The sequence below is a fragment of the Cetorhinus maximus genome, chromosome 9 (genome assembly GCF_964194155.1).
Source record: "Cetorhinus maximus chromosome 9, sCetMax3.hap1.1, whole genome shotgun sequence".
Classification (NCBI taxonomy): Eukaryota; Metazoa; Chordata; class Chondrichthyes; order Lamniformes; family Cetorhinidae; genus Cetorhinus; species Cetorhinus maximus.
In genome coordinates, this window is record NC_135887.1 from 86,213,569 (window position 1) to 86,285,657 (window position 72,089).

A 72,089-nucleotide genomic window follows, 5' to 3' on the forward strand; every position below is an offset into this window, starting at 1 on the left:
ATCACATTTCCACTTCTCTTCAGCTCTGAAGGAGGATCATACGGACTCGAAACTTTAACTCCTGTTTCTCTCTCCACAGCTGCTGCTAGACATGCTGAGTTTTTCCAGCATTTTCTGTTTTTGTTTCAGATTTCCCGCATCTGCATTATTTTGCTTTTATCGGTCCATTGTGTTTCTGGCCTCAAGTCTTGGTGCTTGCCCCATGCTGCAAAAGTTCACTTGTCCTCTGCTAAAGGTCCTTTAATTTGCAACATTATCTGTTATGTATTATCCCCTCAGTGTGTGCACAGAAGATATCTTTATTGGATTATAGTGACAGATGCAGAACTAAAGTAGTTATATTTCTGGGATGAAAGCAAAATACTGCGGATATTGAAAATCTGAAATTAAAAAATGCTGGAAAAACTCCAGCTAAAGCTCTGAAGAATCATTATATGGACTCGAAACATTTACTCTGTTTCGCTCTCCCAGATGCTGCCAGACCTGCTGAGTTTTTCCAGCATTTTTTTGTTTTATTATGGTTATATCACTGAACTAGTTATCCAAAGATGTAGGTTCATAGTTCCACCAAGGCAGCTGGAGAAATTTAAATTCAGTTAATCAAATAAAACTGGAATAAAAAAAACTTGTATCAGTAATAGTGACCTTGAAATCACTGGATTATCATAAAAATCCATTTGGTTCACTAATGTTAGAGAAAGAAACATTTTTTTTTGTAAAAATATACTTTATTCATAAAATATCTTCAATCACATTCCAAACCATTTCAAAAACAACATTACAAGGGTACAATCCAGGTTAAACTTTTACAAAATGTATCACCAGGTGCATCAGTACAAACAATATTACAATCATTTACAGCCTTTCATTTTGATCTGTACAGCCCGAGGGGCTCTAAACAGTTCCCAGTCTCTCGGTGCGCTGTGGTAGAAAGGTCTTAGACAGCGACCCTTCCCCATTGCGCCTTTGTGGCAGCTGCCCCAAGCTTTAGTGCGTCCCTCAGCACGTAGTCCTGGACTTTGGATTGTGCCAGTCCGCAACAATCGGTCGGGGACAACTCTTTGTGCTGGAAGACCAACAAGTTTCGGGCAGACCAAAGCGCCTCTTTCACCGAGTTGATGATCCTCCAGCTGCAGTTGATGTTTGTCTCGGTGTGTGTCCCTGGGAACAGCCCGTAGAGCACAGAGTCCTGTGTCACAGAACTGCTCGGGATGAACCTCGACAGCAACCACTGCATCTCTCTCCAGACTTTCTTTGCAAAGGCACAATCCACAAGGAGGTGAACAACGGTCTCTTCCCCACCGCAGCCACCTCGAGGGCAACGTGCAGAGGGGGTGAGCCTCCTGGCGTGTAGGAAGGATCTGACGGGGAGGGCCTTTCTCACCACCAGCCAAGCTACGTCTTGGTGCTTGTTGGAAAGTTCTGGCGATGAGGCATTCTGCCAAATGACTTTGACAGTCTGCTCGGGGAACCATCCCACAGGGTCCACCCTCTCCTTTTCCCTCAGGGCCTCTAGGACGTTACGTGCTGACCACTGCCTGATGGACTTGTGGTCAAAGGTGTTTTTCTGCATAAATCTTTCCACCAGGGACAGGTGGTACGGCACGGTCCAACTACTTGGAGCGTTCCGCGGCAGCGTGGCCAGACCCATCCTTCGCAACACCGGGGACAGGTAGAACCTCAGCACGTAGTGACACTTGGTGTTTGCGTACTGAGGGTCTACGCACCGCTTGATGCAGCCACACACAAAGGTGGCCATCAGTATGAGGGCGACGTTGGGCACGTTTTTTCCCCCTTTATCTAGAGGCTTGTACATCGCGTCCCTGCGGACACGATCCATTTTCGACCTCCAGATAAAGCGGAAGATGGCTCGAGTGATCGCCATCGCGCAGGAGTCTGGAATGGGCCAGACCTGCGCCACGTACAGCAACAGCGAGAGTACCTCACACCTGATGACCAGGTTCTTACCCGCAATGGAGAGGGAGCGTCGCTCCCACATGCCCAGTTTCCTTTTCACCATAGCCACTCGCTCCTTCCAGTTTCTAACGCATGCCCCGGTCCCTCCGAACCATATCCCCAGCACCTTCAGGCCGTCAGCCCTGACAGTGAAGGGGACAAAGGATCGGTCAGCCCAGTTCCCAAAGAACATGGCCTCGCTCTTCCCACGATTTACCTTGGCTCCCGAGGCCAGTTCGAACTGGTCGCAGATGTGCATCAGTCTGCGCACCGACAGTGGATCCGAGCAAAAGACGGCGACGTCGTCCATGTACAGGGAGGCTTTTACCTGAGTGCCTCCACTGCCTGGGATCGTCACTCCTCTTATGCCCGGATCCTTCCTGATGGACTCGGCAAAGGGTTCTATGCAACACACGAAAAGGACAGGCGAGAGAGGACAGCCCTGCCTGACTCCAGATTTAATCGGAAAGCTATCTGTTTCCCACCCATTGATTGAGACTGCGCTACTGATGTTAGTGTAGAGCAGTTGGATCCAATTTCGAATTCCCTCCCCAAACCCCATTTTGGAGAGCACATCCTCCATGTAGGTGTGCGATATTCTGTCAAAGGCCTTCTCCTGATCCAAGCTGATGAGGCAGGTATCCACACCCCTGTCCTGTACATAGGCAATCGTATCCCTGAGCAGCGCGAGGCTGTCAGAGATCTTCCTGCCTGGCACAGAGCAGGTCTGGTCAGGGTGAATCACCAATTCCAGAGCGGATTTGACCCGATTGGCGATGACCTTGGACAGAATCTTATAGTCCACATTCAACAGTGAAATGGGTCGCCAATTTCTAATTTCCTCCCTTTCCCCCTTGTGCTTGTAGATGAGGGTGATGATGCCTTTCCTCATGGATTCTGACATACTACCGGCCAGGAGCATACTCTCGTACACTCCTAGCAGGTCTGGGCCGATCAAGTCCCACAGAGCCGAATACAACTCCGCCGGCAAGCCGTCGCTTCCGGGAGTTTTACTCTTCTCGAAGGACTCAAGGGCCTTAGTCAGTTCATCAGGAGTTAGCGGTTTGTCCAGGCTCTCCCGTGTACTGTCGTCTAAGACCTCCGTGATAGAGGACAGGAAGGACTGGGAGGCCGTGCTGTCCGTGGGCTTCACGTCATACAATCCGGCATAAAAGGATTTGCTGATCCTCAGAATGTCGGACCGTGATGACTTTACTGAGCCGTCTTCTTCCTTCAGGCTGCTGATCACAGAGCTCTCTCTGTGTACCTTTTGGAAGAAGAAACGTGAGCACGTCTCATCCTGCTCCACGGAGCGGACTCTGGAACGGAAGATGATCTTGGAGGCCTCCGAGGCAAAGTGCGAGGCTTGCTGGCCCTTCACCTCTTGGAGCTCCTCCTTGACATCGACCCCCATCGACTGCAGCCGGAGCAGATTCTGCATCTTTTTCTGGAGTCGGGACATTTCCCTCTGTTCCTTTCTAGCTTTCTGGGTGCCTTTGAGGATGAAAAACCTCTTGATGCTTCCCTTGATCGCTTCCCACCAGTGTGTCAGGGACTCAAAGAGGGGTTTCACGGTTCTCCAACCTTTGTAATCCCTCTTGAGCTCCTCAATGTTCTCTGGGGTCAGCAGTTGCACATTTAGCTTCCTTAGAGAAAGAAACATACTGTTTTTACCCGTGACTCTAGTCGCCTTTCTCTGTGACTCCAGACTCACAATGAGATTGACTCCAACTCCAACTACCAAACCACTTAGTTGCACCAAAAAAAAACTTTTGAGAAACTATAATCCACAAAGTCTGCAGTAGTTCCAGGCAGCAATACAGTGCCATCTCAAGGGAAAATAAAGATGGGCAATAAATGGCAGCAACACCCACATCCTGTGGATGAATACAGAAAATAAAATTATGGGAGCATTTTTCATTGGTCACCTGCATGAATGGGGTTTGAAAATGTTTATATGTATGTTTCATACCTTGGTTTGTATTATACAGTTATTTATTGTTTATCACATTGTGGTGCCCTCAGACACTTTCTGTCTGGTGACATTAGAAAAACCAGTTCAACGGTTCATTTACTTACACCTTCCACCTTGAACTTCAGCCACTGCTAGTTAGGTAATCATTGCTGTTCAACCGGTTTCTGACCTGAAAGGATTTTATGGCATTTATACTGTCTGTCCATCCTCTGCCAAGGCCAGGCTCAGACTGTAGGTAGGATAAACAATTGGGATTTCTAGTTATGCTGGATTCAACTTCTTCCCCATTCACTTTCAGAACCCTTCATGATTTTGAAAACCGCAAAGAATCTCTTGGTCTTCTTTGCTCCAGGGGAAACATTCCCAATATCTCAACCTTTTCCTTGTAACTAATATTTTATTTCTATAGCAAATCTACACTGTATGCTCTTAATGATACCATGTACTTTCGATAAGAGGGCAATCAAAACCACACATAATACTTTGTGACCTAACAAAAATTTGTACGAGTTCATTCTGACTTTACTCTAGTTATAAAACCCAAAATGCTGCTGACCTTAATACTTTTACTAATTGCACTTTCACTTTTTTGAAATACTTTACATGTATATTCCCATCCCTTGATTTTTTCTCCTAAAATATAACTTCACATTTCTCCAACTGAAATTGCACCTATCCCATTCACTCATACATCTAATTGCTTGGCATCCTCCTGAAGTCTTTTCTATTTGATTATTTAAGACTGCGATGAGGAGAAATTTTTTCATTCAAAAGGATTGTGAATCTTTGGAATTTTCTACCCCAGAGGGTTGTGGATGCTCCATCATTGAATAGATTTAAGGCTGAGATAGTCAGACTTTTGGTTTCTCAAGCAATCAAGGGATATGAGGAGCAGGTGGAAAAGTGCAGTTAAGACCGATGATTAGCCATAATTGTATTGAATGGCGGGGCAGGTTTGAGAGGTCATATGATCTACACCTCTTTCTCAAGTTCTTATATCCCTACTTACTCTTTGCTAAATTTGCTTTTAGATTGCCAGCAAATGCCAAGGTTGTGCTCCACATGCCCAAGTCCAGGTGCATATAAAAAAACCCCACCCTTAATAAAAAAAGGACCCAGCACTGAACTTGGGGTTTCACTAATTCCAACCTTTCTCCAATTCAAACAGTCATTTACCCTAAACTTCTGTTTCCTGTCCATCAACATCACCCCAGTTCCCATTCCCCGGTTTACCCATTGTCTCTATGTTGAGCAGATAAAATAATTTGCTACCTTATAGTTATCCTCCTGTGGAACACGAGAGATAGAATTATACCAGCAGAGGGGAGAGAGGGTACTGAATTGGAGATGAGAGATTTGGAGAGTGAAACCTTTTCAGAGTTTTTAGTTTTATCACCACCTCCCCACTTGGAGTTTTGGAAAAATGGAGTGAAGGAGTAAAGCAGAATGATTTTAAAAAGCTGAAGCCCAATAACAGCGAGTGACTCCAATTGGTGGAGTGGGGCAACAGGAATCAAAGAGTAATCCAGAATTTGATGAGTTGATGGTGCATTTTGGAAGTTATTGTTGGAGAAAACTGCTCAGGGTGAGAGCATTGAGAATACTGAAATCAAGCACTTTGAAGTCAAAGCATCATTATGTTTGTATTTTACTTTCAAATGCAAAAATTACATTATTTTATTTGTATGAAGTACAGACACAATATGAAACCTAATACTTATTTTGTAATTGACACTAAAATAAGCCATCAGCTTCTACTTAAATAAAAACAGAGAATGCTAGAAATACTCAGGTCAGATAGCAACTGCATTGAAATAAAAGGCAGAAGGTAGCTACTGCTGCCTTTTTGGTTATGGGGAGAAGACAATTTGCAGATGGATGGGGTATCTATTTTGGCCTCTTGTATTGGTGGGAGGGGTTGGGGGTAGGCAGGGGGCACAGAGATTAAATAGGTGTGGAAGACCTAGAGTCAAATTATTTAAATCTGTTGCAGTGACTGGAGACTACAGAGACAACATAGTCATCTTCACTGTAACATTTCTGTAGCAACTCTTACTTCCTGATTAGTTTTAGCCAGATTTCCAACCCTCTCCTGTAAGTCCTGGCCAGCAGCAGGGACAGTGGATTGCAGACCTACGCCAATGGTACTGTGTTGCTGGTGTGCAGGCCACCTGTGAATGATGCTGAAGCAATGGCAGCAGCAGAGAAATGGCAGCCAGTTACAGAGGAAGAATATAAAGATTTAAGTGGAAATGTAGTTAACAAAACCTACAATAAATATAAAACAATGATGGCTGCTTTGCTCCAAAAATATTGCCCTTCCTGCCAGACTTCTGTTTCAGATTTGCAATGATAGCTATCATTCAAGATACTTTATCTGCAATGCCATCAGTTCCGTGTATTACCACTAGCTATTGAGCTGGACAAGTATACACAGGTTACACACGGCTAGCAGTGATATAATGGCACATTGCTGTAGATATATTTCACAGTGGTTCTCAAACTTTATCTGCGCGGACCGCTTAGGTGAGGCAAAAGAACCTGCGGACCACCTAACAGTCCTAACCCATCCACTTTCACTTGTCATTATGAAAACAAAATCTCAGCAGAATTAATGGAAAGAATGGCACTACTTTTGAAGAGACACCAATGGGATGGTTTCTGGCTCCAAACTGAGGACCTCAGTCTCACCTTGGGCTCCATGTCCAGCAGGTTCCTCTTCGTCTTCAGCCCCACATGGGTTGAAAATCCAACCTCACAGTCATATGCTATGGCAGCAAGTGCTTTGAGCTGTGTCAGTTAAGTCCAGGATTTTCATATGTGGAGCCAAAAATCCAAATTTTTCTCATGGAACACCAGCTTTTGTAACCCGTCCGATGCAATCTCCACAAGATTGTCCACTTCTTTGACTTCTTAAACATGGTCCATGTTTGCAAATGGATTTCTGATCAACTAAATTTTTTTTGGTTCTAGGAAATGCTTCCCATTTGCTCATGAGGCATGATGTGCGCTTTGAAGATTACTTCCTCGCTAGTGATATCACACAGCCCAACCAACTATAACGTATATTCTTATAGAATCTATAAACTTTTCTTTGCTTTTCACAACTAAACGTAATAAATTTATGTGCATTTTTTATTAAATATAAGTAAATTAATTCATGCCAGAATCAAAAGTATAAACATTTTCATGAGATAAATATTAATACTACAGCATATTTATTTGAAACATTGTGTTATAAAATCACAATACTACATCTATATTAATTAAACACAATCAACAATAACATAAATCTTGCTTATAAAACTAAATTGTTGTTGCTCACATTTATGATGACTCATACCACGCACATGAGAGTTGGTCAGATTGTGTGATGTCATGCAGGTGGTGGGGATGAGGGGTCAGCCTGTTCTCTTGGAATGCCATGGCTGAGGCTGTACATGTCGTGACTTTCATTTTGAACCAGCTTGAGGTTCACCTAGAGAACTTGGTCACACTTTGAGAACCAGTGATCTACAGGGCACATGGCTGTGGGGTGGTAAAACAACCTGCATTTCACTTTACCTTCATTGTGATATTAGCAAATGGCCTTGGTAATTCTTAATTGCATGTGTGACAGCCATTTTAGATTTCTGAAGATTCCACAAAGGTAAATTTACTAATTAATTAGTGTTATTTGATAGTATTGAAGAGATGAATGTTGACCAGGAGGCTAGGAGAAGTTCCACCTCGAGGAAACTAGATCTACAGGATCTTATAACATGAAGCTGAACAGAAAGTGTTACTAACTGAGCCAAGCTAACACCCTTATGTTGAGCTAAGTAATGGACAGCAGGGATTATATGGACTGTACATGGTTACATGTATATCAAGGGCATGCAGCTGCCAGTCACAGGGTTTGGGCTTTCTGGACAAGACCAGGGCACTGTTAAACATTGAAATTGATGCAGGTTCCTCAGCTTTGCAATCTATCACTTACACTTGTTCCAATCAGCAGCTTAAAGCTTTAGCTGCTGAAGAAAGTTTTGGAGGGATGCTGCACTGCTCCGTAGCTTTGTTTCCTCATCCTCAGATAGCTTTGGTGTGGTTACACTCACCACTCCAGTCATAGTCAGCATGCATGGCAGGCTGAGGAATACCTCGCCACTAATTCCGTACCAGCCCTGTGGGGAGAACATAACTTGGGTTAATTCTCATAAAATGAAGGACAAAGCCAGTACCAGAGCATGGCCAGACTAAACAATGATACCGAGTTTCTACCTCTCAGTGCTCACATACACTTTCGTCCAAGACTCCCAGGCTCTGCAAATAAATCAGCCTGAAACCGTTTACCAGTCAAGAGGAATTGCTCGTTTCAAACAACTCCAATTTCAGAACCAGAATACAGTCCAGTTTCCTGTTGCGCCACTGACCTGTTTATTCTGCAGAATAAACCAGTTTAACATTGAACATGAGAATAGGGAAGAATGAGAGAAGGTCATTCAGTCAACTGGTGCTCTCATACTCTGGCCCAGCATCTGACTGCATTTTTAATGTCCTTAAATTTTTTTGACTTTACCTTACGTGCTGCATCATTCCAAATATTTATCACTGAGTAAAGTTCTTCAGTGATGGAATATAGGAAGAGGCCATTCAACCCCTTCAGCCGATTGGTTCCTTGGTTCCATTACCCTTAATACCCTTGTATAACATAGATCTCGATCCCAGTTTTGAATTTTTTATTGATCTAGTCTTAAGGGCCTTTTTTTTGGAGGGTTGGCTGCATGGGGGGAGGGGGGGGGGGGGCGTGGGGAGAAATGGTGAAGGGAGGTGGTAAAGAATTCCAGATTTCCACTCCCCTGTGAAATATTGCTTCCTGACACTAACCCTCAATGGCCAAACTTTAAATTTTACAATTACAATGTCTTGTTCTGGATTCCCCACACCTGAGGAAATAGATCCAGCAGCTCCTTTAATCACCTTACCACAATCGGATCGCCCTGTTATCTTCTATACTCAAGGGGATGCAATCTAAGTCCATGTAACCTGTCCTCATAATCCAACTCTTTTAGCCCTTTTATTCTGATGAACCTGTACTACATCCCCTCTGATGCTAATATATCCTTGCAGGGGAGGGGGTTTATGTCCTCTAGCCCAAAAGATCTGGCTTGAACCACCATTCTCCGTTGACCTTCTTCATTTTAAATAATGTTTCACGTATCTTGTTGCAATCCTCCTCAATCAACGTCTTTTGAGATCATACAGCTTGAGAAGCTCTAATCATTGCTTAGTTCTTTCCTTGAATGCTTGGAATCATTCTTGCTCTTTTCCTTCATAACCTTTCCAACACATCTATGTCCCCTTTTAAATATGGTGATCAAAGTTGCTCACAGTGTTTCACGTGATCTGATGAGCAACATGAAGCCTCAGTATTGTATTACTGTACTGTTCTTGCTATGAATCTCCACATTCTATTTGTTTTAACTATTTCTCCACACTGTCTACTTATTGAAAACAATGAAACATTATTACTTCAAGTCCCTTTTCATATGTTTATACCCGTTCTGGGTATTTTTTTCACCTGGCATGTAATACGTTACATTTCTAAACATTATAAGCAAGCCAGGTAGGTACTGCTATGGCCCCAGGTTAAGATTGGGCTTCACTGTGATGCTCTACCTGCCAACACTCATAAGTTAGACTCATTCATGAAGAATACACTTGAGTGAAATACCATGGAGCTGCTGGATACATTGGAACCATACCCTATACCATATAATCCTTCAGGACCATTTGAATTGGACACTGGGACCCCAAGAATCAGACCCCTCAATCTGAGGAGGGCACCATTACAAAATACTCATACAACTGGTCCAATCAAACTAAAAAGGTAAAATAAAACTCAATCATTTTCATAATCGAACATGCAGTCCATGTCCTGTAGGGTCTATCAATTGCAAAAGGCCTCAAGCATTACTAACATTACATGGTCCCTCTCCAAGGCCACCTGGGTATGCATATAAACCATGGCTGGCAGTCAGTCAGAGCAATTCCTGCCATTCTTCATGTCTGAGGGAATTCTGCATTCTTCCAGACACCTTGGCATTCTGCTGTGGGCCTGGAAACTGACAGAAACTCACCTTCACCTGAGTGGAAACAGAATGTGAACGTCCCAGATTTCTCAGGATAGTCTCAGTTAAATCAGCCACAGACAGACCAACCGACCATGACCTCTGACCTTTCTCCTTTAACCCTTTAAAAACCCTGAAACATAAACAACAATGGGTTGAATCTGCAATCACTGGAAAATTGTTTATGACAGACTTTTTCCAAAATGTTAAAAGGATACTTTCCAGACTAGACTGCTATTAAACCTCAGCAGGAAGTTTCAGTTGGCAAAACCGAACTGGACAAACCAGAAGGTTCAAGGTTTAGTGGCTTGTTTGTGCTGAGCTAGTTGATTTCAACCAGGGCTACAGTGAAACACTAAAATCGGCCTCAGTTTTCTACAGTACAACTGTGATTACACTTCAAATGTACAGCATTGGCTGTAAAACGCTTTGAGATGCTCTGAAGGCATGAGAGACACTATATTAAAGGAAAGTTTACCTTTTTCCCCATAGCCAACAGAGGAAAAAGGCTAAAAGCAAAATACCGCAGATGCTGGAAATCTGAAATAAAAACAGAAAATGCTGGAAAAACTCAGCAGGTCTGTCAGCATCTGTGGAGCGAGAAACAGAGTTAACCTTTCGAGTGTGTATGACCCTTCTTCAGAGGAAAAAGGTTACTTGAGTTCCCACTCTCAGTGACTGGAAGTGCTCTGCAGTGAAAGTCTCAGAAGGTCAGAATCAGGTTCAGCTGTGAAGCCTCCAATGCAATTCACAATAACTAGTCTCACAAATGGAGAATAACCATTTAACCTGTGAAACTATTCTCCCGTGGAGAAGAGGGAATGGAATTGGTGAGTAGGAATCCCAGGAAAAATTGAAATATTTCCTTGTAATGGCTACAATTCCTACAAAGCTTCTGAGTTGCTTAGTCTTCCTACCTGAGTGCCAGCTGCTCGTGTTTGAGATGGTCTGTGATTATGTCTGGGTTGTTATTTCGCCCACTGCTCATCTCAGAGCCCTGCCACACAGCCACTGAAAAACAAATAAATAAAAAATTTGAAGTGTTTAACACAAAGTGCTGAGGATTATTGATCACCACTGGACTTATTTAAAATCAGGTATTCTATTATTTTGCCTATTAACAACAAATCAGATATATCATGTATAAAAAAGCTCACTATTCTTCTAATGAATAAATAGGGCACATACCTAAGTAGGCAGAAAAATCAGCAATTCCTACCCCTTTAAATTTTCACAAGGATGGTTCAACACTTGACCAATAGAACAGGAAGAGTCAGCATCTGGAACTAAATTCTAAAGGGGACTTCTGAGCAAAAGATTAACTGGGAGACACAACTGAATGAAGCTTTCTGGAGAAAAAAATCATGATTGACAAGACTAAAGTTGAGATCATCTACCATTCTATTCAAGGTCATTATAAACTCAGCTGGGTATATACCATCAATCTGGGTCACATTTTAATCACATACCTTCATTGTCCCCATGCTCGCCAATGATCCAGGCTTCCTTTCCAACTGATGTTTTTAAAGATTTCCCCAGAATGGATTGGAAACGTTGGGAGTCCAAGTTACAGCCAGTCCCAACCACACGGTCCGAAGGAAACCCACTCAGCTTCCAGCCCACATACGTCATCACATCAACTAACAGACCAAACAGGAAACATCAAACACTGAGGCATAATGAGTTACTGCAGCTTTCCCCATATAACCTATGCCCTCTAGGATCCTCTGTGACCAGCAAACTGCTCGTCATATGCTGCTCCCTTCTACAAGACATCTGGAATTTGTACCACCAAACCTGAGAGATTTTCCAAGTAACCACCACTCTCTGGAACTAATAAAGAGTCTTTAAACATCCACCCTTTCTCCTGGACCTTTCATTGGACTTGACATTACTGATAATGTTTTTCTGCTTTGCTACTTGTGACCAGGATCCTTACTCTATGCTCCTATGCAACTGGCACCCCTGCAACCAGAACTAACCGTAAAAGCCTTCCTACTGTCTAATAAATCCATGTTGCACCTCCCAGTAAATACTCTGTATTACACTGATGGGCTGTGTACCTGGCTGGGAGGCAATGATGAGTATGCAGTTGGGACTGTATCGCACCGTACTGGGAATGATTGTCCTGAACAGATCCACATTGCTTTGTAATGCTTTCAGGTAGGACTCCTCGCCACCCCAGGTGTTCGCAGTGACAATCACCACCCTGGAACCCGCTGAGTCTGAGAAGTCTGGGGAAAGAGAAGAAAATAAACACTGGCGGTTCAGAGAACAGTCAACCTATTCATGGGTTTGAAAAAGAGTAGGAGCCAGAAAAATTAACAGTGATCCCCTGCTCCAGGTGTAAGCTGTTGGGCTGATGGAGCAGATTCTGACAGTATTGCTATTGTTACGGAGACCTTATTTTGAGAAGGCTGGGCTAGGTTATGGAATGGATCATTGTAGGAGTTCCTGCACAAGCACTGCTCGCCCCACAAACCCTGCCGTGATTTACTCACGTGATATTTTGTTTCAAAGCCCTTTTTAAAGTAGAGATAAACCTCAGCTTGTTGGCCCTTGTTTGAGGAGAATACATGATTGTTTCTTTTTGATATTAAAAAAAACAGCTGAAGTTTTTATGCTGGATTTCCAAATCAGATGACACAAACCTTTGCTAATTTCAACTCTGGGCAGACTGAAGATCTCCATGTCCAGTATCCCACCTTTCATGGCATTCTCTGAAGTTGGAATGAACACCAACTTTTCTATGACATCCTAGAGAAACAAAAAAAAAGGATCTGCATGATTTTGTTCTTCCAATATTTTCCCTTTCAATATTCTTACCTCCTCTCATCAGATACAGACATTGGTGTTGGTAGCTCTCCAGTACCTCATCTATTCTTCATGTTCAAGTATAGACAGAGTTTCAACCTGCCATTCGACTGTGGCCTTTCAGCTGAGCCTGATACAGTCTTCAGAGGGTATCACATACCTGCGTTTTCCATCAGGTGTCACAGGAAAATAATTGGGAAATGATCTTCCAGTCCAGATGATTCCTTTTCCATTCCCTGGACTGGAACAGCTCAGTCCAATCACAATACGTAAATCTGAGCTGGAGAGATCAGGTGACTCAGCAAAGGTCAGGAATTGAACCTGGAATTGTCTTAATTTTTATGGCTTAATAGGGCATCAAATAATGCATCCAATCCATCAGGGTGAAACTGAATTTATTTGATCCATTGTGGACTGACAGCTTTCTGCATCAAAGTTACAATGCCACTGTTTCAGGCCTGTCATATAGCAATTTAGCAAGACTTAAAAATTATGAAGCGGCTTGACAGGAGAAACGTTTCCACTTCTGGGGAAATCCAAAACTACCGGCCATGGGAATAAGAAAATCACCAATAAATGTAATAAGGATGTCAGGAAATATTTCTTTACCCAGGGAGTGAGTTAGAAAGTGGAATTTGCGACCACATGATGGAGTTAAGGAAAATAGCATAGAAGCGAGATAAAAACATGAGGAAGAAAGGAAGACTACACAAATGTTAGATGAAGTAATGTTGGGGGGGGCAGGGGTGCGGAGACTGATGTGGAACATAAACCATGGCATGAATCTATTGAGCCACTTTAAAATTATGTCTGACTATGTTTCAAAGGCCTTTTTACATTTCACTACTTTATAATTACCTTAAGTTTTTAACCATAAAAATCCTTTAGGGATGGCATGTGACCAATTTTACAGCTAGGTTTTTCAAATTGATGGCAGCTTGGACAATTAATAAATTTAATAAAAAAACATGGGCCTGAATTTTATGCACGTCATGCGCATGTGATCGGTGGGCAGGCCCAGAAGCGGATGAGTTATCAGCTCCCGTCTGCAATTGCAACCCGGATGCGATTTCATGCTGGCCAATTAAGGGCCGGTCAGCATGAAACACGCTCAGACATTGGCTCAGCGCTGCTGGTGGGGCAGGGGTGAGAACATAGGAACATGGGTCCAATGGCGACCCGGAGGGGGCTTTTGAAACGGCCATTCTACAACTTAATTCCTGTATTTTGTAGTAGTCTACTTCTGTATTAATTACAAACCCCACCCCATTTGTCATCACCCACAAATTTTGAAACTGTACTTCCAATTTCTGAGTCCAAATTATTTATGTAACTGCTGGTCAGCAGTGGCCCTAGCATCAATCCTTGTGGAACACTGCTTCTCATCTTATGATGGAGGGAAGGTCACTGATGAAACAGCTGAAGAAGTCAGGTAGCCTGAGTAACTATCTTTAACTCCTATGCTTTGTTTTCTGTTTTATAGTCAGCTTGCAATCCATTCTAATACTTGTCTTCTGACACTACGTGAGTCTAGTTATGAGCCTACAATGGAGTACCTTATCAAAGACCTTTTGGAAATCTAAATATATTACTTCTACTGCATTACCCCCATCTTCGTTACTTCTTCAAAGAATTCAATAAAGGTTAGTTAAACATCATCTTCCCTTTTAATATCCATGCTGAGTATTATAATTTCTGTTTCTCGATTTTTCAATGTTATATTTGAGTAAAGATTCTACTATCTTTCCCACCACCAACTTCAAGTAAAATGGTCTATAGTTGCCTGAACTTGTTCCATCTTTTTTAAATACAGGAATCTCATTAGCAATCCACCAGTCCTCTGGTACTATTCCACTTTTCAAATGAGTTATTATAGCTATGTAATATATCCTCAGCTATTTCTTTACTAATATTATTTTAATATGAGCAGCTATAATCCTTCCAGTTCAGGGGATTTATCATCTCTAAGTTTGCTTAGTTCATCAATTTTCTGCTCCCTTATCACCTTTCTATCTCAAATGTCTTTTTATCTTTTTTGATCTCTTCTTCTCATGTCATGTCCATCATATTAATCTTCCTGGTAGAGAACGAGGCAAAGTAATTATCCAATATTTCTTCTATTTCTGTTATTACCTGTGAATTTGTTATGTCTATCGCTTAGCGCCCCAGTGCCTATTCTGCTTTTTCTTTTGTTATATGTCTGTAGAATAATTTACTTTTTATATTCCATGATGATTGACTTTTCTCCTTGCCTATCTAATGCTTTGTTTTATTTCTTTCCTAAACTTTACATATCCCCATTCAGACAGTAAATGTTTCCTGGTTAGTATGGAGAGTGATCGGTGGATGGACTTTTAAAATTTATTCCTTCACAGGATTTGGGTGTCGCTGGCTAGGCCAGCATTTGTTGCCCATCCCTCAATGAGTCGCATTCTTGAACCAATGCAGTCCATGTGGAGAAGGTACACCCACAGTGCAGATAGCGAGTTCCAGGATTTTGACCCAGCAACAGTGAAGTTGGGCAGAATGGTGTGTTTCTGTGCTATAAATATTACATAACAAATAAGAGAGCTATAATTCAGTCTTGGGCAGACCACACTTAGACATGGATATATTATTTTACTGCTTTTTACCTTTGCTAAGATGCTCATGGCACATGCCATTCCCAAATCACCACCACCAAGCACTGTAACTTTCCCAAAGTGTCGGTCACCAGCTTCTGTTTTTGGCTGAAGACTGGCATCAGAGAGACCTGTACGTGAAGATTAGAATCACATCATACTAACTCTCACACATTATTGTTTTTTTTAAAAAAGACAGTCTAACACTTCTTTCTTTTTCTTATTTTCTTGTAGGCTCATAACTCTCCTGTAGGTACTGACTTCTGCTGAGGTACAAGTTTCATACTTATCACTAGCTTTCTGATACCTTACCCAAGTAACCATTCTTCATGTCAAAACAGATCAGCCAAGTTGCCCAGCCTGGAGCCTTGCTGTCAGTGAGGCAAATCAGATTGGCAATGCACAAATCTCATCTCCACACTGGTGGCCAGGTGCCTTGCCATACAAAATCACCACCTGTCCCAATGGATTATTCAACTCAGAGACATTAGAGTTGAAGTTAATCTGGTCCTTCCTTGTGGTAGATCTGGTACTATCTTTACCCTACCTCGGTCAGTCCTGTTGCAACATCTTTCTCTTGTTCCATAACCTTCCCTTTGTTCAATCATCCACACTGTATGATCCTCTTTCAATGTCCTTATCACCTTCAGTTACTAAGCACTCTAGTGATTTCCTTGCTGTCCTCACTTAGTCTCTCCACTGAGTAATTCCTTATTCTTGGTGACTTCAACAATATTTAATGGTTTTCCCCCTTGCCGCTAACTTCACAAAACCCCATCCTTACTCCGCATCATATTAAACATGAATACACCATGCTAATGCCTTGATCTCATCATCCCACTTCCAAGGTCAGGATTACTTAAGAGTATGTTCTGACTAGTTCATCTTCACAGCTCCTTGCCAACTTCTATTCTTTCAAGCTTCAGCCTTCATCCCTGGAATGAACTACCACCCAGCTCCCCAAGTAGTCGTCTCCACAGCTTTCAACTTCCTGGCCTGTGGCCCACCATAGAGACATTCAAGCCATGAAGATTTCTCCAGTTATTCCTCATTCCCCAATTAACTGTTGTTAGGGGTCAGTCTCAGTTCTTCTCCTGAGCCACCCCCAGGGTTTGTATTTCTTTCTGGTTAGAGCACTGTGTGCTTGAAGCTTGAATTTGCCCCAATCTGTAGTTTATCATTCTACTGGATTTGTTAATTGCAGTTTTGTACTTTTTAATATTCCTTAGATCCTATGCAGTTCGCCCTCAGTGATTCAATACCATCCAGAAAGTATTCATGTCAACCATTTTTCTCTCTTTGTTCAGTACTTCACATTTGACCAGGCTAAATTTTATCTGCCCACTTACTTTACACATTTTGAAGCCCTTCTTTGTTTGATACCAACTGCCAATCTGACCAATTTCCATTTTGCTTCTAAATTTGAATCATTAATATAAATTAGGAACAACAGAGATCCAAACCCTAATCCAGAGGTAGCCCCTCCCCAATCCTTCTAACAAGCAGGTGCCACATTCTGCCCTTCAGCCAATTTCTTATCCATTCCCAGTTTTTTTTCCCTTCATCTCCACAGCTTTTAACTTTAATAGTCTTTCATCCTTTACTTTGTGAATTTTTTAATATAAAACAAGGTACAATACACAAATGCTTTTCATAGTCCACTTATCAAGTCACTTCCTTGAAAAAGTCAAGGAAATTGGTCAAGCCGGATATTTCCTTCAGAGTCCATGTTGATTGCTGTTTACGAGGTTATCATACAGGTAATAGACCATAAGACGTAGGAACAGAAGTAGCCATTTGGCCTATCGAGTCTGCTCTGCTATTCAATAAGATCGTGGCTGATCTGATAATCCTCAATTACACTTTCCTGCCTTTTCCCCATAAACCTTGATTCCTTTACTGATTAAAAATCTGTCTATCTCAGCCTTGAATATACTAAAAGACCCAGCCTCTACAGCCCTCTGCGGTAAAGAATTCCACAGATTCACTACTCTCAGAGAAGAAATTTCTCCTCATCTCTATTTTAAATGGGCAACCCCTTACTCTGAGATTATGCCCTCTGGTCCTCGACTCTCCTACAAGGGGAAACAATCGCTCAGCCTTGTCAAGCCCCCTAAGAATCTTATGTGTTTCAATAAGGTCGCCTCTCATTCTTATAAACTCCGATGAGTACAGGCTCAACCTACTCAACCTCTCCTCATAAGAAAATCCCTCCATGCCAGGGATCAACCTAATGAACCTTCTCTGGACTGCTTCCAATGCCAGGATATCTTTCCTTAGATAAGGGGACCAAAACTATTCACAGTATTCTAACTAGTGCCTTGTATAGTTTTAGCAAGACTTCCCTATTTTTATACTCCATTCCCTTTGAAATAAAGGACAACATTCCATTTGCCTTCCCTATTACCTGCTGAACTTGTACATTAGCTTTTTGTGATTCATGCACAAAAGGACTCCCAAATCCCTCTGTGCTGCAGCCTTGTGCAGTCTTTCTCCATTTAAATAATATTCAGCTCCTCTATTTTTCCTGCCAAAGTGCATAACCTCACATTTTCCCATACTATATTCCATCTGCCAAGTTTTAGACCACTCACTTAACCTGTCTACATCCCTCTGTAGACTTCTTGTGTCATCCTCACCACTTGCCTTCCCACTTATTTTTGTGCCATCCGCAAACTTAACGATAGTACATTCACTTCCCTCATCTAAGTCATTAATATATATTGTAAATAATTGAGGCCCCAGCACTGATCACTGTGGCACTCCACTAGTTACAGGTTGCCATCCCAAAAATGCCCCCTTATCCCAACTCTGTCTTCTATTAGTTAGTCAATCCTCCATCCATGCTAATATACTACCCCCAACACCATGGGCTCTTATCTTATTCAGTAGCCTTATGTGCGGTTCCTTATCAAACGCCTTTTGGAAATCCAAATATATTACATCTATTGTTCCCCTTTATCTATCCTGCTTGTTACCTCCTCATGTTAGGCATGATTTCCCCTTCATGAAGCTACGCTGACTCTGCTTGATTAGATTATGTATTTCCAAATGCTCTGCTATTACATCCTTTATAATAGACTCCAACATTTTCCCTTACAATGAGAGAGAAACAGCGTGGTCATTTGCATGCGAGAGAGTGAGGAAGAAACAGCAGGGCCATTTACAGGGAGGGAGTGTGAGCAACAGCGTGGTCATTTACAGGGAGTGAGAAAGAAATAGCGTGGTCGTTTACAGGGAGCAAGTGCGAGAGGAGTGTGACCTTTAACAGTGAGAGAGCACGAAAAGAGTGAGAAACCATTAAAGAGTGTGAGAGGGAAAAGAACGCAGAGAGCAGCTGATTGGTGAGTATTTCTAGTCTTTAAAGTAAAAGTAAGGTCTTTAGTTTGTGTTTAGATCTCTAGTCTTTCTTTTCTCTTAAAGATAACTTGTTAAGTATAAGATCGATACTGGTGTGTATAAAAAATTATAATAAAGTGTAAAGAGTGGGGATACTAGAGTAATTAATTAATAAATTGAATAAAATACAATAGTGATGGTAAGACAGGTGATGTGTTGCTGCTGCAGCATGTGGGAACTGCTGGACACCAAGGTGATCCAGTGCGATCACATCTGTACCAAGCGTTTGCAGCTTGAGGAACTTCGGATCTGAGTTAAGGAGCTGGAGTCCAAGCTGTAGACATTGCGCCACATCAGGGAGGGCGAAAGTTATCTGGAAACTTTGCTCCAGGAGGCGGTCACACCCCTCAGATCAGGTAATTCAAACTTGGTCTGTGATCAGGGACAGGAGGGTCTGACTGCAGGTGAAACAGGTATGGGGACCCAGGGGGTAGCGTTCGAGGAGCCACGGCCTCTGCAATTGTCCAACAGTTACAAGGTTCTTGCAAGCTGTGTGGACGAGAGCAGGGACTGCAGAGAGGATGAGCAAACTGACCACGGCACCGTGGTACAGGGAGCCATTCAAGTGGGGGGAAGGAAATAGGAACGTAGTCGTGGTAGGGGACAGTATAATTAGGGGGATAGATACTGTTCTCTGCAGTCATGAGTGAGAGTCCCGAAGGCTGTGTTGCCTGCCCGGTGCCAGGGTTAAGGACATCGCCTGAGGGCTGGAGAGGAACTTGGAGTGGGGAGGGATCCAGTTGTTGTCGTCCATGTTGGTACCAACGACATTGATAGGACTAGAAAGGATGTTTTGCTGAAAGAATTTGAACAGTTAGGAGCTAAATTGAAAAGCAGAGCCTCCAAGATAATAATCTTGGGATTGCTACCTGAGCCATAAGCAAACTGGCATAGGGTAAATAAAGTCAAGGAGTTAAATCGTGGCTCAGAAATTGGTGTGGGAGGAATGGGTTTCAGTTCATGGGGCACTGGCACCAGTATTGGGGTAGAAGGGAGCTGTTCCGTTGGGAGGGGCCTCATTTGATCTGTGCTGCGACCAGTGTCCTGGCGAACCGAATAATTGGGCTGTAGAGAGGGCTTTAAGCTATATAGGTTGGGGGGGGGGTTCTGGAAAGTGGATACGTAGGCTTACAAAGCAAAAGGACATGGCAGCCATGCAGGGCAGCTATTTAGGTATTGATACCCAGTGTGACAGGAAGGGGTAGAGTGTCCAAACATAAAAAAACAGCAGCAAATATGGTCAAAGGGGAAAAAATGGTAAAAAGGGAACATTAATGGCTCTTTACTTAAATGCACATAGTATTCGGAACAAAATAAATAAACTAACGGCACAAATAGAGGTTAATGGATATGATCTTATAGCCATTACGGAAGACATGGTCACAAGGAGATCAAAGCTAGGAACTAAACATTCAGGGGTATGTGACTTTTCAGAAAGACAGACAGGAAGGAAAGGGTGGTGGGGTAGCTTTGTTGGTACAAGATGGAATAAGTACGATAACAAGAAAGGATCTTGGATTGGAAGATGCAGAATCCATATGGGTGGAAGTAAGAAATAGCAAGGAGAAGATGATACTGGTGGGAGTAGTCTATAGGACCCCTGACAGCAGCTATACTGTAGGCAGAGAATAAATCAGGAGACAATGAGTGCATTTAAAAAAGGCAGTACATTAATCATGGGTGACTTTAATCTTCATGTAGATCGCGAAAATCAAATTGGCAGAGGAAGTCATGGGCAACAATTCATTGAGTGTATTCGGGACAGTTTCTTCGAACAATATGTTGTGAATCCAACCAGGGATCAGGCTATTTTGGATCTGGTAATGTGTAATGAGGCAGGTTTAATAAATGATCTCAGAGTAAAGGATCCCCTAGGAAACAGTGATCATAATATGGTAGAATTTAGCATTCAGTTTGAAATTGAGAAACTTGGGTTGCAAAGAACTGTGCTAAACTTAAATAAGGGTAATTACAGTGGAATGAGGGCAGAGTTGGCTGCAGTGGACTGGGAAAGCAGAAAAGATGGTTGATGAACAATGGCAGACGTTTAAGAAAATAGTTCATGACCCTTAACAAATATATCCCAGTGAGGAAGAAGGATTCAAGGAAGATGATCAACCAACCATGGTTAACCAAGGAAGTTAAGGAACGTATCAAATTGATAGAAAAAAAACATACAATGTAGCAAAGATTAGCGCTAAGCCAGAGGATTGGAAAGTTTTAAAAACCAACAAAAGATGACTAAAAAAATGAGGGAGAAAATAAATGTTGAGGGTAAACTAGCAAATAATATAAAAATGGACAGCAAGAGCTTCTTTAAATATATAAAAAGAGAAAGGCCAAAGTGAACATAGGCCCCTTAGAGAATGAGGCTGGGGAAATAATAATGGGGAACCAGGAAATGGCAGAGGAGTTGAATAAATACTTTGCTTCAGTCTTCACAGTAGAAGATACTAATAACATTCCAAAAATACTAAATAATCATGGGAAAAAGGGGGCGAGGAAATAAATACAGTAACTGTCACTAGGGAAAAAGTACCAGGGAAATTAATGGGGCTAAAGGCCGATAAGTTCCCTGGACCTGATGTGTTGCATCCTAGGATAATAAAGGAAGTAGCTACAGAGATAGTGGATGCACTGGTAGTAATCTTCCAAGAATCCTTAGATTCCTGAAAAGTCACAAAGGATTGGAGAACAGTCAATCTAACACCCATATTCAAAAAGGAAGGGAGACAAAAAACAGGTAACTATAGGCCAGTTAGCTTAACATCTGTCATTGGGAAATCCTCTGTGGGATGCAGGTAAACCCTATGTGGTGTACCTTGACAAATTGACAAAGTAAAGGATGAAAGAATATTAAAGTTTAAAGCTGTGAGGATTCAGGATAAAAACTAGGAAGAGATAAGAAATTGGCTGAAGGATAGGAAGCGGCAGTATTAGGGAAGGGGCAAATACCGAATGAGCTTCCCCAGGGATCAGTGCTTGGACCCATACTGTTTAGGGAAGGCATGTGACTCATATCCTCCCCAGGTGGGGGGAAGTAAATTAACTACCTTATGTTCATCTTCATTTTCAGCCCAGTTGTATCTTTTAGTTTGCTACTCCTCTATGACTGTCTTTTTACTGTTGGAATACTGAAAGAAATTCTTCTACTTAATTATAATCCTGACAGCAGGATGGTGAAGGAAGAAACTCGAGCCAATCTTTGCTTGGAACAGATTTGTTCACAGAGTGAAACACTTACAGATATATACCTCCTAACTCAACCCACAACCCATGTCAGTAAGTGTCTCTTTATATGCTCAAGTAACCATCCAATCAAAGCCCTTCACCTGTATATATTTAACTTCTTTTGATATAATTAACACTACTCTTTGTTCTGCTCTTTTCCAAATCTCTCCTTGCCCCTCTGAACACTTTTTAAATGTTTCTACATGTTCTACATTCCTTTCTACCCTTCACTTACAGCATTGTGAATGTTTGCAACAAATTACCCAGGGAGACAGTGGAGCTGGACAATGTCCACAAATTCAAGAGGGAGCTAGATAGATTTTTCTTGCGAAAGAGATAACTAAAGTTTATAAAAGAATTGTGACTGGGCAGATGGTGCACACAATAGTGTCTTCTGGTTTTAAATTGTTTCATGGCTGAGTGAAAAGAATTCACAAACCTGAAGAAATACCAGCAACGTAGGCGTTGAGCTCTGCCAGGGACACTTCATCAGTGGATGGCTTTGTGTATAAAGGTGGCGCCTCCTCAAACTTTGTGATCATTTCGTTTAGCAAACCAATGACATCTGTTTTTGGCTAAAGAGTTTTAAAAAATTCAATTAGCGCACATTTTTAGAGAAAATATGGCTAACTACTTATTTTTTCTTTTCTTCAGGTCACATCACATATTGTGTGCAGTAGAAAGGGCATAGAGATGTCTTGATCACTGGGGAAACAGACCCAGTCTGTCTGCTGCCAGCTAATATCCTGGCTGTCACTGGGAGGTAGAAGCTATGACAGCCCAACATGATTTACCATCTGATGTTTTACATTATTGGGAAACACGTTGGACAGAACGGACAGGTTCATGGCTTTCTCACTGTGAAGCCATGCCATCAATCTCCACCTTACCTAATCCAAAGGGTCTTCCTCCGAGAGCAAGTCTTCAGAATGAGGGCGTGCATATAACTGCCATTACCACCTGAAATTCAATGGCTTATACACATTACCCAGAGCCTGTAGATAACACTAAATGCCATTGGCCCCTTGTGGACCAGCACCTCCCTCACACACCAAAGGCATCTCTGTCATGAGTCTCTTCAGATTCAGAGTTCCCCACATTCTGTGCCACATTGACTACCATGTTGCCAAATCTGAAGACTAGCACTCTAATCCCATGCCACTGGTCTCTAAAACAGACACTATTCATGTGCCAAAGTTTCCCAGTCTTACTTCTGTATAATACTGCTTTGTCTCTGGTTTCTTACATGACTCCAGTGTTGCAGGTACGGTAAATAAATGCGTCCTTGCACATCTACATGCTTCCCCTCACGAATAACCATGCTCGAAGTCGGTCTCAGGAAGCACAAAGGAGGACCAAAAGGATGAGAGTCAAGAATCCATATTTGAATGGGAATATTATAGGAAGATCCTGGATAATGAAGGAAAGAAAAAATAGATCTGAAATCTATTTTAGTATACAAGCTGCATAGTTAATTTAGACTTGAATGCAGGAGGATTGATCAGTAAGTTTGCGGATGATACGAAAATTGGTGGGGTGGTAAATAGTGAGGAGGAAAGCCTTAGATTACAGGGCTGGTCAGACGGGCTGATCAGTGGCAAATGGAATTTAATAATTGTGAGGTGATGCATTTGGGCAGGACAAACAAGGCACGTGTATACACAATGAACAGTAGGACCCTGGGAAGTACTGAGGATCAGAGGGGCCTTGGTGTACATGTCCACCGGTCTCTTAAGGTAGCGGGACAGGTAGATAAGGTGGTTAAGAAGGCATATGGGATACTTGCCTTTATTAGCCGAGGCATAGAACATAAGAGCAGGGAGGTTATGCTGGAACTGTATAAAATGCTGGTTAGGCCACAGCTAGAGTATTGTGTGCAATTCTGGAATCTGCATTATAGGAAGGATGTGATTGCACTAGAGAGAGTGCAGAGGAGATTTACTAGGATGTTGCCCGGACTGGAGAGTTTTAGTTATGAGGAGAGATTGGATAGACTGGGGTTATTTTCCCTGGAGCAGAGGAGATTGAAGGGGAACATGATTGAGGTGTATAAAATTATGAGGGGCATAGATAGGGTAGACAGGAAGGAACTTTTCCTCTTGGTGGAGGAATCAATAACCAGGGGGCATAGATTTAAGATAAGGGGCAGGAGGTTTAGACTGGATGTGAGGAAGAATTTTTTCACCCAGAGGGTGGTGGGAGTCTGGAACTCTCTGCCTGAAAGGGTGAGAGAGGCAGAAACCCTCATAACATTTAATACAAGGCTATGGGCCTAGTGTTGGAAAATGGGATTAGAATAGTTAGGTACTTGTTTGACTGGCGCAGACTCGATAGGCTGAAGGGCCTTTTTCTGTGCTGTAGACCTCTATGACTTAACAAAAAAAACTTTTAAACCTGAAAAATTTTTTAACAATCAAAACAAAGCTGAGAAATGGAAACCAGACAAAAAGTGAATTAAACAGGGTTTAGCAGTTTCAAAGATTACAATTCCAAGACAAACATTACAAATACAGGTCAGCTTGTACTAATGATATCAAGTGGAGCTATGGAATCTGTCAGTAATATAAAATCAATCAAGACAAATAGGATTTATGGATCTTTCCACACCAAGAACACATGAAGAAAGGTGTATCCTGGTCAGAACCATGTAATCTAGTGGAAAAATCGAACAATTCAGGCCAGAACCAAGTATCTCCTGTTTTTTTTAATAAGCAGGAGTAAGAATTTATTCAAATCCCAAAGATGAATGTCTGGGCATTTATTGTTTAAAATACCCTTTTTGTGGTCCTTAAGATGGGGAATGGAAACTTTCTATCTGGAAACCCTCCTGACCTGGTTACCTTCTCTGCAGTTCTTGAGTGTCAAAGATCTGGTTTGTAGCTCCAATATAAACCAGGCAAAATGTAGGGTAGACTGCTAGTGTTGTTACTCCCACAACACCCAATGACTGAATCTAAACCAGATCTGCCAGGCTTGGTTCTACAATACAAATTGGATTTCTCGCTAGGATTTAATATTTCAATCCAGTTTAGACAAAGTTGAACAAACCTTTCAAGAGAACATATCCTTCTGCTTTAGGAAAAAAAGCCTGTATGAAAACATTTGAGATGAAAAGATCCATTTAGCAGACAGCAAAAGTAAGACTAATAGCATCTTTTTTTGTTGGCAGTCTCCTGGCAAATAGGTGGTCCTCCCTTAACTTACTAAAGAAGCTCATCCACACAATCAGTTCCACATAAGATGAAAATTTCACGTGCTAACCATAATGTTTTACTGAAATGTCAGGGACTGAGGGTTGACATGTCCAGGGGCAACACACAGCAAAAAGCAGATTTAGGCGAGGATGGAGGAAAGTTTGGAAAAAATTGAAATGGTTCAATTCAAGCCACGTAAATCTCAGATGTTTCTGCACCTATATCATGTGGCTATGGCATCGCCAGCAACAAATCATTCATGCACAAAGTATGCAGTTTTATCCATACCCTCAGGTGCTGATCAGGAATGGATTTCCCACAGTGATTTTTTACTGAGGAAGTGAATTCCTGAATTGGCATTTTTTTAAAAATGTGATACATCACATGATCACCACTCAGATTGTGGTAAACAATCAATATTACACAAACAAAAAGGACAAAGACCCACTTTAGGCTGTACTACAACTATAAAACACACAACGTTTTGGCCTTGTGGCTAAATGATTGTGATGCCATCTCAAGATTATATAAACACTTGTACGGGAAGACTAGAGATTTATTACACGTGATCTAAACCAGCTGCTTTGTCCCCTCAAATTTCCTTTTCTGAATGTGTTTTGCTGGGTATGGTTCAGGGGCTAAGCAGTCTCTCTACCATACTGCTTTCATTAACCCACCCCAACAGTACCTTGCCCCAAGTGGTTACTGCATTAGGATTTCAACTAAACAATGATCGCAATGTGAAATTTTCATATTACATCTTAAATATGGAAAAGCAGCCAGTGGTGCATATTATTTTAATTCAAACTTGGACTTTGAAGAGAACATTTGAGCTGTAGAATACTGGAGTGAAGTAATGGTGGATCCAGGTTTGTCACAAATGGTAGGAGAAATATGAGGTGAGGAATTAGGAGTGCAAAACATGATTGGTAATGCCTAACTTAAAACATATTTGTTTGAAGTGTATTTTTTTCTTCATATATATTGCACCATATATATAGTAATAATGTTGAATTCTCCAACAGTAATAAACTCCTGCCACTAGACTAAGACTTGCCTTACTAAGACTTAAGGATAACAGGAGTCCTCGGGTTAAGGTGCTTAATTGGGGGAAGGCTAATTATAACAATATTAGGCAGGAACTGAGGAATCTAGACTGGAGGCGGATGTTTGAGGGCAAATCAACAACTGACATGTGGGGGGCTTTCAAACGTCAGTTGATAAGAATTCAGGACCGGCATGTTCCTGCTAGGATGAAGGATAAGTATGGCAAGTTTCAGGAACCTTGGATAACGAAGGATATTGTGAGATTAGTCAAAAAGAAAAGGGAAGCATTCGTAAGGGCTAGACGGCTGGGAACAGGTGAAGCCTGTGGAGAATATAAAGAAATTAGGAAGAAACTTAAGCAAGGAGTCAGGAGGGCTAAAAGGGGTCATGAAAAGTCAGTGGTAACCAGGATTAAGGAAAATCCCAAGGCCTTCTATACATAAGTAAAAAGCAAGAGGGTAGCCAGGGAAAGGGTAGGCCCACTCAAGGACAGAGGTGGGAATGTGTGTGTGGAGCCAGAAGAAATGGGAGAGATACTAAATAAGTACTTCTCATCAGTATTCACCAAAGAGAAGGACTTAGCTGTCGATTTGTCTAGGGAAGTGTGTGCAGATAGCCTGGATCATGTTGAGATCAAAAAAAAGATGTTAGGCGTCTTGAAGAATATTAAGGTGGATAAGTCCCCAGGGCCAGACGGGATCTACCCCAGAGTACTGAGGGAGGCAAGGGAGGAGATTGCTGGGGCCTTGACAGAAATCTTTGTAACCTCACTGGCTACGGGTGAGGTCCCAGAGGACTGGAGAATGGCCAATGTTGTTCCATTGTTTAAGAAGGGTAGCAGGGATAATCCAGGAAATTACAGATTGGTGAGCCTTACTTCAGTGGTAGGGAAATTATTGGAGAAGATTCTTCGTGACAGGATTTACTACCATTTGGAAGCAAATGGGCATATTAGTGAGAGGCAGCATGGTTTTGTGAAGGGGAGGTCGTGTCTCACTAACTTGATCAAGTTTTTCAAGGAAGTGACAAAGATGATCGACGATGGAAGGGCAGTGTATGTTATCTACATGGATTTCAGTAAGGCCTTTGACAAAGTCCCTCATGGCAGACTGGTACAGAAGGTAAAGTCGCACGGGATCAGAGGTGAACTGGCAAGATGGATACAGAATTGGCTTGGTCATAGAAGACAGAGGGTAGCAGTGGAAGGGTGCTTTTCTGAATGGAGAGCAGTGACTAGTGGTGTTCCGCAGGGATCAGTGCTGGGACCTTTGCTGTTTGTAGTATACGTAAATGATTTGGAGGAAAATGCAACTGGGCTAATTAGTAAGTTTGCAGATGACACTAAGGTTGGAGGAGTTGCAGATAATGAAGAGGATTGTCAAAGGATACAATGGGATATAGATCGGTTGGAGACTTGGATGGAGAAATGGCAGATGGAGTTTAATCTGGACAAATGCGAGGTAATGCATTTTGGAAGGTCTAATACAGGTAGCAATTATACAGTAAATGGCAGAACCCTTAAGTGCATTGACGGGCAGAGGGATCTAGGTGTACAGGTCCACAGGTCACTGAAAGTGGCAACGCAGATGGATAAGGTAGTCAGGAAGGCATATGGCATGCTTGCCTTCATCGGCAGGGGTATTGAGTATAAAAGCTGGGAAGTCATGCTGCAGCTGTATAGAACCTTGGTTAGGCCACACTTGGAATATTGCGTGCAATTCTGGTCACCACATTACCAGAAAAATATGGAGGCGTTGGAGAGGGTGCAGAGGAGGTTTACCAGGCTGCTGCCTGGTCTGGAGGTTATTAGCTATGAGAGGTTGGAGAAACTCAGATTGTTCTCACTAGAGCGATGGAGATTGAGGGGCGGCTTGACAGAAGTTTACAAAATTATGAGTGGCATGGACAAAGTAGATAGTCAGAAGCTTTTTCCCAGAGTGGAAGAGTCAATTACTAGGGGACATAGATTTTTAAGGTGAGAGGAGAAAACTTTAGAGCAGATGTGCGGGGCAAGTTTTTTACGCAAAGGTAGTGAGTGTCTGGAATTCACTGCCAAAGGAGGTGGTGGAAGCAGGTACGACAGTGGTGTTTAAGAGGCAGCTTGACAAATACATGAATAGGATGGGAATAGAGGGATACGGACCCCGGAAGTGTAAAATGTTTTAGTTTGACAGGCAATATGATTGGCGCAGGCTTGGAGGGCTGAAGAGCCTGTTACTGTGCTGTACTTTTCTTTGGTCTTTTGTTCTTTATCTAAAAGAACAATTCTGCTCTCTGTTAGGGTGGGGCATACTTTGATGTCTATCAGGAACAACTCTCGCTGCTAATATGGGGAAATGAGCTTACCTTGATATCTAATAGGAATGGTTCCAATTAGGCTCAGCAGATCCTTCTGGGAACCGTCACTGAAAGCTGCAATTTGAACAGAAACCTTTTTTAGTCCCATTTGGTTGCTGAAATCCCATTGGATTGGTGTGTAAAATATTCACTGAAGGGCGGTTCACTCTTCTAATTATATCACAAGACTTGGCTGCTTTTCACAAACAAAATTCAAAGAGACTCAGGTTAAAAGTATATCTGACAGTTCTGAGTGTCCCATCTGTGTTTGACCAGTGCATTTATATCTAGGTAACTTTGCCTTTTTTTTAAGCCCAATTTCGTCCTCTCCTCCTCCATGGGTAGCAAACACATGGAGGGCTATTGTTTCAGCTATGGCTCAAATCCCACTGCAGAGACTTGAACACAAAAGTCTAGGCTGACACTCCATTGCAGTACTGCAGTGAGGGAGGGTTGCACTATAAGAAGTCTTTTGGATGAGATGTTAAAACCAAGGTCCTGTCTATCCTCTCAGGTGGAAGTGAAAGATTCCATGACATTATTTCAAAGGGGTGTAGGGAAGTTATTTCCAGTGTCTTGGCTAATATTTACCCCTCAATAAACATGACCAAAAAAACATTATCTGGTCATTATCACATTTACTGTGTACATTTTGGCTGCTGCGTGTCCTACACTACAACTCTGCTCCTCGCTCAAATTCCAAAGATTCACCGCCCTGGGTGAAAAAATTCCTCTTCATCTCAGTCCTAAATGGCCTGCCCCTTAATCTGAGACTGTGACCCCTGGTTCTAGACCTCCCAGCCAGGGGAATCACTGTTCTTGCATCTACCCTGTCAAGCCCTGAAACAATTGTCTGTGTTTGAATGAGATCATCTCTCATTCTTCTAAACTTCAGAGAATAAAGGCCCAGTCTATTTAATCTTTCGTCATAGGACAATCTCTCCATCCCAGGGATTAGTCTGGAGAACCTTCATTGCACTCTCTCTATGGCAAGTATATCTTTCCTTAGGTAAGGAGACCAAAACTGCACACAACACTCCAGCTGTTAGAATTATTGGCCTAAAGTTTCCAGCTTTCTGTCTCCCTCCTTGTTGTAGCATTTGCTTTCTTAAATTGCTTAAATAAACATAGCCTTGTATGTATGGCAAAAGATAGGCAAGTTAGCTGTTTCTTCCCAAGGATAGGCAAGCAGCTGCTGAGTGTAGCCTTGGTGAAACAATAGCTGACAGAGAATCATGTCTAAGTGCAGGTATGTGCAACAGCTTCTCTAAAATGTTAAGGAAGCTTAATGGTCTCCAACTTGAACTGATAGGAACATCACCTGCCATTGGCCCCTTCTAATTAAGAGATATGGGGAAGCAACCTGTAAGGATTAATGCTCCAAGCATCATATCAAATGATAAAACTAAGATCCAAACTCTTGCAACTAAGACACAAGAGCCTGGAGTAACTCTGCTAATGCCAGAATACAACTCTACCCCAAACATCGAGTGGTGAGCTATATCTTTGTTGCTCAGTATATATCACTGTTTGGTGGACTGTATCTGACTTGGTTCATACTCCAAACAAAATACTCAACTGTTACTAACTGGGTCCTCTCAGACTTGCTTAGATCCTTCTGGCAAGGAGGCACAAAAGCTTCTAGGTTTATTTAACTAGAGCAGCCTGTATGTACCAAATCCTTGTTGTAGAAGTTTAAGTCAGGGCATTTTTATAACCTCTGTCGAGAACCCTTACAGTTTTCTTTGGAGGCACTGCTCCGACACCTCACCGAGTAGCTAGTGTAAGCCTAGATAATAAGTATTGACAAGATATTCAACAGTGGGAAAACATCAAAGGCAAATTCAATCCTTTTTTTAACCCGACATCCACACATATGCTTTTTCCAGCAGGGGTCAATGCAGAGTGAACAAGAGCGAAGAGCCCAAGCTGATTTTTCTCTTCCCTAGCCCAGCAGCATAGTTACCAGTTGTAGCACCACTTAACACCCAACTCAGCACCAGACAACCAGAGAAATAAAACTTCATTTTCTTCTATTTCCCATATTTTTCCTATTGCTCATCGACGTGCTGCCACTCAGCAACATCAATAGAAAATACAGCGACGCCCAGCTCTACCTCACCACCACCACCTGTCTTGACTCCTCCGCTGGTGCTAAATTATCAGACTGCTTATCTGACGTCCAGTACTGGATGTGCAGGAACTTCATCCAATTAAAGACTGGGGAGTCCGAACCCATTCTTTTCAGTCCCTGCTCCAAACTCTGTTCACCTAACTACTGACTCCATCCCTTCCCCAGGCGACAGTTCGAGGTTAACCCAGTCTGTTCACAACTTCGATGTCACATTCGATCTCAGGATGAGCTTCCAACCTCATATTTGTGCCATCACTAAGAATGTCTATTTCCACCTCTGCAGCAACACACAACTTCACCCCTGTCTCAGCTCATCTACCGCTGAAACCCTCATTCGTGCCTTATTTACCTCTAGACTTGACCATTTCAATGTACTGCTGGTTGGCCTCCAACATTCTACATAAACATGAGTCATTAAGTCATACAGCACAGAAAAAGGCCCTTCAGCCCATTGAGTCTACGCCGGTCAAACAAGTACCTAACTATTCTAATCTCATTTTCCAGCACTAGGCCCATAGCCTTGTATGCCATGGCATCATAAGCGCACATCCAAATACTTCTTAAATGTTATGAGGGTTTCTGCCTCTATCACCCTTTCAGGCAGAGTGTTCCAGATTCCCACCACTCTCTGGGTGAAAAAATTCTTCCTCACATCCAGTCTAAACCTCCTGCCCCTTATCTTAAATCTATGCCCCCCGGTTATTGATCCCTCCACCAAGGGGAAAAGTTCCTTCCTGTCTACCCTAGCTATGCCCCTCATAATTTTATACACCTCAATCATGTCCCCCCTCAATCTCCTCTGCTCCAGGGAAAATAACACCAATCTCTCCTCATAACTAAAACTCTCCAGCCCAGGCAACATCCTGGTAAATCTCCTCTGCACTCTCTCTTGTGCAATCACATCCTTCCTAAAATGCAGATTCCAGAACTGCACGTAATACTCTAGCTGTGGCCTAGCCAGCATTTTATACAGTTCCAGCATAACCTCCCTGCTCTTATGTTCTATGCCTCGGCTAATAAAGGCAAGTATCCCATATGCCTTCTTAACCACCTTATCTAACTGTCCCGCTACCTTAAGGGACCGGTGGACATGTACACCAAGACCCCTCTAATCCCTGGTACTTCCCAGAGTCCTACCATTCATCGTGTATTCCCGTGCCTTGTTTGTCCTGCCCAAGTGCATTACCTCACACTTATCGGGGTTAAATTCTATTTGCCACTGATCAGCCCATCTTACCAGCCCGTCTATATCCTCCTGTAATCTAAGGCTATCTGCTTCACTATTCCCCAACCCACCAATTTTCGTGTCATCCACAAAAATTGTCCAAACCTCTGTTACCCTTGTCTTAGTTCATCATTAGTTAAATCACATTTCTGTATCAAACCTGTGCTCACTAACCTACACTGGCTCCTGGTCTGGCAACATCTTGATTTTAAATATTCTATCCTTGCTTTCAAATCCATCCATGGCCTCGCCCCTCTCTATCTTCTGTAATCTCCTTCAGCTCCACAACCCTCTGAGTTATCCAGGCTCCTCAAATTCTGGTTTCTTGAGCATCCCCAATTTAAATTACTCCACCATTTGTGGCCGTGCCTTCATTTGCCTCAGCACCAAGCTCTAGAATCCCCTCCCTACCTCACTTCAATTAAAAAATTTCTTAACACATCTTTTTGACCAAGCTTTTGGTCATCTGACAAAACATTTCCTCATATAGCTGTCATTCTTTGTTACACAATACTCCTGTGAGGTGCTTTAGGGTATTTAATTCCATTAAAGAATTAGACAAATATAAATTGTTGCTCTTTCAGTGTGATGCTCCATTCCATGGCTGGTGGTACATAGATCAATCACAGGCTTCTACTAGTGTTGCTCTCCAAACTACTGCTTGAAGTCACTGTTGGGCTGCCCTACTGATATTATCTTCCAATCATACTCTCATCACCTCCTTCAAATTCATTATACTGGCACATTATTGGCTTATAGAAACATATCTGTGTAATAATAACTACAGATTTGCAAATGTTTGATTTGAAAGGCTTACTGTAAGTGTCCATTGACAATTTAAGTTCAGGAAATTTTTTATGCACATTCTTCAGTTCCTCGATGGTCAGGTCCCGGAATTTGTACTGAAAAGAAAAGTTCAAGGTGAATTGGGACGAGATCAAGTCCAGTCTACAGATTATCCATCCTCCCCCATTGCCAATTTGAGTATTTCAATCTCAATAGTGGGTGTCTCCACTTGCTGACTTGCCCCCCTCTCCCACTGGCCCCCTGTGTCTCAGTCTCTCAATGTGAGTCTCACCTTCCCCAACTGTTTTTTCAGCGTATTTTCATTAAACTCCATTTCTTCATTCAGAATTCAATCTACTTCGCTTCTACTTTTACCACTTCCGGCTTGAACTCAAACAAATCAGTTCGCGTAAGGCGGGAGTCTCGCGTGCGGCGCAGAGGAGGCGGGGGCCTGACGGTGATTGGCGTGGCTTGGCCGAGTGGGGCGGGGCCTGACGGTGATGGGCGTGGCTTGGCCGAGTGGGGCGGGGCCTGCCGGGGATGGGCGTGGCCTGTCTGATACGGCGGGGCTTTGCGGGGAGGGGAGGGGCCTGATGTAGCTGGGCCGAATTACGGGTCTCATGACGCGGCGGAGCCTGATGGAGATTCGGGCCAATTAGCGTCCGAATCAATTTATGAGACCGTTTGTGCAGCAAAGGTGGTGTATGAACTTTGTGACTGAGTCAGCAGCACTGCTCGGGATGTAAGTCTGACTATTCTAACAAAGGTGGATTGCACATTGGGTAACATGATAATGGCGTTGAGCGACTGAGCAAGCTTAATTATATTTCCTCTTTGTCCTTTTGTCTATGACATCTTTTGGTTATCTCCACCTATCACTGGCCCTCTATCCAGCTCTACCTGTCCCACTCCCCACCTTAAACCAGCTTATATTTCACCTCTTTTCTATTTTTTACTTAGTTCTGTTGGAGGGTCATACGGACTTGAAACATTAACTGTGTTCCCCTCCGTAGATGCTGCCAGACAAGCTGAGTTTTTCCAGGCATTTTTATTTTTAATTATATTTCTGTTTGCGCGTCTTCTGTGCCACAATCTGTTCAGTGCTGAGTTCAGTGACACCCACATCCCGTGAATGAATAAAACATACCAGGAAATGTGAATGAAACTGAGCACTGTAAAATCATTAGTAAACAACCCCACTCTCAATTTTCTTTATTCCTTCAAGGTATGTGGGCGTCGATGTCCAGGTCAGCATTTATTCCCCATCCCTCGTTGCTCTTGAGAAGGTGGTGGTGACCCAGCTTCTTGAACTGCTGCAGTCCATGTGGTGTAGGTAAACCCACAGTACAATTAGGGAGGGCGTTCCAGGATTTTGATTCAGTGACAGTGAAGGAACAACGATATAGTTTCAAGCCAGGATGGTGTGTGGCTTGGAGGGGAACATGCAGGTGGTGATGTTCTCGTGCATCTGCTGCTCTTGTCCAAGGTGGTAGAGGTTATAGGTTTGGAAGGTGCCTTGGTGAGTGCACCTTATAGATAATAAACACTGCTGTCACTGTGCATCGGTGATGGAAGGAGTGAATGTTTACGGTGGTTAGTGGGGTGCCAATCAAGCAGGATCTTTTGTCCTGGATGGTGTCAAGTTTCTTGAGTGTTGTTGGAGCTGCACTCATCCAGGCAAGTGGAGAGTATTCCATCACACACCTGATTTGTGTGTTGTAGATAGGCTTTGAGTAGTCAGGAGGTGAGGTGACTAACTTAATAACAAAGGAAGGACCATTAATAAAGTAGCAAGAGATGGTTGGGCTGAGGGCACTTATTTGTGGTACTTCCAACAATGATGTCCTAAGCCTGTGATGACTGGCCACCAACAACCAAAACTATTTTTCTTTGTGTCAGTTTCAACTCCAGCCATTGGAGAGATGTCCCTTTGACCTCAATTAGCTTCAATTTTGCAGGAGTTCTTTGGTTTTCTACTTGGTTGAATGCTGCCAATGTCAAGCACTAATTCATTGTAGAGGGCATTGCAGCTGAGCTAGCTCCTATCCTCATCTGACGTGCACGTATAATTTCCAGCAGGAATTTGAATGAACATGAACAGCACAAGAATCTGAGGCTAGTTTTACTCCTAATTGCTAACTCGACTAAGATTAGCTAACTCAGCACAAACTGGGAATTAAGGCTGGTACTTTTTAGCCCATGTTACATGCCTTACCTTAGTTATTAACCTTAGGTTATAATCTTATATTATAACCTTAGGTTAGTTACATACTTTACCTACGAACTGACCAGGGAATCCATGGAAAATATACTTCAAACACTCATAATGTAGCCAGACCATTTTTGTACTTTCCTAGGATGCGGGCATCCCTGGTAATGCCAGCATTTATTGCCCATGCCTAATTGCCCTTGCAAAAGTGGTGGTGAGTTGCTATCTTGAACCACTTCAATCCGTGAGATGAAGTTACTCTCACAGTGCTGTGAGGTAGGGAGTTCCAGGATTCAGTATCAGTGAAAGAATGATGATATATTTGCTGGTCAGGATGGTGTATGACTTGCAGGGGAAGCTAGAAGTGATGATGTTCCCATGCACCTTTACTAAGTAAAAAGAGATGTTTAAAAGGTGAAAATGTTTTTATTTTTCATTTTTGCAAAATGGAGTGAGCAATGCAGTGACTCAACATGAAACATTTAAAAAGACTTTCTATAGTATAAGTACACAGGCTTCAAACAAATAAATGAAACACTTTTACATACTCTGACTCCACTGAATCGCCAGACAAAAATAAAATGGACCAAGACTTGTCTCCATAAACAGCTAAATGTTCGTTTATATAAGCAAGAATATAAACATTTAATCACTCAAGAGTTCATTTGTAGGCATCTTGTCAGACAATAATATAATTAAATGACATAAGAATGAACCTTCAGAATCAGAATGAAAAAATCTTTCTTCAGTCAAAACAACTTTTTCACATTAGCAATTGATGTAGAAGCTTGGAGACGGCCTTCCATTCGGGAAGGAGTCAGTGAACCAAACAGCATTGATGGTTGTCCTGTCAACTTATTAGAGCCTTCCTATTAGGATTAGAAAAATAAATTTACAGCCTACAGTTATATGCTCACTTTGTCTTTTACTTTATCTTATGCCATAAATAGGATAGTATTAAAGTGTCCTAAACATATGCCTTCAATCCAGGCTGATACTTCAGTGCTGAGGGAGTGCTGCATTGCCATCCTTTGGATCAGATGTTAAATCAAGGCCCTATATGATTGTTCAGATGGATTGAAAAGATCTCATAACACTAATCAAAGAAGAACAGTGAATTCTCCCAGTACCTTAATCAACATTTATCCATCAAATGACATCAGCAAAACAGATTAACCAGCCAGTTATTTAACTTAATACAAAAGCAAAATGCTGCAGATGCTGGAAATCTGAAATAAAGCAGAAAATGCTGAAAGTAATCAGCAGGTCTGGCATCATCTATGTAGAGCGAAGCAAAGTTAATGTTTCAGGTCTGTGACCTTTCATCAGAAGGTTCTGATGAAAGGTCATCAACCTGAAACATTAACTCTGTTTATCTCTCCACAGATGCTGCCTGATCTGTTGAGTATTACCAGCATTTTCTAACTTGCTGTTTGTGAGATCATGCCATGTGCAAATTTGCTATGCTTTCATAACAGTGACCACATTTCAAAAGTAATCCATTGGTTGTGAAGTACATTATCACTAAAATTGGGTTAAGGAAGATTACTTTCAGGAATAATAGCCCTAAAGATTGAACTTAATTACCTTTCATCTAACATAGATGATGTAATTGGGTAATTAATTTGGATTAACACCATTTCACGAGTCAAGACTTCAACTTCAGGCACTCCAAAGGCTGCACTGATGTAGATGGCGTACCCAAACTGCAGCCTATAGGCCACATGCTATGAGTTTTGGTCATCTGGCTGTTGAAGCCAAGGCAATCTCTTGTATTTCTGCTCATTTGGCATAGACAATGTGGAACGCATGCGCTCAAAGTCTGAATGTCCTTTTTACGTAAAAAACGCTTGTGAAAAGGGAAAAACAAATATATCCAACATAATGTGGTAGCAATGGGGAAGGGAGTCACACATGTATGCCCTCTGATGAACTTATCCCTTACATTGTTTAATTCCCAAAAAATATATAAAAACTGCTATTATATATAAATATATAAAAACAAGGCACTTTGAGCATTGCTTGGTTGTAAATGTGATGTATAAAAGTGCAAATTCTCAAAAAGAGAAATTCCAGCAGGAGTCATTAAGTTAGCATTCAGAATTCCCAGACAATTTTTTTTTCCCCCAAATTGAAAGTGAGTTAATTGGAATGGTTCTATTCTGTCCTGGCCACATTCAGTTACATTGCCACAGACCAGGGAATACATTACTGATACATTACTTAGTTCTTCATTGGATAAATTGAAAGGAATCCTGTAAACACTCTTCTGATTACTGAATCCAATTGAATCTATAATCCCAATACTTATCGAGAGGTAAGGAGAGTGCACATGATACCAGAAATGGTGAAGAGCCTGGCAAGGTTGGGATGTGGTGATGCTGCTGGTCTTATGGGCAGCATCTCATTCAAATCTTGTAGCTCCCATTTGGCAGCTTCTCAAATGAATAGTCAGGCCAGTAGGCAGGGCGAATGCAATACTATTAGCAGAAGGCCACAGCTGGGGACTTGACAGTCACATTGGCACCTAGATGTAGGTGACAAGATCGACAATCTGAAGGGGGGAGTAGGTTGGAAATCTGGAGAAAAGGAGAAGTACAGCAATTGTGGTGGGGGGGCTGGCATAAGGACAGCAATGGGAGCAGAAGATGTTGGCAATCTTTGGGTGGGGGGGGAGCGAAGGTAGGAAATTGGGGTGGGGGAGAAGTTTGGTAGCCAGAGGGGGCGGAGGCTGGCAGTTAGGAGGAGGAGGAGGTCAGCAATGTTGGGGAGAAGGTTAGCAATCAGGCATTCGGGGAGGAAGTTGACATCCAGCAATGGAAGAGGAAAACGTCAACAATAAGTGGGCGATCAAAAAGGGGGAGAGGCTTGCATTCGGGAGGACAGGGAGTCAGGCTGGAGAGCAGGGCTGGGGATTGAGAAGGCTGGCAAAGGCAAAGGCTTCCTTGAATGCCTGTGGGGAGTACTTCGGCTCCTCCAAAAGGTTTTGAAACAACCACTCACCTTGGGTAACTGCCAGTACCCGCTCTGCTTCACTGCTGAGTTTCCATGAAACAGCAGTTAACTTAAAATCAGGATCCCAATGGCATTCATGAAGCTGGATTTAAATATTCCACAGCAGGACACTTGGATGCTCCAAAATCTGCCGTAAACATGGCGGCCATCATATGCCATGTTGGGTTAGTGTTTCACTTATCTCACTTTTTAACTTCTCCCCATGACCCTCTCCCACAGATTCTGATGATGGGGGTTAATATCAAGGTCTATGTGTCTAGCATCAATATTACTGTTAACGTTGCTGTGAGGTTAATGAAATAAGTCCTAGAGCTGGGATTTTTCACTTCTCAGCTTGCCAGCCCGTGATATTCCTATCCATTGAAAATAATGGAAGGAAAATTGCAGACTGGAATACCAAAGTAAAAAATGCCAAGCCAAAGGTCAAATAAAGGCAAGTAAAGCCAAGCGTTTTCTTGCAAGTAGAGTTTAAACATGTGTCTAAGACTGTACCATATTGTAGAGTTCCACTTGACTGGCACTGTAGGCATCTGGAAAATGGCTTTTTGACACTGAAACACAATTAAAGAAAAAAACAAAATTTAAATGCAATGCATGGTTACCAGAACACTTCTGAAAATTTGCACTAAATTATTACTTTAAGTTTGAATATTGCTGAAAAGAGAGACATGTTTCCAAAGCTTTTCCTCTTGCACTCATCAGGACAAATGTAAGAATGCCAAATTTCAAACAATCACAATTTATACTAGAGGCGAAAAGGGCGCTGACTGGTTGACAAGTTGATTCTGATTGACCAAGAAAGCAACGGGGAACTATAGGCTCCCCAAACTGCTGGGTAATCCAACAAAGGTGCAAGGCTTGAAAATATTCCTTTCGTTTGCAGAGAACAGTCCTTGTGTATGAATATATCACTTCTAGCAAGCGTAATTGAGTCATGTTATGAGGTCAACTGATTATCTTAAATTGGTTGTACGTGTAGCTATTAGCACACCCTGGAATGTTTAGCAAGTTGCTTCCTCCATGGATTTGCCTCAGCCAATCAGAGTGTTGTGTGGCACTACTGCTGTGCTAAATGAGATAGATTCAGAATAGATCTAGCAGCTCGAAACTGGGTATCCATGAGATGCTATGTCCCATAAGCAGCAGAATTGTATTCAAGCATAATCCGTAACCTCATAGCCTGGCATATCCTTCACTCTACCATTACCTCAATGGGGACCAGGAGACCAACCCTGGTTTAATGAAGAATGTGGGTGAGCATGCCCGGAGCAGCACCCAGCATATCTAAAATTAGGTGCTAATGTAGTGAAGCTACAACACAGGGCTAAATGCATGCTAAACAGTGGCATTCTTTAGAAATCTAAGTGGTCCCACAACCAACAGGTCAAATCAAAGCTCTGCAGTCCTGAGTCGTGAATGGTAGTGGAGAAGGCTCCATAGATGTCCTCCTGATGACTGTGCCCAGAATGTGAGTGCAAAAAAAAAGGCTAAAGCATTTGCATCCATCTTTGGCCAGAAATGCTGAGAAGGTGATCCATCTTGGCCTCCTCCCCATCATCACAGATGCCATTCTTCAGCCAATTGAACTCACTCCACGTGATATCGGTCTCATCTGGAGTACTGCGTCCAGTTCTGAGCACCATACTTGAAGAATGATGTGAAGACATTGGAGACAGTACAGAGGAGATTCACAAGAATGATTCTCAGGATGAAGAACTGTAGCTATGAGGATAGATTGGAGAGGTTGGGATTGTTTTCCTTGGAGAAAAGAAAGCTAAGAGGAGACTTGACAGAGGTATTCAAGATCCTGAGGGGTATGGACAGGGTAAGTAGTGAGAAACTGTTCCCACTCGAGAACATCAAGAACTATAGGGCATAGATTCAAAATAATTAGCAAAAGGAGTAAATGTGATGTGAGGAAAATTTTTTTCATCCAGTGGGTGGTTGGAGCCTGGAACAAACTTCCTGAAAGGGTGGTGGAGGCAGGTTTGATTGAGATATTCAAAAGGGAATTGGATTGCTACCTAAAAAGAGAGAATGTGCAAGGTTACAGGGATAAGGCAGGGGAGTGGGACTAGGTGGAATGCTCTTTCAGAAAGCCAGTGCAGATTCGATGGGCCAAATGGACTCCTGCACTGTAAAAATACTGCAATATCAAGAATTGGTTGAGCGCACTGGATACAGCAAAGGCTATGGTCCCGACAACATTCTGGTTGTGGTGCTGAAGACTTCTGCTCCAGAACTTGTCATGGCCCAACCAAGCTGTACCAGTACAGCTACAATGCTGGCATCTACCCGACAAAGTAGAAAATTGCCGAGGTATATCCTGTCTGCAAGGAGCAGGACAATTCAATCTGGCCAAGTACTGCCCCATCAGTCTATTCTTCATTGTCAGCAAAGTGATAGTAGGTGTCACCCAAAGTGCTATCTAGCTGCACTTACTCTGCAATAATCTGCTTACTGATGCTCAGTTTGGACTCTGCCAGGACAACTCAGCTCTTGACTTCGTTACAGCCTTGGTCCAAACAAGGACAGAGGTGCTGAATTCAACAGTCAGGTGAGAGTGACTGCCCTCAACATCAAGGTAGCTTTTGACTGGGTGTGGCATCAAGGTCCCTAGCAAAACTGAAGTCAATGGAAATTGGGGGAAAAATCTCCACTGTTTGGAGTCAGTCATACCTAGCGCCAAGGAAGATGGTTGTGGTTGTTGTATGCTGATCCTCTCAGCTCCACTTCACTGCTTCAGGACAGTGTCCTAGGCTCAATCATTTTCATCTGTTTCATCAATTATCTTCTCTCCATCATAAGATCAGAAGTGTGGAAGTTCACTAATAGTTGTGCAGTGCTCATTACATCCTATTACTCCTCAACTAATGAAGTTTTCTGGCCTGCATGCAGCAAGACCTCCCAGGTAACACAATAAAGAGTCATATATCAAAGTTTGCCAATGACACTTATGATCAGTAGTATAATAATTAGTATAGGGGGAGCATAAAATTACAAAAGCCATTGATAAATCAAGTGAATGAGCAAAACTTTGGCAGATAGATTTCAATGCAGGTAATTGCAGGTGGTGGTGTTCCCATGTGTCTGCTGCCCTTGACCTTCTAGGTGGTAAGAGGTTGCAGGTTTGGAAGGTGATTTCGAAGGAGGCTTGGTGAGTTGCATCTCATAGATGGTACACACTGCTAGCACTGTGTGCTGGTGGTGGACGGAACTGATGAAGTGGGCTGTTTTATCCTGGGATGGTGTTGAGTTTCTTGAGTGTTGTTGGATTTGTACTCATCTAGGCAAGTTGAGAGTATTCTATCACACTCCTGACTTCATAAGATCAGAAGAAGTAGCAGGAGTAGGCCATTCAGCCCATCAAGCCTGCTCCATCATTAATTAAGACCATAGCTGATCTGATTGTGGCCTTAACTCCACTTTCAGCCTGTCTCCAATAATTCTTAACTGCCTTGTTGATCAAAATTCTGTCTAACGCAGCACTGAATATATTCAATGACCCAACCTCCACTGGTCTCTGGGGAAGAGAATTCCAAAGGCTAACCAACCTGCTGAGAAAATAAATTCCAGCTCTTCTCTGTCTTAAATGGGAGACCACTTATTCTAAAATGTGCTCCCCTAGTTCTAGATTCCCACGAGAGGAAACTTCCTCCCAATATCTACGCTGTTAAGCCCCCTCAGAATCTTATATGTTGCAATAAGATCACCATCATTCTTCTAAATTCCAAAGAGTATAGGCCCAACCTGCTCAACCTTTCCTCATAAGACAAGCTTTTCATCCCAGGATTCCGCCTAGTGAACCTTCTCTGAACTGCTTCCAATGCAAGTATATCCTTCCTTAAGAAAGACCAAAACTGTACACAGTTTTGCAGTCTCACCAATGTCCTGCACAGCTGTAGCAAGACTTCCCTTCTTTTATACTCCATCCCCTTGCAATAAAGGCCAACATTGCATTTGCCTTCCTAATTACTTGCTATACTTTCATGCTAACTTTTTGTAGCTTGTGCCTTATACATGGTGGACAGGGTTTCGGGAGTCAGGAGCTGAGCTACTTGCTGCAGAATATCCAGTCTCTGGTCTGCTCTTGTAGCTGAACCAGTTATGTTTCTGATCAATGGTGACCCTCCCAGGATATTGATAGTGGTGGGATTTAGCCATGGAAGGGGAGGTTATTAGATTTTCTCTTTTTGGAGACCATCATTGCCTACTCTTGTGTGGTGCAAATGTTACTTCAGCACCTTGGACAATAAGTGGTCTCCTGCTCCTAATGGCATTAGTTCACCCTCCATCAGGATGCACAGATCAACAAACACCTGACACAATCGCCGCAGCCTTTGGAAGCACTGCTGCCCTGACAGGATGAGGGAGCAGACACTTGGCTTGTAGATCCTGTGTTCAGGGTAGCCGCCTTCTTCTGGATGCGGCCCTTCAGCCACTCCTTCTGTTGCATTCAGATGCTGTTCCGTGTGTGCATCTGCTGGTCCTGTGGAGCTTGATGCCATTCTTGCTAGTTTTTTTTTTTGGGTTCCTTTTTGGATCCATTACTACTTTGTTCTTCTTCCTTTGCTGTTCTTTAAATCTCTCCCCAGTTCCTATGATTTAGACCATTCTTTGGACTTTTATATGCTCTTTCCATTACTTTTATGTTATTTCTCATCTTGTAAGTCTTTTTTATGTGGTATGTAGAGCTCTTGCCCCTTAGGATATATTATTTCTCTGTATTACAACAGCATAAGAAAGTGCCTTTAACATAATAAAACATCTCAAGATGCTTCAAAGAAACTTTTAAAAACAAAATTTGACACAGAATCACAGAATTGTTACAGCACAGAAGGAGGGCATTAGTCCATCTCGTCTGCATCGGCTTTCCAAATGAGAAATTCACTTAGTACCATTCCCTCATTTAGTGCCATTCCCACCTTCTCCCCCTAATTTTGCACAGTCTTCCTTTTCAGATAACTTATCTAATTCCAATAGAAGACTTTGAGATTCCCTTTTATATTAGCTGTCAGTCTCTTTGTTTCTCTTATTTGCTTTTGCACTTCCCCTCTGACCTATATTCAGCCTGGTTCTCTGTTGTATTATGTATCTGACATCCGTCATATGCACACTTTTTGTTCTTCAGCTTAATCTCTATCTCTTTCATCATCCAGGGAGCTCTGGATTTCACAGAATCACAGAATTGTTACAGCACAGAAGAAGGCCATTTGACCCATCATGTCTGCACCAGCTCCTCCAAATGAGCAATTCACCAAGTGCCATTCCCCCACCTTTTCCCTGTAAATCTGCACATTCTTCCTTTTCAGATAACAATCAAATTTCCTTTTGAATGCCTCAATTGATTTGTTTTTTCTACCCTTTCCTTTTGTGGGAATATACCTTGACTGTGCCTGAACTATCTCTTCTTTGAAGCCAATCCAATGCAAGTGATTTTCTGGCTACAATTAGATAGATACAAATGGAACAGGTGAGTGCAGTCACACCCAGCTGGACAACAGTGGAGTGAAGTTGGATGAGGATGGAGCAGTCAACCATGTCAAAGCTTGTAGACAGGTCAATAAGGACAAGGAGTGATAGTTTACCTTTATCACATATGTCTTTAATCACATCATTTGCTAAGAGTGCTTTCGGTACTATGGCAGGGGCGGAAACCTAATTGGAGAGATTCAAACATGGTGTTCCAGGAAAGATTCGCACAGATTTGGGAGGTCACAATGTATTTTGGAGGGGAAAGGGAGGTTGGAGGTGGGGTGGTAGTTTTCAAGGACACAGGGATCAAGGACTTTTTTTTGAGGAGTGGATAATGACAGCAGATTTGAAGGAGTTGGGGGCAGTAGCTGAGGGGAGAGAATAGTTAACAATTTCAGCTAACATGGGAACCTGGAAGGGAAGTCGGGTGGTCAGCAGTTTTGTGGGAATGGCGTTGAGGAAGCAGGAGATGAGGCTCATGGACAACATGAGCTCAGAGAGGGCATAAGGGAAGGTAGGAGAGAAACTAAGGGCAGATACAAGTTTAAGGCTGGGGCAGGGGGAAACCGTAAAGGAAGTTTGGTCTGGTGAATTAGGGGAAGAGAAGGAAGTAGCAGAGGCAGCTGACTGGAGCATTACAGCTGACCAGATGGCCAATCAATCTTAGTGACAAAGAAGTGCATGAGTTTTTTGTGCTTGTTAAAAGTGAGAGCAGGAGATAGGGGAAAGGAGTTTAAGAAGACAGGTTGCAGTAGACAAAAGAGATACAGGATCTAAACAAGTGTAAGTGCAAAGCTTCTGCAGACTGGAAACTTCATCACGTCTCAAGAGAAAAGCAGCGGATCTACAGTGGCTGAAGGCAATAAACACAACATAAAGAACAAAGGATGGATATAAAGAGCTTGGGAGATCCAACAACTCGCAGACACCAACAAGATGCGTGGTTTCTTCAGCACTATCAAGACGATCTGTGACTCAAGGACCCAGTCCACTGACAGCCAAGCATGGAGAAGAGCAGTCAATGCTCACTTTTGAAGAACTCCTCAACTAAGACTCTGTCTTTGACTTGAATGCTCTCAACTCCATTCCTCAATACCCTGTCTGGCTCAGTTTCAGTGTCATCCTGGTCCAGAGTGAAAAAGCCATTGGACAGCTGAGAAACAATAAAGCACATGCAGCAGATGGAATCCCTGCTGAAATTTTGAAACAAGATGAAAATACACTCCTGACATGACTGCACAACCTCATTTCCCTCATGCTGGGAGATCTCTGTGATCGTGAATATATTCCAGAAGGAGACAAGTCTGATTGTGGTAACAATAGAGTAGTCTCCTGTTGTCTGCCAAAGGGGAAGATCACTACAAGGATTTCCTTCAATCATCTCCACCTAGTGTCAGTGCGGTTTTTGCCCATTGAGAGGCACCACAGACATGATCTTCAATGCGGATCAAATTCAAGACAAAATACAAGGAACAGCACCAATGTGACCTTTATTGACCTCATGAAAGCCACTGGGCGGAATTTTCCATGCCCACTGGTGGCGGGCGTGATAGGTGGCGTGAGCGGACAATATGGCGTGATCAGTTTCATGACAGCAGGAAGGCAGGTCACGATTGCTCACTCAGCCCAACGACAGCAGGCCGCGTTTCCCGCCATCGGTCGTCGGGAACCTCATTGTAATACATCAGTGTATCATTATCAGGCCATCCCGCTAGGCTCTTGCACCCCTGCTGGATCGTCCGTCCACATTGGCAACATGTTTCACAAGAGCACAGAGGCGACGTGCACTTGGCGGCCTGCACTTTGGGTGAACTGGAGATGAGTGCACAGCAACATTCTTAAGAGCTCGACAGAGTCGCCTGTTGCTTTGCAGACTTCAGGGGTGCCGGGGGATTGGGGTTAAGTGCTGCCTTGCCCAACTGGTGGTGAGGGGGGGCATCAGGGGGCAAGTGCAGCCCTGCCTCTGAGGTGACTGTTGGAGGGTGAGGGTGAGCACTGTGATGGGACTTCAGGGAGGGTACCTCCAGATTTCTCTTCAGAGGTTTCGTCGGGGCTTGATTGGAGGCCCTGGGTCATGGCCTCTGTCGGCTGTTTGACAGATATGCCTATGAAAGCAAGAAAAGATTATTAGTGCTTGGCAGTGGCCTGTGAAAGAGGACACATCACTCACGGCATGATTGTCTGATGGATATTGCACTGCTGGATCCTCACTTGGTAGAGCGGTGCCAACCTCACTGTCAGCACAGGACTGGTCCCGGTCATCGCCGGCCAGCTGGGTGGCTCTGTTTTCAAAGTCCGTGAAGACCTTGATTTTGGGCATTCCGCCACCTGTCTACGACCTCTCATTTTTGTTGTGTGCCAGCTTGTCCTCCATTGAGAGAGATGGAATGAGTGTAAGCAGGAACTCCTGTCAGACCAGATGATAAGTATGCCTGGCCTATGTGGGTATTGAGTGGTCCCATGGATGGGATGAGGACAATGACGGTGAGTGTGAGACAGTGAGTGGTGATGTCCCTTGAACTAGCAGTGAGTGTGGGCCCTGTGGATGTGTGATGGGTTTGTGAGTGTGTGAGTTGAGTGATGAGATGAGTGATTTACCCTGGCAGAACGGAGGAGATCATTCATCCCCTTGAGGCACTGGGTGGCTGTCCTCTTTTGCAGGGTATTGGCACTGACCACCACTGCCACCACCTCCCAAGCCAGGTTAGTGCTGTTGCTGCCCATCCTGCATCCAGAGCGGGAGTGGAGGACATCCCGACGGGCCTCCATGGCATCCAAAAGTCACTCAAAAGATGCGTCGCTGAACCTGGGGTTTACAGTCTTCTTCAGTTTCAGGGCCATGTCTTCCATGCAGCAGTGGTGAGCTGGAAGCACTGAGTTGTGTGCTTGCAGCTGGACTTTAAACATGGCGCCCAACGTGATGCAGTGGCGGGGTGATGGTGGGCGGGCGAATGAGAGCCCGCCTGCTATGGAAATGGCATGTTTCCCGGGAGAGCATAAATAATGAGGTGGGTTCTGGATGATACAGCATGAAAACCTGCCATCGTGGCCAGCGGGTAAAACGTCATTTTACCCGTCCGCTACCGCACTTGGTGCAAATTTGGGAAAATTCTGACCATTGAGTCTGTCAACTTTGAAGGCTTATGAAGTATCTTCCTCAAAGAAAATTTGATGCCACTCTCTGCCTAGTCCACAATGACGTGCAAGTCATGATCCTCACCAACCCCCATAAATTAAGATCAATGGTGGGATCCTGGAAAATGTGGTTCAAATGTCTAGATAGCTCTGGTGGAGCAGAAGAACATGCCCCAGCGAGGGTTTCCCATATCATTGTGGTGTGTTGTGCTCTGGACAACCTTTTGCTCCAGAGGGGACAGCAATTGAACAATGAGGATATTGTGGAGCACAATGCCTCCTCTGACAATGAGGAGATGGAGGAAGATGATGACCAAGTGAACAATGTTGCAGAGTCCCACATCAACAGGCAAGGCACCATGCTATGTGCACAAAGGTGGTCAGGTCACGCTCGTTGGGAACAGTTCACGTGATCAGAAATCATAGATCTATGAGTCTATAATAAAGCTTCAGCACTCTGCAGCCTTTGCGATGTCTCATTCATTAACCTTACCATTTGTCTGGTCCCAGTTAGAATGGGTGCTGTGACATGGGAAATGCGCTGGCCTCAGGCAGTATTCTCCCATCCATTAAACCCTTTGACAGAGCTAGGGTGGACCTGAATTCCAAACAGCCCCCTTAGTGATGCAAGGGGAACTCAGGCTTTGCCACATCAGAAATGTAATGGTGTTATATATAGTTCCAAGGCTTCATGAATCCAAAGAAGTAGTAATCCGTGAATCCCAAGGGCAGCCAGGTACTTTCTTAAATTGCTTATATGTACTCTTACCTGGTGCTTCCCTGTGCTTTCAGCTAAGGCAGAAGTAGGCTGTTGACCTTGCTGCCCCACGACTTGGGATGACCTTGGCCATCATCCTCTGGATGCCTGAGGCCGGCAGGGCCCTGGCACATTGAGGGTCTCTTGCAAAGGTGCAGGAGTGTCCTCTGTCGTCTTGGCTGATTTGAGGCGTTGGTGTCACTGACAGAGGAGCTCAAGAGCCACTGTTCATACGACGAGCATCCTGAAAGAAGTCCCCAGATACTCAGGCAGGAAAAATAAAAAAGGAGCATGTTATCTAAATAGCGAGAGATTGCAGAGCTCTGAGATGCAGAGGGATCTGGGTATCCTAGTGCATGAATCACAAACGGCTAGTATGCAGGTACAGCAAGTAATTAGGAAAGCTAATAGAATGTTCTCCTTTATTGCGAGGGGAATTAAATATAGAAGTAGGGAGGTTATGCTTCAGTGGTACAGGACACTGGTGAGACCACAGGCAGGATTGTCCCAGATTTGCATTAAGTGCAGTAGCGGGCCTGAAAAAAGATGTTTTACCTGCCGGCCACATTGGCGCATTTTCGTGCCGTATCATCCCCTTTCCAGCGCTTCCCGCCTCATCAATAATGCATTCATTGGAAACATGCTGGGTCGCTGGCAGGTGGGCTCTGATTTGCCCGCCACGCTGTGACTTCAGAGCTTCCTCGCTCCAGGGGCCATATTTAAAGTGCACCAGAGCGCAGCCTACTTTGTGTCAATCGGACTGCTCCAGGCAACAGATGGCCCCGAAAGCAAAGAAGATGGCAGCCCCCAAATTTAGTGACGCCAGCTGGATGCAGTGCAAGGTCACTGCGATGTCCTCTACCCCCGCTCTGGCTGCAGGAGGTCCACCAGAGTCACCAATACAGCCTGGGAGGCAGTGGCAGGGGCAGTCAGTGGCAGGGGCAGTCAGCGCCAACGCAGCACAGAGGAGATCAGCCATCCATTGTCAGGGTAAGTCAGCCACCTCATCACTTTCAACACAGACTCCCAAACCCATCACACATCCATAGGGATCTCACACCTCAAGGGACAACACTACTAACTCTCAAACACACCCTCACATCTCTATCAGGCTCATATCCTCTGGAGCTCGGGTCCTCATCCCATCCATGGCTCCGCTCACCACACAAGCATTCCACACAATGCCATGTGTCTTGCTCACACTCTCCCTATCTGTTTTCATGCAGGACGAGCTGGCTTACAACAGGAGGAAGTGCTCCCAGCCCGGGGGTGGATTGGCCAACATTAGGCCCCTCATTCATTTTGAGGAATGTACCATCGTGTTGACTGGTGAGGACGTGGACCGTGCCTGAGGTGATGGTGAGGTCAGCAGTGAACACCCATGTGAGGATCCTGCATCAGATCATCCCTCTCTCAACGCAACTCTGAGTGCTCTCTTTCCTGCTTTTGACTCTGCTGTCATGCACTAATTATCTGTACTTTGGTTCATAGGGAGCTTTGCCAAGCGACCGACACCCTCAGCCAGCCAGTCCTTCCGCTCAATTCACGTCCTCACCACCAGCCGAGAGGACACCTCCTCCATTGAAGAGCTGGAAATAAGCAGCCTAGAAGACCTGTCACAGCACTCACCCACTCCAGTGCAGAAACACACACCTCAGGGGACCTAGATCATGCTCAGGTTCACAATCTGGTGGTCACCGCATGGATACGTGTCTGCAGCAGGAGGTGGCAGAGCTGAGCTCCCCGGCACTTGGAGGGCTGCTGGGGAAGAGGCATCTGTGACGTCTGAGTCAGATGACAAACCTCTGGATTCAGCCTTCCAACACATCGTGGAGAGTCAGCAGAAGGCGGGGAAATCACGCAGAGCTGTTGAAAGCTCTCAACAGAGTGGCACAGTAGTGCGTCCACCTGCTCTCTGACAAAGTGGTGCCCACATGTGCGCACATGGAGGTCTGCATGGGAAAGATGGCAAATGCCATGGAGACCCTGGTCCAGCAGAACATGGAGATGCATGCAGACCTGCACTCCATCACGGTAACCATGGGTGAGTTCCTGCAGTGGCAACGCGAGGGGGAAACGAGGCACATCAATGTCCCTCTAGATGCTCTTTCCCCTCATGGAGTCAGGCCAGGGCCCTTGGGTAGTCAAAGGGAGGAGGAGCAGCAGCTGGACATCCCTGGATCATCCGCTCAGGCATCTCAGAGGCAGTCTGCTCCCTCTGAGTCCCCTTTGCCTGTGGCCCCCTCAACCTCAACCTCTGTCACCGCAGAGGGAGCAGCTGGCCCACAGGAGGACAGCCAAAGCAAGCCGGGGCCTTCGTGGCCTTGGCTCTCCAGAGGACACACACCGAAGTTATCAGAGGCAACAGGGCCAACCATTGCACAGGCTGTCTCCATCCCTGCTGCAGATGTTAGGGCAGAATCTAGAAGAAATGATAGGCCTAGAAAAGTTAAGAAACTCTGATCACAATTGGGGTAGAGGTGAACACATTTTGTCACTTTATAATCTGAAAATATATTCACTTTCACTGAATAATATGTAATGTTGTCTTTCAGCTTTATTTACAGGCTTCGCAAGTCCTCCCCATGCATTTTCCCCCCGCCCCGCACTAGCAATTCAACTGCAGGAATTCGGACCACAAGTGATTCTGGAGCGAGAAGTGTGTGTGCGGTAGGGCCCTTTGGAGCCTTGTGCAAGCAATCTCCCAGGCACGGGGAGTTTTCATCCATACACTCATCTCACGGTCTCGAGCATTTTCAATACTGCTTGCTGGGATTCTCTTTCAGTTTTCCACCTGAGCTGACCTGCATTCCCATGTAGCATCTGTGCCCGTCCAACACAAGGCTCCGCTCACTTTCGATTTGCACAGCATGGTAGTCATTAAGTTTTTGATCAGTTCCCCCATCCTTTCCCCTCCCCAAGTCAACCCATGTCCTTTCCCCCATCACAGTCCACCCCCCCACCGGCATCACCTTCCACCTTCCCACTGTTACCCTACAGCCCAAACCCTTGTCATTCCAGGATGTCCAGGTGAATGTGCACTTTCCTGACTTCCTGAAAATCCCACCCCATCCACATTGACCTCCTCTTTCCCTCCCCCAAGATCTGTGTTTGCCTCCGTGTTGCCACCAACCACTCTCACTGCCCCTTCTACCGATACTGACATACCCTCACCCTCCTCCCTATCGGCTCCTTCTGCCCCCTCTCACAGTCAGCATTCCCTCCTACCACACCCACCCTGGGTTCGCTCCTCAGAAGGCATTTATTGATTCCAAAGATCCCTCCCTTGCACGTTCACCTGGACATTCCACCCCCATTTACTCCTTCCTCCACCCTTACTCCCACCTCCCCCTGGACACCTTCCCTCTCCAAACTCCCTCCTCCCCCTGGGCACCTTCCCTTCTCTAAACCCCCTCCTCCCCAGATACCTTCTTCTTTCTGAACTCCCCCGCTTACACCTTCCTCCCCCACTTACACCCACCTCCCCACTTCAAGGATTCTCCCCGTTACACCGTCCTTCCCCCGTACTCCCTCCTCCACCCCCCCCCCGGCCACCCTCCTTCCCACTCTCGACCTCATCCTCCACTGACATCTATGTTCCTCCCTCTCCAACCTCACCCCCCCAATAATTTCATCCACCCCACAACCTCACTCCCCCCCATCCTCCATACACCTTCCTCTACCACTCACAACTGGAGAATCCTCTCCCTCCTCACTTCGCCAATCATCTGTACTAGCCCATGGCAAAGTTCTGAAACAGGCCCGAAGCATGAATGGAGACCATGGAAGATGGTGCGAGCCTATGGCGAAATCAGTGAAGGTCCGAAGCCTCAGCTGCTGTGTGGAGTTCTCCCACCTTCTGAGAGCTGCTTCGCGGCAGAGCCATGTGCATGAGGATCCACCCAACATGCGATGCATGTGTTCCTCCAGGGTCCGATAGCTGTAGGGCCTTCTTTTCCTTGGATGTCCGTGATCTGAGCAACGCCTTTAAAGTAAATCCCGACTTCTGCACGTCAAACTTGTCCACACGTGTTCTGGGCCGGTGTGTTTTCCTGCCGGTGTAACGGTAAATCAGGAGTGGGGGGACAATTCTGGTCGGGTCTTACTCTGCATCCCATTGGCAAATAGGGTTCACGCTGGCCTCCAGCGGGATTCGCGATCCGCCATAGCAGACACCATCGGATGATCCCGCTGTGATTTTACACACCAGTGTGAAACCAATTTCTGCCCCTCCTGTCAAATTCTCTTCCCCAACCCCCCCTGCCCGCCATGACGCCCCACCGTCAATGGGAGTGGACAATTCGGCCTACATCTGAAGTACTCTGCACAGTATTGATTTCCCTATTTAAGGAAGGATGTAATTGCATTAGAAGCAATTCAGAGAAGGTTTACTAAACTAATACAAGAAATGGGCAGGTCGTCTTATGAGGAATGATTGGACAGGCTAAGTTTGTATCCGCTGGAGTAAGGGACGATTTGATTGAAGGCGTCATGACTAGGTGGATGTGCAGAGGATGTTTCCCCTTGTGGGAGAATCTAGAACTAGGGGTCACTGTTTAAGACAGAGATGAGGAGAACTTTTTCTCTCAGAGGGTATTAAGTCTGTTTGGAACTACCTTCCTCAAAAGTCAGTGGAAGCAGAGTCTTTGAATGTTCTTAAGGTAGAGTTAGATAGATTCTTGATAAACAAGGGGGTGAAAGGTTATCGGGGGTGAATGGTGGAGCAGGCTCGAGGGGCCAAGTGGCATACTCCTGCTCCTTATACAGATGTTCGTATGAAGATTCAGGCTGTTAACATAAAAGGGAATCCAAAAGTCTTCTACAGTCATTTAAAGAGTAAAAGGGTGGTAAAAGGAGGAATGGGGCCAATTTGGGTCCAAAAAGGGGCTTTGTGCATGGAGGCAGGGGGACATGGTGGCTTTGCATCTGTCTTTACCAAAACAGTAGATGCTTACCAAATCATAGAGAAAGGGGAGGTAGTTGAGACACTGGATGGGCTAAAAATGATAAAGAGGTATTGGAAAGACTGGTTGTGCTTAAAGTAGATAAGGTACCAGGGTCAGGTGAGATGCATCCAAAGATGCTGAGAGAAGGGTGGAAATAACAGAAAATTGCAGAGGCACAGGCCATAATCTTTCAATCATCCTTAGGTACAAAGGTGGTGCCAGAGAACTGGAAAATTGCAAACCTTTGTTCAATAAACAGTATAAGGATAAGCCCAGCAATGACAGGGCAGCAAATTTAACCTTGGTGGCAGGAAAGCTTTTAAAAGTGATGGGCAGAATTTTCCGCTCCCACAAACAGGAATTATGGCAGGTGGGGGCACTAAATTTGGTACCAGTGAGAAAAAACAGTTACCTGCTGGAAGAATAGGAGTTTGAAATTTTGTTCTCCCAACTTTCAAGGCGGGCAGAGTTTCCCACTGAGCAATATCAGGAACCATATTTGCATTAATTTGCATCTCATGAATTCTCATTAAAAGGCCAACTTGCCGGAATTACTTTCCCTCTCCAATTAAGCGCCCCGCCAGTGGATAATTAGAACATTCTGTTTTATGACTATATAAGTGGCGCGCACCTGGCGAGCTTAATTTCATCCATGACTTTGAGGTCAGTCGATGCTGCTTTCACCTTCCTTCAATATGTCACTGCTAAATATTAGGTGCCTGTAGCACAGGCGAGGAACAGGAGGCATGACCAACAGGGAGGAGTGATGTGGAGACAGGACTAGGGGAGAGGGGGGAAGACGAGAGAAGAGGGTGAGACAGAGGCAGGACTGGGGGAGAAGGTGAGAGGAGCGGGTGAGGCGGAGGCAGGACTGGGGGAAGGGAAGACTGGAGGATGGGGGAGAAGAAGATAGAGGAGGCTGATACAGAGACAGGACTAGGAGGGTAAGAGCGAAAGACTGTCTAGGAGCAAAATGAAATGACTGTCTGTTGAAGAGTGAAAGACTGTCTGTGGGCAAAAGTGAAAAGAATGTTCATGGTAAAGTGAAAGGCTGTCCGGGGCAAAAGTTGAAAGATCATCCAGGGAAGAGTGAAAGACAGTCCGGAGCAAAAGTGAAAAGATTGTCCAGGGAAGAGTGAAAGACTGTCTAGGGGAAAGATGAAAAGAATGTACGTTGAAGAGTGAAAGACTGTCTGGGGACTGAGGCCATGCTGTCGGGGACATATTTCAGAGACTGTCCTGGCATAGCACACATATCTTGGTCTCAGTCTTGGGCGGGGGATGGCCTCTCTGGGCAGTAATGGTCTTCCACAGAATGGTGTGTAGGGCGTGGTCAGTCAATCTACACATTTGGTCCTGGGGGTTCGACTCTGGGAGAGAGGCACAGTACCATTCAGGGGACGCATCAGTATTCTATATGTCAGTGGCTGAAAAGACATGGGGGGGGGGGGGGCGCTATTGGATGGTCTCATGAAGGAGTCTCGAAAAGTAAGGGTGCATGTGGCCTCGAGAACGAGAGGGGTCAGATGTCAAAGGGCATAGGGACATCAACATTGAAGGGTTCAGTGGGGGAGAATAGGAATATCGACATGTATAGGGTCAAGGGTAACGGGTAGGCTACATAGTTACAGGGGAATGTGATTTAGCAGGCAGTGACTATGGAGGAGGATGGAAGGAACTTGGTGGGTGATTGGGGGATGTTGGAAGCTGGTCGCACTTACGAATGGTAATGAGCATCATGTTTGGATTCAGTGATCAATGATGCAGTTGGAAAAACAAGCTTGAAAAAATCAATATGAGAGGTGTCGCAAGGTGTGTAGGAGGAGTTCAGCACAGCAATTTTGAGCCGATTGAAGGAGCACCCTATTAATTTCCTGCTCAAACCATGGAGAATATGGCTCAGCTGGGTGCTGGACTCAAGAGTATAATGCACAATGAATGAACTTTATTCCTTTACTAATGGTGCATTTTCAGTTGAGAATCCATTAAGTTTTGGTGCTGTATCACAGAATCATGGAATGGTTACGGTGCAGAAGGAGGTCATTTGGCCCACTGTGTCTGCACCAGCTCTTTGAATGAGCATTATGACTCAGTTCCATTCTCCTGTCTTTTCCTCATAACCCTACATATTGTTTCTGTAGTTAGTTGGTCTTAATGGCCATCTGACCCTTACAGAGGCACGTGAAGAGGGAAGGAGGATCAAACAATCAAGGGCCATAGCTGCTGCACAGAAGCCAAAGGGATATTACAATGTTCCCATTGTACAGGTCATGGCTTACAAGGCACCATGCTTACAGACTGGCATTAATATAAAGATTGGATATCAATAGTAATTATCTAGGCTACTGGAGGCGAGCTGACAATAGCCAGACTGAGTGTTATAGCACAAGGATCTATTGTGCCTAATCAAGACCTTTATTGTAAATGCGCAGTCAGGTCTTAGAGGGATGCTCAGCCACCTGTGGATCTCTAGTATGTTATTCTGTACATACAGAATATGGCTGTAAGGCGTAGCCTGGGGGTACCAAGTCTGGACTGAGGGCAGGTCAAGGTATTGAGATTGGATTCCTGGCTTGAAGCTGGAGGGAGATCATTCAAGGGGAAGTAACAATGATTGCTCAATGGTATCCATTCACAAATACAAGGAGGAGTGGAGAATGCAGGCTGTAGGCAATGCTGCCTTGTTGATAGCTATGATTAGAATGAGGATAAGAAGGGCCCGTTGCCGATTGGCACAACTCCAGGAAGACCATCAGCCTGAGAAGCAAGAGCCAGTGGGATCCCAGCAAGCTCCAGATGCTGCCAAGGAGGGGCAAAATCCACGAAGAAGTTTGGCGCAATGAAGGGTCTACAGAAAACGTAGCTCATACATGGAGATGAGCGAAAGACAGTGCCACAGGCACCTTCACTTGTCTAGGGATGTGGTAGCTCACATTTGCCACATTCTCCTTGAGGCATTCACACCGCAAGGACATGGAGGGCATCCAATGCCAGTTGCTTTGAAGGTTACCACCACACTGAACATTTTTGCTAGTGGCTCCTTCCAGGGCTCCACTGATGACCTTTGCAGAATCTCTCAATCTTGGACATATAAGTGCATAGGGGAGGTGACAGGTGCCCCTTTTCAGTAAAGCTCACCATGGCTGAGTGTTTTTGCACAAGGATCTATTGTGCCTAATCAAGGCCTTTATTGTAAATGCGCAGTCACGTCTTAGCGGGATGCTTAGCAGTTCCGCATGCGTGATGCAAGCCATGCTGCTAGAGCTGTGGGATTTGCTGCAATCTCAGGTTTCCCTCAAGTCCAGTGCACCATCGACTGCACACATGTGGCCTTGAGAGCACCCAAGCAGCAACATGTGAAATTCATAAATAGAAAAGGATTTCACTCACTAGGGAGCTCACACAACTCGAACATTTTGAATCACTCCTAGGTGCCAGAAATATTTGATGGAGCTTGATGCTTAGAGAGTTTGCTCCTCGGTGATAAGGGGTACCTGCAGAAAACATGACTAATGGCCGCCTGTTCGTCGGCCACAGATTGCATCCAAGGAATGATACAATGCTGCATATTCAGCCACAATTTCCTTAAAAGAGCAGACAATTGGCCTCTTAAAAATGAGTTTCAGCTGTTTTGACTGTTCTGGTGGAGCTCTCCAATACTCACCACAGAAAGCGTTGTGCATCATTGTTGTTTGCTGCGCCCTGCACAACCTTGTGCTGCAAAGAGTATATGTGTTGCCTGAAGGAGACACTGAGGAGCTAGGCGTCTCCACAGACATGGAGGACATTGAAGGGGATAGCTCTGAAGAGGGCAAGGGTTCAACTGAGCCACATGAGGATGCCATTGCATGGGAACGACGTGGCAGACATGCCCGGGACACCCTCATAGCTACAAGATTCCAGGAGAAATAAGATGATGACAAATGTTCACAATCAAAGCTTCCTTATAGCCTTCAATGCATGGGATGCACGAACACCTTCATTCTCAGCTTAAACATCTCAGGAAAGGTCATAAATCTCACAATGATCACGGAAGTAGCATTAGCCACCTTAGGCCCTAAAGATGTGATGATCCTTGGAAGGCATAGTAGCCTTGGCAACATGTGGCTGCTGTGGAATGTGATTAGCACTCCCTTAGCGCACATCCTTAAGCAACTCCACATAGTCCTTTCAACTATGGCATCACCAAGTCAGCATGCATGGCAGCTTTCAAGTGTCTGAAAAGCCAATTCAGACATGGATGCATTCATGTTAGTATGACACCAGCTTAGCAAGGCAACCCAAACACAAATAACATTCTTCAATTGTTTGTGCTTGGAAGTCTCAAGAGGGAGAAACATTGGAGAAACAATTATAATGTTACTCACAACAACTATTTGTGCCATCACAACAACAGACATCAGTGTGACAGCAGCAGGGTAATCACTAACCTTTATGAGCACTTCTTCAGAGCCCAAATATTGTTTGCCGGAGATTTAAGGCTGACAGATATATTGCCCAATCATCGGTCTTGCAGACACTGTGCCTTTTCTGATGTCACAGATGGCTATGCACTGTGGTGAGGTTGTGTGCGAGTTAGGGCAACCGAAAATCCAGATGGAGTTGGAGGGATACATTTTGGACCCTGAGATGAACGTGGGACACTTAATCACATTCAATATCAATTGAATCCAGGAAACATGGAGAAGGATTAATATAACAAAAACTAACAGAAGTGAGAAATTGAAACAATGAGTGATCACCCATGTTACTAGTGTGCGTTCAAAACTTCTTAATTTTTTCTACGGCTATGTCTTGTTGACCCATGTTACTAGTGTGCGTTCAAAACTTCTTAATTTTTTCTACGGCTATGTCTTGTTGCATCCCTGACATTTGCAGCTGAGGTGGAGGCAGCCTGCTGCTGACTGCTATGTTGACTGAGATGACGTCGCTGGGTGTCCTCTGATGGCCCGAATCCTTGAGGGCCCCGGTCTGCTAAGGGTCTCCTGCTCCAGTGCAGCTGCACTCTCCTCAGCCTGACCTGCTGGAATTGATAGATTCATTGGCAGAGGGGTGGTAGAGCAGCAGGGAGTTTGGTGGATGCCCCCGGGTAGGCTGGTTCTCTTCCTCCCTTTGGATGCCCAATGGCCTTTCCCTGACTCCTTGAGGAGAAGGGGCACCTGGACAGAGGTCGAGATGCCCCATCTCTCTCTTGCCTAGCCACCGCTGAAATGCAATCATGGCAAGAGTGATGATAGACAGGTCCGAGCGCAAATCCAGCAGGAACTTCTGGACCTGGGTCTCTAAGGCAGCCGCCACCCTTCCAATTGAGACTTTGATGTGCTTTCACGCCGGAGCTACAACATCAGACAGGACGTGGACAGACTGCTCCATCCTTCCTTCTAGTCTGCTGATGATGTCTGACAACTCTCCCTGATGTTCCCCTGCCTGTCTTTGTATCTCCAACATTTCTCTTAAGGCCGATTCCAGAGGCTCATCATCGGACTTGGTCTCAGCAGGGGGCTGGTCGCCAGCAGTCCTCCGAGTGTCAGAGACCTCAGCTGTCACTGCCTCTGCCTGCTGTGGACCCGTGTCTGTGAGGTAATCACCAGGTTGTGAACCCGAGCCTACTGTAGAACAAAGTCCCACTGAGATGTGTGTATCCACGCTGTTGGAGGGTGCAGGTAAATGCAGTGATGGTTCTTCATCTGAGGGTACATCTGCTTCCTCCTCAAAGGTGGTCTGAGGGCTGGGGCTGAGACTTCTTCTCAAAGAAGTCCTCCCTCTTTTCTGACTGGTACCTGGAATACAGAGAAGAGAGAATTAGTGATTGACTAAGCAGGGTCATACAGTAAAAATCACTCACAGTCACTGTCTGCATGTTTTCGATGTATACTGGATGCATCCTCGTTGGCTTGTTGGGGGAGGCCAATCTCACCTTCCGCGCAGGAACAATCTACGTGCTTACCAGCCAACTCTTCGAACCTTGAGAGGGTCCGCAGCTCTGGCGTTCCCCTGCGGGTCATGGCTCTCTCTCTTTTGTTATGTGAGATATTGTCATGCATAAAGCACTATGGATGAAAAAGCAATTCAGAAGCATGCATGCCTGTTGTGTCTGCTGAGCCCTCTCCAGTAAGGGAGTAAGACATTCTTTGTGCAGGAACTTACATGAGGTGATGAGCTTAAAATGGCTGTAACACGTTCAGTGCTGACATCCCATCTGCTAGTCATATATGACATCCCTGTGGATTCTAACCTTTAGACTGCCTGATGCTTTTATGAAAGTATGAGTTTGCAGTGAGTAGAATACTCACTTATTCTGGTGCAGCGGAAAAGATCATTCATGCATTTGTGGCACTGCAAGGTGGTACTTTTCTGAGTGCCACGGGCGCTAACCTCCCCAGCGACCTCCTCCCAGGCCGGCATGGTCAGGTGGGAGGACCTCCTGTTCCCTTCCATCAGAAAGAGGACCTCTCACCTTTCCTGGACAGCCTGGAGGAGAATCCCCAGGAAGGCTTTACTGAACCATGGGGCAAGAGGTTTGCTTCTCTTTGGGGCCATTGCTTTCCTTTCCACAACAATAACCTGGCCTGCACTGAATGAATGCCTTCCAGAATGGAAAATTCCGTCCAATAATTTTGGACAAAATTAACAGTCACTTGAACAAATATGGATTCATTAAAGAAAGCTGAAATGGATTTGTTAAGGGCAAATAGTGTTTATCTTATTTGTCTGAATTTTTTGATGAGATAACAGAGAGGGTTGATGAGGGACATGAGGTTGATATGGTTGACATGGACTTCCAAAAGGCATTTGATAAAGTGCCACAAAACAGGCTTGTCAACAAACTTGAAGCCCATGGAATAAAAGGGACAATGGCAGCATGAATACGAATTGGCTGAGTGACAAGAAAGAGAGTAGTGGTGAACGACTGTTTTTCAGACTGGAGGAAGATATGTGCCGGGATTTTCCTGCCCCACCGTGGCGGGACCCATTGCGGGGAATGTGGTGACCCAGACAAAAGTCCACTGACTTTTGGTGGGACCAGACAATCCCTGCAGTGGGCGGGGCCGGAAAATCCAGCCCATGGAGTGGGGTTCCCCAGGGATTGGTGTTGTCTTGTTTTTTGTTTCAATGATGCACACAGGCCTTCGACATTGTAGCTGAGCTAACTTTATTGATAACACATTTTCTTAGCATAAACACATATCTGCAGTAACTGAATTCTATCAAGACAGGCTCCAACATGTGCCATCTGACCTTCAAACCCCAGGTTAGGTGACCCCCTATCGTGTACAGAGTACCGTATAATATCTAATACTGGAGTCCGCTATCACAATCAACTATTCTCATGACATTTCCCTTTTAAAAAAAAATTAACTGTTATACAACTCAAGTACACAAAGTCTCTTATCTATTCTTTCTCACTGTTTTGATTAGTCTGTTTTGTCTCTTACTCACCTCTGTATCTCTGTGGTTTTTAAACAATTCTTCCACTAGATGTTCTGAATGGTGACAGAGGCGATTTTGAAAGACAAGGGGCCTTCTCCAGCTCTGTGTAATTTTCAGACCCTGGATAGTTTTCAGTACTCCCAGGCTTTGTCTGGTTATCTGTTGCTTCACTGGTGCATTCTGGTTTTTGATCTTCAGCTACAATTTCTGGTTCAGAGCAGGGTTGCATTTCATTTGTTTTCCGTAAGAATGTTTGGTTTCTCCTGTGCTGTTGTCCATTTGGAGTCTGCACTATGTAAGACCTTGGTTCTCCTGTGATTCCTGTGACAACTGCAGGATTCCAAATCCCTTCATGCTGAATCCTCACCATCTCTCCCATGTTCAGGTCAGGCAGAGGTCGGGCACCTTGATCAAAGTACTGTTTCTGCTTCTGCTGTATCAGTTTGAGAAGATCCTGCACGCTGTAGTTCACTGGCTGTGGAAATAACAGTTGAGGCACAGTTGGAAGCTTAGTTCTTAGTCTTCTCCCCATCAGGAGCTGTGCTGGAGATGATCCAATGCCCTCCAGTGGAGTATTCCTGAAATCCAGCTGAGCCAGATTCCATCCGCCTTTGCTTCTTCAACAGGTGTTTTAAGGTCCGCAATTCCGCTGGATTGTGGATATTTGGGACTTGATGTAGTGTGGCAAAACTCCCAGTCCTATGCAAATTTGCAAAAATCAGTGGCTGAGAATTGTGGACTGTTATCTGAGATGAGCACTTCGGGTATGCTGTGGCAAGCAAAACTTGATTTTAAATGATTTATTACAGTGATGCTCTTACTATCATTTCTCAGCAGCACAGGCTCAAAAATCTTTGAGTAATAATCTACTAATAACAGGTGCTCCCTGTTGTCAAATGTGAACAAGTCTACTCCAATTTTCTGCCAGGGCCTCTCTGGAACACTGTGTGGATAAAGTGGCTCTTTTTGTTGCACACGCATTCACCATTTCACCAATTTGTGCTCCCATTCCAGGCCAATACATTACATCTCAAGCTCTTCTCCTAAATATTTCTATACCGAGGTGATTTTCATGTATGCACTGCAGCATTTTTTTCCTCAGTGTTGCAGGAATTACATCCTTTTCTCCCTTGAAAAATATTCCTTCTGCTACATGAAGTTCCTCATGAAAGTTCCAGTACTCTTGTACAGCAGAAGGGGCTCCGCTCTGATGTGTGGGCCAGCCAGTTTGCACAATCTGCTGCAGTTTTCTCAGGGTGGCGTCGTTCTTGGTCTTTTACTGATCTCACCCAGTTTGGTTACAGCCACAAGTAAGTTCTTTGTCAGCATGTGAACCTGTGCTTCCGTTTCTTTATCCTCTTCTTCCGTGATGGGTAGGTAGAGTGTCTGTGATGTACATTTCCTTGCCCGATTTATATTTAACCCTGACCTGGTACTTCTGCAGACGCATTAGTAATCTTTGGATTCTTGGTGGTGCACAGTTCAGGGGCTTTTAAAGTATAGCTTCCAAAGGCTTATGCTAAGACTCTACCGCCATGACTCTGTCGTAGACAAACTGGTAGAAAAATTCTAGGACAAACACAATTGATAAAATTTCTTTCTCTATTTGGGCATACCACTGCTGTGTTTCAGTCATTGCCTTTGAAGCTTATGCCACTGGTGCCTCATTTCACAAGAGGACAGCTCCCAGGCCAGTCTTTGAAGCATCCACTGAGATCTTGACTGGCTGACTGACGTCGTAATACTTTAACACTGGTGCCTGGGTCAGTGTTCTCTTCAGACTAGTCAAAGCTTCCTGGTGACTTTGTTCCCAGTGCCATTCTACATCAATTTGTCGAGGTTCTCTGAGAGGTGCTGTCAGGTCTGACATGTTCGGAATGAATTTCCCAAGATAGGTCACCATTCCCAAAAACCTCTCCAGGTCTTCCTTACATTCTGGGGAGTGGCATGTTTATGACTGCTTCGATTTTACTTGGGTCTGGCTTCAGTCCTTCACTTGTTAGCACATGTCCCAAGTATTTGATTTCCTGAAGACCTACTTTGCACTTTTCCTTCTTCAACTTGAGGTTCCTTTCACTAACTCTGGCCAGCACCTGCCTCAGTCTGTGGTCCAGTTCTTCTCGTGAGGCTCCCTAGACCAGCACATCATCGATATAGGTTTCCACGCCCTATAACCCTTCAAACAGCTGTTTCATTTGTTCTGTGGAACATCTCCGGAACTGAATTAATACCAAAAGGTAAGCATAAAAATCTGTATTGCCCATATAGTTTGTTGATGGTATAGAGATAGGAGCTGCATTCATCCAGCTTGACCTGCCAGAAGCCTGAACTCGCATCCAAGACTGAATAGTATTTAACATCAGCTAGCTTACACGTGATCTCTTCTACTTTGGGCAGCTGGTAATGCTGTCTTTGGTTTGGGTCTCTGGGATCCAGACAGACTCGCAAATTCCCATCTGATTTTTCAACAATTACAATTGGATTAACCCACTTTGTCAGTTCTTCAATTTTCTTGATGATTTGAAGTTTCTCCATTCTGTTCAACTCTGCTTTTAGTGGGTCTCTCAGTATTATTGGTATTTCCTGGGCGGGTGTATTTTGGGTGTCACAGTTTCATCAATCTTGATGGTATATTCTCCTTTTAGGCAGCCAATCCCCTGGAACACATTTCTATACTCACTCAGGATGTCATCAGTAGTGACAGACATAATTATCTTGATTAGCTCCAGATTTTCACAAGCCTTGATTCCAAGAATGGGTTTTGCATTATTTTTCACCACTATGAATGGAAGTACTTGAGGCTGTTTTTTGTAGTTCAAGTGTGCACTTGCCTTCTCCTGCAATTTTTTCGCCTATATATGTAGACAGCTTCACTTTTGTTTTAATTAGCTGTTTTCCTTTGCTTATCTTACGATACAGGCTTATGGGAATGACATTTGCTTGTGCACCTGTGTCAAGCTTGAAATTCACCATCATGTTGGCAGTTTTTAAACCAACCTTCTGTTCGTCTTCTTTTGGAATTTGTTGTTGCTGCACCAACGAAAAGTTCAGTTTCAGTGTCTGTGTCAATCATGTGCACTTTCTTCAATTTATACATCTTAGCTAAGTGACTTAGTTTGTCACAGTTCTTATACTGCTTTCTGTAGGCTGGACAACTACGCGGTAAATGCTCTGTTCTGCATCGGCTGTATTTAAATGTTTTAATAGCAGTTTTGTTCTTTTTACATTCGGACTGTCTATCTGTTCTTTCCCGGGGCTGTTTCTGTTTAACTACATCTAACTGCTTGACCGTGTGCAGCTTATCATCTTCTGTCATCTGTTTAACCTGGCATTTTGTTGTCTCTGGAGCTCTGCAGATATTTATTGCTTTCTCCAGCATGAAGTCAACTTCTCTCAAAAGCCATTCTCTCAGAGTATCATTTGCAATTCTGCAAATTTTTCTATCTCGGATGAGTGATTCTTCAAGCTCTCCAAATTCATACAATTTAGCAAGTTTTCTCAGCTCTGTTACATACTGACTAATGTTGCCACTGCCTTGCATACGTGATGTTTTTCTTAGGGTTGCAGTATGCTTCAAATTTTTCCATTATTTCTTTCAAGTCATTTCATTTCTCATCACTTTCAAATGTGAATGTATTATAGACTTCTAGGGCTGCTTCCTCTGCTATGTGAAGAAAGATGGAAGACTGTACCTGAGGGTCTTTTTTATCACTGCCTGTCGCTTTGAGGTACAGCTTGAATCGCTGCCGGAACCTCCTCCAGTTTTTGGTGAGATTGCCCTCCAAATTGAGCTCTGTCGGTGGTTTCAGAACCTCCATTGTTGTGTTTACTTTACCTCTGATACCATGTTTTTTTTGTTTCAATGATGCACACAGGCCATTGACATTGCAGCTGAGCTAACTTTATTGATAACACATTTTCTTAACATAAACACATATCTGCAGTAACTGAATTCTATTAAGACAGGCTCGAACATGTGCTATCTGACCTTCAAACCCCAGGTGAGGAGACCCCTATCTAGTACAGATACCATATAGTGAAGTCCAGTACTACAATCAACTATTATCATGACAGGTGTTAGGACCACTGGTTTTCTTGATCTATAATAATGACCTAGACTTCAGAGTACAGGGCACAATTTCAAAATTTACAGATGACACAAAACTTGGAAGTATTGTGAACTGTGAGGAGGATAGTGATAAACTTTAAGAGGACTTAGACAGGCTGATGGGATGGGTGGACAAGCAGTAGATGAAATTTAATGCAGACAAGTGTGAAGTTATGATCATGGCAGCTGAATGGTCTCCTGTGCTGTAACCAATCTCTGGCTCTATGATTCTATGAGGGTTGCCAATCTCTCCATGGAGGAAACCATGTGCCAGGGCCATGTGCCAGAGACATGGCAGCATTCACGGCCTGGGTGGATCCCCATTGTCCGTGCGTGGGTGCTCATAGCCTCCAGAATCTCCACCTGATGTTTGTTCACCTCCTGCTGCAGCTCCAGAATCAGCCACCTTGCTGATCACTGCTGGGCTCTCCAATGGTCCTGAGTGTTGGTAGTCTCAGCTGTCACAGCCTCCATCTGCTGCTCAGGTGTGTCTGTGTTGTATTCACCAGACTTTGATCCCAGATCCACTTATGAACGCATACCCACTAATGTGAAAGTATCTGCCTGGTGGAAGTTGCGGGGGAATGATGTGATGGCGTGTCCTCTGAGGTTCCCTGCTCTCCTCAGACATGAAGGCTGATGACCGGTCTGTGCAGCTGGCTGCTCTTCTTGTACCTGAGTGAGAGAAAAGAGTAATTACCAGATGATTAGCATTCCATCATGTCCTTCAGTGCACTCCTAGTGTGGACCTCCATCCAATCAGTGGTGGACATTTGATCACAATGCCTCATGCTTGTCAGGGGCTCTTTTGTGCTTTACCACTCACTCTCTCGTCTCTCCACACTTGTATCACCATCTGCAATTGAATAGCCCCTAAGATAGCCTACAACTCCAGGGCTGCCTCCTCACTGGGGTTCAGGATCAGTAGGTACAGGATACCACTCCTGGTCTTTGCCCTTTCCTGGCCAATTTGAGCTGCCTTTTTTATGAAAGCACATAATGACCATTGTTAGAGGCCTGACAAAGACATGCACAACACCTATGCTGCTGGCTGTCTGACCATCCATGATGGTTACAAATGCATGCCTTCTGCATACGGTCACTCAGAAGCACCAGTGGAGGATTCATCTGAGACAGAATGGGCTATTCCTGCCACAGCTAGTGCTGCTGCTTGACTGCCATGCCAGATACTGGGTTGGTTTCCCTTTTCTAACTACAGCACCCTCACGCCTCGCCACAGGTAAGCCACTAAGGCAAGCACATTGTGGTATATCTACCTTGGCTGATCTAATGAAGTCATTCACCGTCTTGTGGCACTGCAGCCACGTCCTAGGGATGACCCCATGGCTGCTGATCTCCTCTGCAATCTCTGTCCAGGTTTTCTTGCTCTGGCAGGCAGGTCTCCTCCTCCCATCTCTGGGGTAAACTCATTGCTTGAGTAGACTGTAGGAGAACCTCCAGGGAGGCATTGCTAAACCTTAGGGCCACTCTGGATCTTCCCTCTGCCATTGCTGCACGAGCCTGCTTTCTTCTGCTGTCCATCTCAGTTTTCTTTGCTGCTACAACAATTCAAAACAGGGCTGGCAGCAATTTAAAGATGCCACCAATACTCCCAATGGCGTGACGGCACATTGTCCTTGATGCACTGCTGGATGCCTCCTCTACCTGTTGGTAGTTAATTAGTTGGCTGCCACATAATTACGGTTTGCAGCCCGCCCACCGTGCAAATGGCAACTGGTCCTGATGCTGGGACTGCAGGCAGTGCTGAAAAATTCAACCACAGGAAACTACAGACCTATCAGTGAGGAAGCCACTGGAATCTAAGGTCAGAGATAGAGTGACAGAATACTTGGGCAAGTATGTGCTGATCAAGGAGAGTAGCACAGATTTTTGAAGGTCATGTCCAATTTATTGTATTTCTGAGAAGGTCACTGGCATAGTGGACAGCAGAGTGCCTATTGATGTCATCTATTTAGACTTTAGGAAAAGATTTGACAAGAGGTCATTAGTAAATTGCATGGAATGTTATTTGAAAAGAAAACATTTGCAGATCTGAGGAAAAGGTGGAGAAGCGGTTCCAGCTGAGTTGCTTCCTTAGAGGGCTAGAATGGACATGATGGGCCAAAAGGTCTCCTTCAGTGCTGTAACCATTCCATGATTCTCATATGATAATTGAAAGTAGCCTTGAAACATGGGGCAGAACAGGTAAGCGTGTAAAATGACACGCAATGACGTCGGGTGTGCGCCCGATTTCATTCGGCAGGCGCGCAACGGAGGCAGCTGCGCGCCCGATGAACTATCAACGGCCTATTAAAGCCATTAGAAAAGCAATTAAAGTTGTTAACAACACTGCCCGTCCAACCTTAAGGTTGGCAGGCAGGCAAAGAGCCTAAGCAACCTTTGCGTTTTTCAGGAAACCTCATCCACGGGTGGGATGAGGTTTCCTGAAGCTTGTATAAAATAAATAAATACATTTCCTTGACTTCACAAACATGTTCCAGCTCATGTGACACTGTCACATGAGGGGACATGTTTAAATAATTTTTTACTTTATTATTCAAAAACTTCTATTATCTACTTAATCTCCCTGAGGCAACTCCATGCCTCAGGGAGATTGTTGCGCATGCGCGAAAGAGTGCAGGCCCCGATTCTCCCTCCTCCCCACCCCACTGGTAGTGCTGAGCACTACTGGCCGCGCATTACACTGGCGAGCCTTAATTGGCCTGCCCGCATAAACTGGCAGCGATCGGCTCCACGCCTGCTCCTACCCAGCCCGCCCGACATAGGTAAGATTCTACCCATGGTTTGTAGTTAGCTGGGAATAAGGGATAAAGGGAATTTACTCTGTTTGGCAAGCTGTGACAACTGGTATTCCTCATAGATCTGTAGTGGGGCATTAGCTTGTCACATATATATCAATGATTTTGATGTAGGAATAGAGAGCTTTTTTTTAATCAAGTTTGCAAATAAACCCATGTTAGGAGGCCCAGTAATTTGTGTAGATGGAAGCAGCAAGTTACAAAGGGACATAAAAAGACTAAGTGAGTAGACAAAGCTATATAAGATACAGTTCAAGTGGGGTAGTGTGAAGACATCCATTATGAATTTGAGAAATACTAATTGGAATATTTTCTTAACAGCAAGAAAGTATGAGGTATGGAGAAGCAAAGGGATTAAGTGTACATCCATACAGATACAAAAGTAATAGTTCAGACGGATGGGTGGGCCCAAATCTTGTCCCCTCATAGATCTGTTGGAGCACAATCCAGGCTCTACTGTCTTGCTCTTCTCTAGTATGGAGATGAAAGATCAGCCAAAACTATTATGGTTCTGTAGGGATAATATTAAGTTTTACGCCAGTCAAAAGATAGACACAACTTGGTTTCAAGCACTGAGTCAGTTTTGCTTACCAGGTTTTCGACTTTGTGAATGTCGAAAGCATGGGCCACCATTGCATTCTTCTAACTGTTTTATGCTTGCACCAACAATCAGCACTTTATTTATATTAGCTAATCCCACAACCTAAAATATTTCCACAAAATAAATACATGTTAGGCACTGATAAGGAAGACCTCTTCAGAGAAATTCTAAACTCAAAAACACAAAACATGAATAGAGAGAAAAATGTTTTATGCTTCCACTTCATTTCAACTTTGACCAGATATTCTTTTTGATATTACACAGTGAAATAGTGATCCAAGCTAACTTAAATGGGGAAAAGAACAAATTTAGTGATGATGACAGGGTCATATAGTTGTGTACATGTGGACAGATGGGTAAGTTGAATGGTTTACTGCAGGTTGCTTGAATGTATGTGTTCACTAGTTCTTCTGGTTTCACTGAAGTTTCTGCAACAATATCCTCTTGGACATTGGTTGGGATTTTATCAGCAGCAACAAAGTCCCAATGTTGGGACCTAAAGCGGGTAGCGCAGCTGCATGGGTGAGGAGTGGAAGTGGGAGCGCAATAGGGTTGCCAACTGTGATTAAATATATTCCTAGAGGTTTCATCACATAACTTGTCCCCGCAATCATCATTAGTCGGCCAGCACATCCACCCTTGTGACACACTGCCTTCCTATGCCAATTGGACAGCAAAACAACTTATTACCCAATTGGATGATTCTTCACTATCAGCCAAACAGTCTTTTTCTCCCATTTTCAATATTTTATATCTAGTAAAGAGAAAAGCTTAAAGAAAATGGCAAAAAAAATTCTCCAGGATTGCACAGCAGTGTCCTGGAGATTGATCTTTAATTCTTGGAGACTTGTTATGGCACAACCAATAGTAAATGCCAAGCTGCTCAAATCCCAAAGGGAAACTTGAAACAACTGCCAAATTTATATGTATAAAGTTCGAGGTGCATGCCTTGAATTAAGACCACTGAATCTTATAGGTTTCTTACAAAACTAAATTAAACCATTATTAATAGAAGAAATGATTTTAAGTACACACATAAAACTACAAATTACTACTATGATAACTTCTAAATTCCCTAGTTAATCTAACTCCCAGTTACACTTTCGTTAAGGCAACAGTAAGACACACAGATTTTAAAAGACCCAGGCAAAGAAACACGATACCCTGAGCAATCCAATTCAAAGTGAGTTTTCTTAACTTCAGTTCTTTGTAGACAGCAGCTTGAGGCGTAGATGCTGAAGGCCTTTCACACTTGTTGATCTTAGAATGCCCATCCTTACACACAGCCTTCGTTCCTTTATATATATTTTCCCCTTTGAATGCAAATTCCCATTGTTTCACTATGTCTTTGGACTTGACCTTTTTAATAATAAAAATCTCTCAGTACCAATTTTACCAGTAATCTTTGGGAAAAATAAAAACACTGGACAGCATTTTACGTTCGTCATGATCGGACATAAAATCACGTGCGATGATGTCAAGCGAGCGTCCCGACGTCATCGCACACTCTCACGATCTTTCAATCAGCGGGCGCACGCCCACCGACAATTAAGAGGCCTATAAAGGTCATTAATTAATTTGTATTTTTCGCTGCCCATCCAACCTTACGATTGGCGGGCAGATCAATAGGCCAGGCGGCCTTTGCATTTTTAATGAAACCTCATCCACAGGCGGAATGAGGTTTCCAACGGTAAATAAAAATCCATTAAATATTTTTCACCATCCTTTAAACATGTCCCTCTTCATGTGACTGAGTCACATGTGGGGACATGTTTATATCATCATTAAAATCTTTATTTTCATTTCTCCAATTCTTCAGCTACCTGAGGAGGCTCTGTGCCCTCAGGGTGCTTTCAGCATGCATGCGCAGACTTCCGTGCTCACCCTCCTCCTGCCCCCACCCTGGCAGCGCTGAGCTCCTCAGCATGCATTTCACGCTGGCTGGTCATTAATTGGCCAGCCAGTATGCAATTGTGGTCAGGGGCTGATCGTGGGCGGCAGGCCATTTCCTAGCCGCTCCTGGGCCCACTCACCGCGCCCACCCGACGAACGGAAAATCCTGCCCACTGTTTCTTAACTTCCTCTGGCTGGGTGTAATATTTCACTCCCTCTTTTGAAATCAATCTCGTCTGGCTTATTTAAAAATGCAAATGTTCCCTTGACACTTATGTTTATCTACTTAACATTTCAAACCTAGCTCATCTTCTATTACATCAAAGCCTTCAGACCAGCTGCCTTTAACTCAATGAAAACACACATACACACACACAAACACACACCCATAGACGCAGACCCCACTATTACTCTATTTTGTAATAACTTCCCATAACATTATGAAAATTATTATCTCTTCCTGACAAGACTCCAGTCCAATTCTGAACTATTGGCAACCCTAAAATGTGATATTCTCAGGGCTTTCCAATTGACACCCAGCAGATGTGGGAATCATCCAGTTAGGAGGCACGGGTAGGAGGAGTTGGCATAGTGGTAATGTCACTGAACTAGTAATCCAGAAACCCAGGCTAATGCTCTGGGGTCACCAGCTCAAATCCCACCACAGCAGCTGGTGGAATTTAAATCCAATTAATAAATCTGGAATTAAAAGCTAGTCTAATGGTGGCTATGAAACCATTGTCAATAGTCGTTGTTGTATGTACAGTAGGTTTCACAAAGAGGTTTTGAGTCTTGTATGGTTGAATATTAAGTGTTTATTGATAACACATAACTATGTACAGGGTATAGCCCAAGCTATGAGCTAATTCCATGCTTGCTTCTACGTAGGTCTCTGTCCAGTCCACATCTAGTCTCAGGTCATGTGTCTCCTTACATCACACTGTACTGTTTCCCAGAAGCACATTAATCCTTGCTATGCCATATACCATTGTACCACATCTCCCTTCAAGTCTTTACCCAATGATTTACATGACAATTGTGCTATCCCTTCTCCCCCCTCAAGTCTCTGACTTTATAAATTTATATGGTCTGGAGGCTTGATAATTCTTCCAGATCTTGTTCTGGTCACATTTGGAGGAGTGGTAGGCTCTGTTGATTTGTAGTCTGTGTTTCTGGCACTTAGTTGTCTTCTTCAGATACGCTTTCCCACTCCTTGGGGTTGAACATCTCTTTGTCAACTCTCCACCTGCTCTACTCAGGAACCACTGGCTTATCCTCTTCTTTCCTTCATTCATGGTATGAACTTCTTTTTCCGTGTGGTCCACCATGATCTTTGTGGGAGTTAAGGTGTCTCTCCCTGTCATTTGGATGTTCCTCATCAGTGGGCTCACCTTGCAGTTTGGCTTTTATTGTGACATTGTTTTTTAAAATTCATTCATGGGATGTGGGCATCACTGGCTAGGCCAGCAATTATTGCCCTCCTGAGTCTGAGGGCATTTAAGAGTCTGGAGTCACTTGTAGGCCAGCAGATTTCCTTCCCTAAAGGGGAACCAAATGGGTTTTTACAACAATCAACAATGGTTTTTAATTCCAAATTTATTGAATTCAAATTCCACCATCTCCCATGGTGGGATTCAAACCCAGGTCCCCAGAGCATTATCCTGGGTCTCTGGATTACTGGTCCAGCGACAATGCCACTAAGCCATTGCCTCCCCCACTCTTCTGTCTGTCTCTGTGCCTCTCTGAGGTACGCCCTGCTGAGTTGATGGTTGCTAGTTCCTTGCTCCAGCATCATCTTGCAGCTTTATGCTGGAGGTTGCAGCGTCTATGCCATGGTGTTTACAGGTAGTGTGACAGCAACTGTTGGATCCTGGGGCTGGGGCTCATTCTTCTGTTGCTGGTCATTTTCCTGTGTGTCTTCTACTTAAGGTACATTGATAATTATCTGAAGGTTTGGCTGGTCTGACCAAAGAAGAGCCTCTGCTGCCTGCGAAAAAATTGGACAGACTGGCTCTGTGAAGAGTGAAGACATTTCAGAGCTGAAGACCCAGTCGGGGGTCTCTTGACTGGTGAGCCTTTCCGAAACTTGCAGTTCCGTGTAGTTGACAACAGAGGTTGTCTTGATGTCTTCTGCCATTTTAAGAAAGTTAAGGTCAACACTGACATCTCTGCTTAAGAGAGAAAAAGATTGGTTTTGGATGATGTACTTGACTTTGTCGCCATACCTTAGTGGTTCTAGGATCATGCCTATGACCGGAAGTTGGATTCCTCCAGGCCCGTAGAGTGGTTTGTCTGTTTTCATAGCCTGATGTCTCGCTGCCATGGTTCCTTATCTGAGAGGACCAATACACTGGCACCCATGTCCTATTTGAAGTCGGTGAGGTGACCGTTTAGGGAGGTGTCTGCATTCCAAAAAGAAAATCCAGGATCTTTGATTTCTCCCAAGAAGCATGGTTGGGTCTCTTCCTGGCATGGTACCTCAATCTCATGGATTGTCTTGGAACCATCTGCCTGTCTGGATGTCTTAGCATTGCATAGCATTCCAAAGTGTCCCAGGTGGTTACAGTTGAAACATTGCACTGAGATTGCTGGATATTCATAGACACTCTCACCTGCAAGGTCATTTGGCATCACAGTGCTGACATGGTCACCCACCCTCTTGTGGTCTGTTTGGGTATTGTCTTCCTTGGCCAGGAGTCTCTCTGCCTTTTGTTGTTTCACTGCCTGGATAGTTGACATTGCTCTGTACCATGGCTTGTTTTTGGCTTGTAAAATGGATCAGTGCTGTTGGTGGCTTTCAGACTGTCTGAGTATTTGAATGGCCTTTTCTAGAGTCAGATCTTCCTTGGTCTGTAGTATGTCTGACAGGGC

General features: G+C 44.1%; 1 protein-coding gene across 3 annotated transcripts; it reads right to left on the bottom strand.

The window, feature by feature from the left end:
• Positions 1-7,019: 7,019 nt before the first annotated feature.
• On the bottom strand, positions 7,020-33,251 carry uevld (UEV and lactate/malate dehyrogenase domains). 3 transcript variants are annotated; one of them, XM_078549010.1, is made up of 12 exons: positions 33,122-33,251; positions 32,861-32,945; positions 28,694-28,759; positions 23,353-23,516; positions 22,546-22,681; positions 15,489-15,607; positions 12,693-12,798; positions 12,105-12,275; positions 11,511-11,681; positions 10,959-11,052; positions 10,051-10,174; positions 7,020-8,094 (listed from the first exon to the last, which is right to left on the bottom strand). In XM_078549010.1, the coding sequence occupies exons 1-12, from the start codon at positions 33,161-33,163 to the stop codon at positions 7,930-7,932; spliced, it is 1,443 nt and encodes a 480-aa protein (XP_078405136.1). In that variant the 5' UTR covers positions 33,164-33,251; the 3' UTR covers positions 7,020-7,929. The 3 variants fall into 3 exon arrangements, with proteins under 3 accessions (XP_078405136.1, XP_078405137.1, XP_078405138.1); XM_078549011.1 differs by lacking the exon at positions 28,694-28,759; XM_078549012.1 differs by lacking the exon at positions 32,861-32,945 and having other exon boundaries at positions 33,122-33,230.
• Between the last annotated feature and the right edge of the window lie 38,838 nt (positions 33,252-72,089).

What these genes read in the sequence shown, in the direction of transcription:
- uevld (XM_078549010.1), bottom strand. Translation starts at nt 33,163, where the DNA reads ATGGAGTTTAATGAAAATACGCTGAAAAAACAGTTGGGGAAG. An exon ending in ACCTGCAACACTGGAGTCAT is followed by an intron (nt 22,682 to 23,352) that starts GTAAGAAACCAG and finishes AAAACTCTTTAG; the next exon opens with CCAAAAACAGATGTCATTGG. An exon ending in CACGAGCAGCTGGCACTCAG is followed by an intron (nt 10,175 to 10,958) that starts GTAGGAAGACTA and finishes TTTATGTTTCAG; the next exon opens with GGTTTTTAAAGGGTTAAAGG.